We start from the raw sequence: 72089 nt of genomic DNA, 5'->3' as shown, positions 1-72089 counted from the left end.
ACACAAAGCAGTCGGCTGGAACCGTGTTGGAGAGACAACTGAACAAACAGCTGGTTAAAGGATTAAAGCCAAAACAAAGGACTGTTTGAAGGTCTCTCTAAGTTTTAGATAGCAATGGGAATCTTTTGAAATGGGGGCACAGTGGAGCTGCTGTAGAAAGGGAAAGGTTTGGGACCTTGACCCATTTTAAAGATACTGAAACTCTACAACACTGTCTGGTGAGTCTTCAGCAATGACAGAAGGCAGTAAGGATAATAAGTAGATGAGCATTACACCTTGATAATTCCGATTCACCCTTTTAAACAAAAATCTTTGGTCTTTGGAAGGACCCAGTGTGTTCCTCTTTATTAACTGATTGTCATTGTTATGTTACAGTTTATATTACCCTCCCCTCTTTAGCCCACTGTACCATTAGCTTTAATGCATTACTACTTTTCAGCACAATTAAGTGTTTGAAGCAACCAGGAGGTACAGTTTAAGCACAGTAAAAATGTCCAATTGAAAAGGCTAAAGATCAATATCAAAGGTCTAGAAGGTTAGACCAATCCTATCAGCTTCAGGGAAAAGCTGGTGCTAAGCTACCATCGAAGAAAGAAATAGCTAATGGCCCACAGATGATCTTTGTTCAACCAGGTTTCTCCTGTTTAAAAAGAAATCCTCTCTTTATTGAACACTGTAATTTTCCCATTGCTGAAAATGCAGAAGCTTTAAATTCCAATTTTAGTTGTGCTGAAAGATGGGAAATAGTTTCTTTTAAATACTTTTCTTTATGAAAGAAGACAATAAAGGCTGCCTATTGGCCCTCATTATCCCCACCTCGATTTGACTTGCCTACCTGCTCCACTGCACTGGTTCAAGACAATTAATCCTAATATTCAACCCTCCTGGTGTAATTTCTCATCTTGGCAGGTCTCTTTCTATAATGACTAAAGGGGAGTGGCCAAATTCTCAAAATCTCTGGGGTGAGCCGGATACATTTCCACAAACACAGACAACAATTTGATCCTGATATATTAATGAAATGCTGTATTATCAAACCAAAGCGAGCATTTAAAGCCACTGCCCAAGTAGCCTGGGTAATAAAACACACAACACTGGTCATTACATTATGGACACATTAAAGTACAAACAGTGAATTCTGTTTATATGGAAAAAGGGCATTGCAGGAAACTACTGTGTTATGTTTCAGAGATTTCTTCATCTTATGTTGAAGAAATATTCGTATTATTTTCCTAACTGCAGAAAAAAGGCCCACCTGCAGCTCACCAAAAATTCTGCACGAGACTCTCAGCTCCTGTACTTTGGCCCCAATAGAACAGTGTCTTTTATTAGAGAACTAGTCACATCTATCTGTGAGGTGGCTGTTATATGTGGATTATGGTCAATAATCAGTTTCTGGATATAAAGATGTTATCTGGATTGACTCATCCCACCAGTAGTAACAGAGTTACTACAGTTTTAGAGATTTGCGAAACAGTCCTGTCCTCAGTTCTTTTATCTTACTCTCCATCTTACTTCCTCCCCTGATCCACCAGAAACGCTGCCTGACCAGGAGAACAGGCCATTGATCGCTTTTTTCCAAAGCCAGTGCCATTTAATGAATTGAGTCTTCATCTCCCAAGACAAATAGGTAGCCTCACAGAGGTAACTTTGGAGTAGAATACTCTATTGCTACAGTTCCACAATTCTAGTCACTCTGAGTGTAAACTAATAATTAGGTGTAATTTCTTTGCTTCTGGAGAAGACTGATTCTTATTTGCATTAGGCAAGTTTTAGAGCTGTGGTCATACAATATCTAAGTAAAACAGAAGTTGCATTGGGTTTCATAAAAGTTTGGAATCTCTGCATTTACAGACTTATGACTAACAATATTCCATTTGTTTTTTCTGCCTGCAAAATATCTCACTAACGTAATGCACATCTAAGGCTGAGGTAACCAAGATTCACCATGACCAGTGGTAGCTTCTCTGCAGGTAATGCTGTAGCTCTCAAGACTATTAGGAATGGTTCTGCATGGCCAGGTATAAGGTATTTCTCCTATTAGGAAGGGAAACTCCTACGATCTTAATCAGAGGCAGCACTCGCACCTAACCATGGAAGATCCACAGCACATCTCAGTTTTTGAGTCAAAACCTCAGTGGCATAATATACGAGTAGTTGTGGGTTTGCATTAATTTACACCAGCTGAAGAGCTAGCTAGTAAAACTGCTTCAACTTAGTTTAAAAAATTATTATCTTTTTATAGCCATTTTTTCTCTGGCTGTGGTTTCACAGTAACAGCTTATACAGATGTAGCCCACTGCCTCCTCTTTGTGCCATGGATCTTTATAACTGGAAGGTGAATGGGATTGGGGAACTGATCCATCAAAAAAAAGAAAAAACCCTTCTTTTATGGCTTTTTCAGGCAAATCAGTTCCTCAAGCCAGGTTACAGCATGGTGACACAGACAGGCACACTAGCTCAAAGCACGGTAACGCATGGAACGGAGAACAAATAATTGGGAAACAGAGGAAAGTAATTTTGGCACAGTGACTGAATAACTGTGAGCTACATTTCCATGCCTTCGGGCACATACAGAAAGATAAAAAAGGGGATAAATAGAAATACACTTCCATGTACTGTTTATAAATAGAGTCTAAAATATTTTTTTTTAAGTCTTATTAGCATAATGACAATTATTGACATAATGACAATGTAGTAAATACCATCCATGTCTACATTGTCCTCAAACGTACAATATATATTTGGAAATTATAACAGCTTCCACTGAAACCAACATTTAGGCCAGTAGTAAGCTCATTTCTTTAAGGAGTTTTATTTTATTTTATTTTATTTTATTTTATTTTATTTTATTTTATTTTATTTTATTTTATTTTTTCCTGTTAATTCAACACAGAAGAGTTAACATGTCAGTCTTGCCAAGATGCTTTTGCCTTTCCTGAGTGTGTGCTTCAAAAGGATATTGGTGTTTTATTAGCTGATATTGATCATGAAGGAAATGGCAATAAATTGGCTTAGCCAAGTAAACATAGCTATAGCCAGTAAGATGACACCTATTTTTATTTTAACTAGAATTAGGCTCTGTATAACTCCCAGGACATAGTCAAAGGTCACAGGGAGCAACGAAAGTGTTTATCAAAAGTTAGGACATGCTATAATAGAAGTTTGGGGCAAATTAAGTAAAACAAATTCTACCAAATTTTTGGTATTATCAAAGGGAATAAAATCTCCCTTTCCTTCACACATTATAAATTTAGGGCAACTCAGGAAATTGCTCATTAGAAAATTAATTTAAGTCATATGTGACCAAAGGCAGAGAGAGCTACTCCTGTTCTGATTGACCAGCTCGGTTCCACCATGTAACCGTGCAGCAGAACGTTTGCTGCCATTGGCCAACAGACTTGCAGATCAAGAAATATTTGATGCAAAAATTCACAAATGAATTCAAGTAATCATTAGACTGGAAAAAGTTGCGATCTATTCTTGGAGAATTGGGGAACAGGAAAAAATAAGAAAAAATAATTGAAGAAATTATTGCCTGTTATTTGGTAAATTCTTCAGTCACTGAAGCCATGCGAGGAGCTTTGAAACCTTGTAGTAAAGAATAAGTCCTTAAATAAATTAGCCTAATAGCCTGATTTCCAAATTAACTGGTATGAACCTACCTGTGAATAGTAATTCTCTGGTGAGTATTCTATAGTGAGAACACTATACTACTGTCTCCATCTGATAGCTATTTTGTACCCTGGGGCATGTGGCTTGATTTAGCTTAGACACTAACTACAAATGTCATTTTCATTCACATGGCCCTAACTCAGTAAAAAAATTAAGCATATGCTCGAGACCCTGAGAAGTCAACTTCTCACATGTTGAACATTAAGCACGGTCTTACGTCCTTCCTTAGATTCTGAGCAGAAGGATCAGGATTATTCAAGTGCTTAGAGCTGAGCATGTTTTTATTTGCTTTGCTCGATTAGAACTATAATGATCTCATTCTGTTTTGCAAATTCCTAAGCTCGCTGCTTCAATAAACATTGTGGTTTTTTAATCAAAAATGAAAACTAGAAAATTTTGAGCTCTTCATCGTTTTAGCTGCAGTAGTTTCCTGTCCACCCATTCCTCTATTTGAGGCTGCAGTTTCTATACATAGGTGAATGGGCAGCGGTTATTCTGGATTTCAGAAAGATGCTGAACAACCCAAGCTCTGATAACCGAAAGCTCTGATTCATAACCATATTGGATTAATCATGGTGGTGCAAAAGGTTACTGCCCCAGCTGTCTGCCCCCCCTTATCTTCAAGGTTACTCTGTTGGAAGTTATCTCGTCAGTCACTGCAGCTAAACCCAGCACGGAATGGGAATTAAACACATCTGGTTGTTCCAGAAGATGGGAAAGTGTAAACATGATGGATCCCTCTCAAGTCCTGGAAAAAACTGTACTTCCAAAATCCTGTACTCTGTGTCCCAGTCCAGCTCTTACTAAAGGATGCAGAAAGAGGCTGACCAGTTTCAAAGGGAAATGGAAGATCATGGAAGAGCAGGCAAAACGAGTTCCACAGCTGAAAACCTTGCGATTTTAAAGACTGTTTTCTCAATTTTAAGCACAACAATATTGTTCTATATGTTTATGTCCCACTGTTATCTTCAGAATAAAAAAATTCTAACAAGTTAGAGATGTTTGTATTATAGAATTATACACCGAGAATAGTATAGAATAATTCTTTCAGTTCTCAAACAATTCAGCTAGCCAGAAAAGACCGCACATAAAACCTGCAGCTACATTTCTGCACAAAACCGTTCGTCGATACCACTACAATCTATTTTGTTTCTGTGCTTTGAGGTGTGCATCCTTTGTACCATTACAATAATGCAAATAAATGTTTCTACCGCGACTCTAGAGCTTTATCCTCTGCACAGCTATTCCCAGCACCTCACAGCTAATTGTGCATCTCCTCGCTTTCCTTCTGTCTGAAAACACGAGGTGACCTCCCTTTAAGCTCCATGCTGGTGTTAGCAGCAACTGCTCAGCGGCAGAGCATCACAGGTTATGTTGTCTCTAGCTCTGGAGTGACTAGCGACGGGGGAGTACGCTCCGCTGCCTTTTCCACACAAACACCCAGAGCAGAGAGATCTCCTGTTTTTCTCCCTTAAATGGCTGGAAATCAGTAATAACTAGACTGAAATCAATGGAGCTTTACTGCTGTGCGCTGTGTTAACACAAGATGTGAATCTGCCTTTGGGTCCGGTTTCCGCGGAGCTGAATGGTAAGCAGGAATGTTCAGATTGCTTTGACTTCACTCACCATTTGCTGATATTAACTCTATATATTTTAAGCAGACACTTGCAGTTTCTCAGATGTCTTCTCTTTCTCATTTATTAGTCGAGTTATATTTTAACGGTGCTGAGAGATTTACTGTCAATGTATTAGATGTACTCATTTTGTTTAAGGCAAAAGCCTTGCGCTAGGATCCAAATGTTGGACACATCTGTTAGCAGGCCAAGGAATGACCCTGTATTATTATTATTTTTTAAACCTGACAGCTCACACATTTGAAAATTGCATAAAAATATGTAGCTTAGCAGCTCTGCCTTCTCTTTGTACTATTTGCTCACATCCGGATCCATTTTTTCCTCCGCCTGAAGCGGGGGAAAGACAACCCCGTATCAATCGCTCCCCGTGCCAGTTCACATTAGGGAAACCCCCAACTTTTCATTTCAAATCAGCAGCATCTTTCCTTTGATCCAGAAGACCACAGCTGGGAAGCTGACATGACTCTGCCTCGTGCTTCCCCTGCTCCGAGCCCCGCACCCGTGCTTTGCTCTGTGCCTCTAACGAACCTCGCAGAGTCACCTCTGCTCACTTTTAGCAGAACCTTTTCCTCCCTGTCACTGACAGAGCAGCCAAATTAATCACACTCAGCCCAACTAACGTTAACAATCCGTCAAAGTGGCCTACAAAATGCTTCGTCTACTGCAACTAGAAAATTCACCTGAAGACCCCCTGATTTGTCCTGCACTTCTGCCTGTAGGACAAAACAGACAGAAACCACTTTTCCCCCTCATTCTCTTCTCAATATTTTCCGCCTCCTCTTTTGCTGCTGTTTTTCTTTTTTTTTTTCCTTTTTTGTTTTATTCCCTTTCAATAGTTCAGAATTCATTGAGCGTGAACAGCATTTTTGCTTAAAGAAATGCTTACCCAGTGTTATCTCTTTCATGGTACATGGAGTGTTACTGTTGATGACATCGGGCCAGGGGTCGTTGGAAGTTCCTTTTGCAATAATGTCAGCAAGTCAATACAGTGATTTTGTGATGCTTCTGCCCTGCTATATTTTGACAAACTCTTTTCTATTTTTTACTTCAGCTATTTACCTATCAAAGAAGTAAACTACTTTTAACTGGGTGCTGGGGGTAAACTCTCCCCCATGAATGGATCTGCCCTACACAAGCAACTGGAAGTCCCTGTCATCGGTCTAGGACAACGCTGGAAATTGTGGGCTTCACCTTGTAAGAGTGGCTCCGGCAAAAAAAACCATCTAGGTTGCTCCAGAAAGTGATTTTTTAATTTGTCTTCCTAAAACTATTTAATTTAGACATTTTTTGTATATCCTACAAATGAACTCAAATCACCCTTGGACTGAACATTTTGCCATCTATTCCTGAGTAAAAAGGGGATAAAATCCAGTAAAAATCAGAGGGGCAGCTTTTCCAGCCTTCTTTACAAAGGCATAAATGACATTCAACTATGCTGGAAGGCATCAACACTAAGAAGAAGGGTGGGAGGACAACTATTCCTGCCTGTGCAGTTGAATCAGATTCCTTATAGTCAATAAAGAAGCCCATGAAGAGCCAAAAAAGCCTTCACATTAGGACAGAAGTACGATCCGGAAGGCCAGAATGGGCAAGGATCTATTGAGTAGCCACTGAGTTTTAATTTTCATTCTGTTCATTCTGTTTGGTTCAGTTGTTTTCACTCCCACATTGATTATTTTTTCCTCTTTCTTGCAATAATAGAGATACACGAAATAGATCTCCAGGTGCTAATTTGGCTTCTAGGCTCCTCACTCCAGGCAATGGACTTGCAGGAAATGGGGGCCCTGGAATCTATCCCCGAATCAGCAGCTTCAAAAAGCAGATTCTCATGCAGGTTCAGATTTTCAAAGGTGATCTGGTTCTTTAAAAAAAATTTCCCTGAATTTACCTTCCTACAGACAAACTCTACAAAATGATTAGTCTAGCTGTAGTTTGCAAAAGCATTCTTTTTCAAGTTTCCCATCTCTCAGAAAATCTAATGTATACCCTTTGTCATCCTAAATGCTCTTAGACTCACAAATTTCAGTACACCGGGAGATTAGTGGGAAGCTTTCAAGATGTACGTGGTGTTACCTGGCTCGCAAAGTTGCATCATTCATAAAAGAGCATCATTCAGTTGTGGCAGGAAGAACGCAGAACAACCATTTCATTGTAATTTTTAACAGAGCCAAAGTGCACCATATTATTGGCTAGCAACATCAAGTGGCAAACTGTTAATGCATTTAAGGCCCTTATTCAACAACACCCATAAACATATTTCCGACATCTGTATCTAAATATCTATTTGACTTCAATAGGTTTTCAGCATGTGCTCAGAATTAACCTCTCTGCTTTTCCTGACATGGGGCTCTATGCAGGTAAAATATCTATTGTATCAGGACAACCAGGTTCAAAATCTAGGTCTTCCCAACCTCCAGGTACTATTCAATCCGTAAGACTAGAGGTAAGGAGATAGGTATCCATCAGCAGGCCCAAGATTTTGAGGTTGGTGGTGGGAACTGGCTTGTTTTTACTGACTTCCAGATGTTTAGAACGAAAAGCCCTTGGCAATTTCTGCACATCTCAAATTCATGGCAAAATCCACCCTAAATAAAGCACTTGTGTCTGTTGCCACTTCTCAAACAGCAGCATCTGAACAACCTGGAGTTCATGAAGACTTGCCTGCAAGTCTGAGGTGTGACACTGAGCAGTGCGGGGACTGAAACACCAAGAGGGGAAACACTTGTGAGGAGCCCCTTGGGTCTGGAGAGAGAGATACGAAGAAAAAGAAAATTAAGCTTAAACTGGCACTAATATTTCTAGTCATTCATCAGAGGACTCCGTATAATCTGAGCAATAAGAAACATATTCAGCCTTTGCTTACTCCTGTAAGTGTAGTTTGAACCATGAGAAACTAGACCCTCTTGTTTGTGTTTTTTTTTCTGCTATGCTATTAAAAGTAAGCAACTCATTACTACAACACAGAGATGCAAATTAAAATACCCATTTCCTATTGGAAATTGTCCGCCTTAAAATGAAAACCAAACCATTCCTCTCCTCCCCAGTAAAATATTGCCACTGCAACTGGAACTAATTTGCTGGTAGCCTCAGAAAAGCAGCCAAAGGTTCAGTTAGGAGGAGGGAAGACTGTCCCCAGCCAGGTCAAAGCCGTGGAAATGCAGCAAGGCAACGCGGGAGAGGCTTGCACAGTTCTTGGCTGCACATGGTGGGGAACAGTAGGCCTTTAGCTCTCCAGGCTGTCAATCTGGCACTATCACACACACTAAATTCACTTTGGTATTTAAAGAAGTGGCATTATTGATTCTTTTTATATTATTTTTTTTCCATTCCAAGGCCACTACAGGCCACTGAAAAAGAAAAAGAGACACACACATACTTAGACACAGACAGCGAAACTCAGGGAGCACTTTAGCAGTAAGTAACAAGTACTAAAAATACTGACCTCGCTGCAATTTTTTAAATCAGGGGATAGTAATATATGGCCCAAATAACACTATATTTTCTTTATTACCCTGGACTGTACTTAATTGACATACCTCTGTGGGAGGATTAGCTTTTATACAAATACCCACATTTTATTGTATTGCCATTCCCTAAGGAGTGTACTGCTCATATATTTCTCTTAATGTGGCTTTGTAAATAGGTCATTGCACAGTCATACGCTCAGCAACAGTACTTAGATGTTTAGAATTCATGAATTATTTTTTAAAAATCCTGAAATCACTGCAATGATGGATGGTTGCTTAGATATTTAATTCTTAACCACTGACTGCTAACATCTTCTGACTTAATCATAATTATCGGCCATATTTTGTTACTTTATATGGGTTCAATTGTGATGTGGGGATGGAAAAGCACATATGATGAATTGAGACAGAGTGACACGATCCTTAATTTAGAGGGTAGGCTTCTTTCTGAAGTAAGTGGAGGAATAACTTAATGGAAACTCCAAGCCTTTTGTTTTCTTTGGGTGAGATGTCCCCTTGGGGATTTACAGACTACCTGAGTAGGTTCAAGGCCAAATTTCATCCTGAAAGGAAAGCAAGAGTTGTACCTGCTCTGCTCCATGAGTTTGCAGTGAGATTGGCAATGATGTGAACAAGATAGTAAGGATAGTCTGTGAATATAAAATCTCTAAGCAGGTAGGAAACACGATGATTTCAAAAGTACCGTATTGTCTTAATGCTGCAGTGGAGTGGAAATGAGAGTCCCTGGGCCAGGACAGAAAGGTCCCTAGGAAAGCCAGAGGCAAGATTTGCCAGAATAACTCGCAAAAGTATTGACCCAGTGCTGCATATACCCAGGGTCAATTTAGCTATGATATTCACATGTTCAATATGAAATGCACCAAACCATGACCCATGCGGTTCAAAGCGAGAGGAAGGACTGCGTCTTCACGAGACAAACAACATGAGGAAAATGTGCTTCTCTCCATTCATACTGCCTTGCGCTCCACAGCTTCAAGGGAACACTGTGTGCTAGCCAAGGGGGTGACTACATCTCTTACTCCACTCCAAGCATAAAAAGTGCCATCTGTAACATTTGCTTGAGGAAAGTGATAGCTGCTGCCACCACAAAATGTACATGAAATGTAGCCCACAAATATAAAACCTTAGTTAGCCACTAGACATAGGTAAGTCTGCCTGGTGTCCTGCTCTGCCTCCTAAACATAAGGATACAATTATTCCTATATAAGGGGAAGATACAGTACTAGACAATGGCATAAGAATAACCCGCAGTCGTCTGCATATTGAGAGACAGATTACACACATGGAAAGAGGGGGCCGTCTCCTGACAACAAAACATCATTGATTTAACTGGCAGTACCAGGGAATCACATTGATTTCGGATGCTGAATCACATGCCTACACGGAGCTCAGAATTGCAGGCTTACAAATGTTATCACTCTATTAGTGATTTTCTTGGAAGTACTGAAGTCTTCCTCAAATCCTCAAGTCAGAGAATCATAGGATTTTCAGGTTGATTTTGAAAGACGAACACTTACTTTTCTAGTCCTCACAGCTACAAAGGTAACTGAAAACATCACATCTGAAAACATCAATCAAGTTTAAATGTAAGATTTGGAATCCACAGGGCAAAACCACGATGACTATGACATCTGTTAATTTTTATAGCCTACTTTCTGATGAGAAAATGTATGTGATCAGAAGGTGTTTATGCTGGGGAAAGAGAAGGACGTACTTGATAAAAATAATGATGTTCAAATAAGCCTTGTGAAAACAGGTGGCTGCGTAGAAGTGACTGTCTATGTTCTCTCTATCAGTGGCCTGAGGGAAAAGTACAAACATGGGGACACACAGTATTAGGCACAAGAGCATCCACCAAAGAAACTGCAGCTACAGGAAAATCTGTTGAAACTGGCAGTCAATTATGAAAAACAAATCATAAGGAACTAAGTGTTTCTTTTTTGCCAGAACTTATGAAACTAATTGCTTTAAAAAAAGACTCATGATTTCTAAGCCAATCTCATAATTTTTCAAAGTTTACGACTGGCAATGAGACTTAAAGCAATTTGCAAACACCAAGCTGAACAGTCTTGCTGCAATGGAAGTAAAAGTTGTGGAACCAGAGCACTAAACCTTTAGAATACCACTGAAAAATTATTCCTGCGGTAACCTATAGCATCTCTGCACATGCACATACAATACAACAGGCTAGGGTGAGAAATAAAGAAGGGAGTCAAAGCATCAAAAGAAGCCCAGGAAGCCACTACTATAGATAATGAGAAAGATTTTGCTGCTAGAGAGACTTAAACACATTTAATTGATACTGGGGCTTAAATGCAGATAGTGCATGTAAATAAAGACATGTCTGTTTTCCATCAGTCAGACTCATCCACCAGAATTCACGCACACGAGAGTCTCATTTGCCTGCAAGGAATGCACACACATAAAATCTTGCCTGCCTGCAGATTACATTCTTAACAGACACATGGTCAGGATCTCATTTCTGGTTTTCATAATCCAGTGTGTGCATATTTATTTACTGGTGCCTAGACGTACCACAGATTGGATACTTTGTTCTAGAAGCTTCACATGGATCTGTTGGTGAAAGGCTGCCTTCCATGTAGTTTACCTTGCCTCATACAGGTCTTTCTGAGGCTAAAGAACCACCAGTTGGTGCTGGGGACACCCTAATGTCTCTGTGTTAGTACAGCCTGGCTGAGGAACCCTGATAGTCAGAGCTACCCTCCAGCATGCTTTGCCTGCCATGCTCTCCCCAACAAGCTGCAGGCAATTAAAACATGTTAGAAAAGATTGGAGATGCCTCTAACACATACTGTTGGGTGATCTCAAAGCCTAGCAGGAGGTTAACATGGGTGGCTTCTACGAAGCTGCAGGCAATTAAAACATGTTAGAAAAGATTGGAGATGCCTCTAACACATACTGTTGGGTGATCTCAAAGCCTAGCATGGTTAACATGGGTGGCTTCTACACAACACCCTTGGTTTTGTTGATGGAAATCTCTTAATCACAAAAGAGTTACAAGACAGTTTACACCACCTGCAGAATCAGTCTGCAGCCAGACTGGTTGCTCCTTGGACATCACTAAGGACATGACTGAATACTCTGTGTTCCTGAATTTTAAATGGTTTTCTTTTCACAAAAATTTTGCAGGTCAGAAAGTGATTGGAGAGTTCAATCCTCAATCCATTTCTTTTACCAAAAAGAATCAACAAAAATGCCAACAACAGCAAAAAAAACCCCAATTAAATTAAGACAATACCAAGCATCTGTGTGGTTTTCTTGTCTCCCTTCAGTGAATCTGGAGAAGAGTCATTCCCTGTTAGATATACTACAAGTCTTTTGTTGATATCATAGTGCTGACAAGTGTAATAGTGACAGCAACATCATATGAAATTATAACAGGAATCTTCCTTTCAGCAGTAGGTCTTGATAAATTGGACATACTGATTCCTGCTATTTGTTGCAAGGTAGTGTGGCATCTCTCTTTTTTTCTTTAACAGGCGCTAATTATTGAGCATCAAATAGCGTAAAATATAACAGCTGTGCATACTGTCAGTGCTATATGGGCTGCTGAAGGTGTCTGTGCGTGCATATGCCAATGTGTGAGCAACTGACAGTGGGTGGTTTTGCTGTTTGCTTTATAAATGCATTTGAATAAACTGGATTATTTTGCAGGACAGTAGAAATTCAAGTGGGTTACAGATGAGTTAACAAGGGGAAGCCAGTTTCTGGAATGCCTGCGATGGCTTTGGCACAGCACTGGGGGAAGAAGCGTATTTCAGGCTGCTGGGCATGGCTGGGGAAGCAGCAAAGGGACATGGACGTTCCTGTAGACTAATGACGTTTTGTCCTTTTCTGTATGCCAGTCTCACAAAGCCCCACTAAATTATGAACATGTTTTTGAGGAATCATGAATAGGAAGTTCCAGCATTTGAAAAACAGAGGAAAAGAAGAGCGGGGAAAAAAAAAAACAAAACTATCAAGAGAAACCAAAATCCTGAGGTACTATTTTAAGCTTTTCTAGGGAAGCTGTGTCAAATAGTGGGAACAGTTCACATGGCAGGTGAAAGTTTGCTGCCGAAAGCTTTCAGTCCAAAGAAACTTTTTCCTTTGTGAGATGATTTAAACTGTAAACCATAAATACCCTGGTACCTCCCTGACCAAGATAACAACCTGGAGAAAAAAAAAAAAAAAAAAAAAAAGAAACCCCTAAAAATATTACTGTGACCTGTTTTGTGGTAAGGTCAGGCTCTTAATCAGTTTCGGGGTATAGCTCTTGAAACGAGAATGAAAGACTTTTTCCCTGAATAGTTTGCTCTCCTCAGGTTATAGTGAAACAAAATATGTAAAGTTTTTTGCTTCTGAGTGTTAGAGCTGCTCTTTTAACTTTCCTTTTAAGTTGGCAAAATGCAGTGAATAGAATCATTCTTTTCAACTCAAAACTTCTTCATGAAGGGTTGAGTCTTTTTTTTTTTATGGTTGCACTGGTACTAACACACCAGCTTCAGATGACCTTTACAAGTATCACATGGAGGCTTTATCCTGATTAAAATGGTTTTCTACACAGAAGGGGAAGGCCTGTGACACCACTCCGAACAAAACCTCTGCAGGACAAGGTGTAAAAGGATAAAATATATTGCTTCCTCTAAGAGGAATGGAAAAAAGGACCGAGAGATTCTGAATAAGAGAGAGACATGAAAACCTGTGTTTCATTTTGATTAATTCTGCACAGTTCTTCTTTAAGCAAATGACTAATGTGGCCTTTGACCCACCAGGAGAATTCTTTTAGCTCCATCCTTCAGGAAACCCAAAGAAACAGTGCTAGGGTTACACCTAATGCTGACCTACCTCATCCATCTGCTTTCAGTGAGCAAATGTCAAGTTCATATTCTTTTCCCATCGATGAAGGGGTGGGGAAGGGAAGAGAGAGGATAAAATTGCTGTAACTTAATACTGGCATCAAGATTTATTTACTGTTGATCACAGCTGGTGAACTTTTTGTATCTTGCATATGCACAAGGTTGTTTGGGTCAAGGTGCATATGCCAACAAGAGAAAAGCAGGGGGAAAGTGCAGGAGAAAGGAAGGCCCGAGGATGTAGCAAACCAGGGAGGAATGAGAGGCTCAAGGGTAAATTTATAGTTATGTGATCTGAGCCCAGAGGGAGGCCTAAGCAAGAATGCTCCCTGACCGTAAAAACGCACTGGCTGGTAATGGCTGTTAATGGTGCAGGGTGATTTTACTGAGTTAGACATCGTGGGGGTGGCAGTGCTGGGGGGAAGGGGGACCAGACATTTGGGAAGTGAGATGATAGTGGGGTAAATGCAACAAAAGAATGGAGGTGGGGAAGTCCTGCTCACAACAATTGCCCGTGCCCTGCTTCTATAGCTGCCTTCCAACACGCAGAGGTAGAAAAATTTAGAAAAGACAAAAATAAAAAATAACAGAGAAAGGAAAAGAAAGATGCAGGAAATATGAGGATATGAGGAAAGATGAGGAGCCCAAGTGGCATTTTGTGCTGCTAACGTGCACGACATTTCAAGAACTGCACTTTGCATTTTTCTTTTTAATTGTTCTGCCCTTTTGCTCTCCGCTCTCAGTGTGTGCCACAGCATTCTGCCTGTCTGAGGACAGCAAGGAGCAGGCAATGGATGTGCTCATAAGCACTTCGGGTTCACAAGTCTCCCATTTTCAATTAGCAGATGAATAGAGGATGTAGGGCAGGGGTTTATTTTTGATTGCATGTTTTCAACTAAAATCTTCTCTTTCTTTCTTTCTCTTTTTTCCCCCCTTTCTAATAAGTCTCCCCTCCTCTGAACCCGCGCTCAGACCATTATACAGTCATTCCAGCTCCAGTGCTCGCACTAATACCTGCTGGACTTGGTGGAACAATTGCATTACAGGCTTCTACGGCTCTGATTATCATCAGCAACTGGGGATGCTGGCTCAAGGATGCAAGGTCACTTGAATACCATTCCCCATTACCCTGCGGCAACTGCTTCTCAAGGAGAGCCAGTTACTCACCATAATGAGATCACAAAACACACAAGCTTTCTTTGATTGTGATTTCCAGCCCAATCAGCAAAGAAAGGAAACTGCTGTCCTTGAGCAGTCTGGAACCTGTGCCTTTCTCTTTTGAGTTGAAGCAATGGTCTAACTCAGGATCCACTGACTCAAGAGACCACTGAGTCAGGCCCATGCTAAGTTAGTTAAAATGCAGGTAAAAGTGGCTTTTAAGTAGATAGGTTTATTTTTACCAATTCTAATATGTGTTTTCTTTTTTCTCTTGTTCAATAAAGGGTCATTCAAATGGTTAAATCTCATTCCTTTTCAATGAATATCTGATGATGCGTTTTACCTGACTCTCAGCTGAACCTGCAGTATGGGAAAAAACCAAATATTCTATAAGCTGCAGCTAAACAGGCAATTTTGCCTAGACCATACTGAAACACAGATTCTCTGTAAATGAACAAATAGAGTAAAAGACTATTGAAACAGTTATTCTCTTTGCACAGAACCACTCCATTCCATAACTACTAATCCAATTAGTAGCCCACTGTTACTGGAATTGTAGCTCTTGTATTCATTGTACTTTAGGGGCCAAATACCATCGTAGATTTTGGCACAGATATGCAAGTCAATTAATGAAGAATATCGTCCAAGTTTGAAAGATCTGAGATTTCCCAGCTTTCTAGGTACAAGACTACATATAAGTTTTTTTATCCTGTGCTATGTTATTGTTTGCTGTAAATAAAAATTCCTGACAAATGCTAGATGTCTAGACGTAATTTCTATATATATACAAAGAAGACACTGTACAAAGTCAGTGACAACTTTCAGGGTTTGTGTAAGAAAGAGTCTGTAAAACACTAATGAAAGATTGAATTAACTGTATCATATTTTCTGTAGCATTTTTAAGGGATGAGTGTATGACCATTTTTTAAATATAATTCACTGGTTAAAAAGAAATACAATTAAAAATGTTTAAGCCATACCAATCTATACTATGCCAAGTACATTTTACTTCTTTGGGCACTGCTGGGACCGTCCTTTGAGCTTTTTTGACACATGGAGAATTTTTAAATTTTAACATTATAATTAATAAAATTAATAAATTAATTTTAACATCAGACATGTGAGCATAATCAACAAAGCCAATTTTGAACTAGATCTTTTCAGCTGGGGTAATATATAGCTTAGTATCAAACTAAGATAGTTAGTTTTGCCTTCTTTCTGTAGAACTACATAGTTCCAGTTACTTGCATGGGACGATCATACTGAGATTTATTAAAACAGGACAGAATATTTTGTCTGTACCCCAATGCATGGGCTACTTTATAAGCTCATTTGGGAGCTTTGAGGTTTCTGCTCCAGGTTGGAAAAGAATATCCCCTTTAAAGATAAAGAACGTCTAAGTCTCTAAGGGAGTCACCCAGAATAAATGTTGCTCGTATTTTATTGCCCTCTTTTTCCTTTTTTTTTCTTCTTTTTTCCTAAGCAGCACACTGGTCAAACATACCAACTGCCTCTTGTTAGAAGTTATCACTTTAGAAACGAATTTGCAAGCTGCAGCATTGCAGCCCTTGGATCAGATCATGAGTTCCTAACCTCCCCAGGTCTGGCCTTTGAGCAGAACTTGAGAGAAGGGGGGAGGGAATGAGAGAGAGAAAGAGAGAGAGCGAGCACAAGGATGAAGAAGAAAAGCAAAATAAATCAAAAGCAGCTTTCTTGGTAACACCAACATCTCAAAGGCCAAGTGTAAAAGGACCAGGGCTCTAATGATATCAATTAGGCTCAATCCTCTGTGTCATTTTAGATATATTGTACCCGCTGAGTATACTTAAGTCCATATGTATAAGGTCATTTACTGGGTCCAGAACATAACAAATTATCAGCAAAGGGTTTTTTTTTTTCCTTTTCTCCCTAACACTTTCCACTTTCTGAAATAAATTACAGCTCATAATGGTTTCATGTTGAGAAGCTAATTTTACTTAATTTTTTTCCTGCTATACCAGGGAAATGATTATTATATCATTGCGTATGTTCATTGCACAATGAACAAAAAAAAATACTTGTTAGATTTTCCTGGATAACTTGCCCCAGCTAAGACAGGTGACTTCCTTTTGAGATGTCATGGTATAATTGGTATCAAAGATGCCAAAGAGATAGTCTTTACAAGACATTATCTGCCTCGGCTAATCTTTTTCAGTGTCCCTCATTACACTGTGGGTTTCTTCACAGCAGCATAATTGCATATTCATTCTGAAGGGAAATAGTAAACTGCTAAGAAAAGCAGAACAGGAGTCTTCGGTACTGTCTGTTTGAATCTTTTGGCAGGCCTTCAGAAATATGTCATCCGGCTCTATCAGCAGCATCTCAGGATGTGGTGACCACCTAAAGGCACACTTGAAGGCTGACAATAAACTTGTGCTACTCCCTACACTTCCTATAACAACAGGCTTCATGCTGGATTTGCCGTCATTTTTCAGTCCCTTGGAGAGGAACTATGCCAATTTGGGCAAACACAGCAGAATCTTGTTACATAAATTGAGTCAGTTCAGACTGTAGCTCAACTGTGCTTTTCATGATTAGGCAGAAATGTTGTCTTTACTGAAGATATACAATTATTGCCTATCACATTGAACGACAATGCCATTTCCACTGGAACAGTTAGAGAGCTTGTTTGATCATATGCAAGATTAGGTATCTGAAGCTATACCAGACACGTACATCTCTTGTGTTTGCTACTGCAACTGGATAATACACAGCATTATTTTCATAGGGGTTACATATGTCTCCTGTTCTTACTGGGCATCCTGTGGGCACCCCCTATGCCAATTACCGCCAATGAGATCACTGAAATATTGACCAGTTGGGATAGGAAAATCAATAGTGTGGTGGTCAGGGCACTCACCTCAGCTGTGGGAAACCCAGGCTCAAGACCCTGCTCTAATGAATGCTCAATTATTTATGCAAAGTAGAAAGGTCCAACAGAACAGATTGAGGAAGCCTACCCTAGAATAACTACCCACTTGGGGTCAGAACAGCCGCTGGGGATGGAGAAGGCTGTTAAACTTGAGCCTCTGGGTCAACCAGAAAGTCTACTCTGGAACAGAAATATTTTTTTTTTTGTAAAGTGGGAAGATTTCAACACAAGTTTCAGTTAAGTGAAAGGGCACTTCAACTAGCTCTGTACACAAGCCTGTCCTACTAATCCCCGCTGCACAGAATGCCATTACACTCTTTGGGGAGAAGCGTGAGACAACCCACTCTGTGGATGCAGCTTGCAAAGGGTGCAAATTCCTCCCCATTCTGCCATGGCTCCAACAGAGCTCCTGCGTCCTGCTGAAACAGCAAGGAAAGGTTGGGGCAGGGTCCTGGGTGCATTGATGTGCAGCCAGTAACAACCAGACTGTTGGCCAAGGGGCTCTTGATTACAAGCCTTACCATAAAACTCAACTGCTATGAACTTTTTTATCACCATTTCTTGTCATTAAATCTTGCTTTCAACTCCCAGTTTGGCTTTTCCATCAGCTTGATGTAACCTGGTTATGTAACCTAGAATTTACTTTTATTCGCACTCTCCTTCCTTTGGTTCTCTTCCTTATCGAGGGCCTGCACATCTGTTTCATATTTATTAAAGGGGAAAAGAAATACTCTGTTTACCCTCCTTTATATTTATTACAGTTTATATGTTAGAAGTAAAAGGAACATACAGGAAAAAGAAAGAAAACAGCATTCAGTTTGGTTCTTTAAAACCTGAAGTTTTAACAATTCCTCCTTTTTTCATCCAGAGGATTTCCTTTTATATCCCTGTTTATTAGTGATGGCACCTTTCGTGCCTCGTGTTCACTTAACCTGTAAACTGCTTGGGTTAGGGACCAGTCCATCCCCTGCACCTACCTACTCCTGGGACAGCATGGGGAGTACCAGTCCCAGGCGCCTTTAAGTGCTTCTGCAGCACTGAAGTAGAAGAGAAAATGGATGTGTTATATTAGTTCCCAAAAACCCTAGCCAGAACAGAGCCCTCATTACACTATGATCAAACCTAAAATTACAGGACAGTGCCTGTTTTCAAGGACTTACAGTATAATGTCTATCAGGCGGCAGTAAAAGTGTATAAAAGCATTTAGAAGAGACGAGGGAAAGGGGGAGTGGAGGAGCAAGACTACATAACTTGCTAAGATTTCAACCCGCCTAATAGGTGCAGAGATGATGGTTGCTCTTCTAAGAGATATAGACAGACAAATTAGACAGGGGTTCACAAGTCACCACTGATCATTTACCTGGCCATTATCACTTGTCAATGCCTGCAGCCAGCACGCTGGAAGTGTAGGATGGGAAGCAGGACAAGGTAGTGGCTTCCCCGACCAAAATAACCCTGCACATCCGTGGAGACAGATGAAGCCATGATAATTATGGGCTTTCAAGGTGATGCCAGCTCTTCCCTGTTATCTGATGAGCTGAACGTCCAGTAACAGTTATACACTGTGAATCTGCTTCTACCTGCCTGCTAAATCTACCTCTCATCTGTAATCCCCGAGCACAGAGGGATACTTGCACGTCATGCCTAGATCAGTCCAGATTTATAGCTTGGCATAGTTTCATTCCTCCTATTGTAGGGAATTAAATAAGGTCCCTCACTGGGAAGTTTCATCACCTTAAACTCCCTAAACACAATGGCTATTCAGCTCATGCAAAATCCAGGCTACGCTCTGCAAAACCACCTACCTCCATTAATCTGGAGAGCGTTAGGCTGCCCAGGTAGCTCCCTAGGTCCTTCAGGGAAGTGTTTAGGGTTTGATGAAAAAAGAGGTGAAGTTTAGGCAAGATGAGAGGGTTTTGATTCCTTGTAAGCAGAGGTATCAGTGGAGAGCAGGAAACTGGACCTTAGTTGTCAACTCTAAAATATAAATCTTTACCAACTTGAGTCAACAAACTAACTGAAAAATAACAGCAATGGAGGCACACCTAGCTACATTCTTTTCCAAGATACTCCTTCAATACTTCTGTCTTCCCTCTTCCTAGTAAAAGTATACTCCCTTCACTTAGGTACATGGAAGAAAATGAAACATTAGGTGTCTATCATCCAAAGATCAGTTTCTGTGCCTTTTTTTCCTACACCATATCTCCAGCCTGTAAGAATATTTGCTCCTGTACTGCTATTTCCACTAACTGAATATGAATACTAAAAAGTAACAGGAAAGCCAAGCAGTGAAGGGCCTCTACACGTACCTTTTAATTTTTTTTTATTATTTTTAAAAAAGCTTTAAACTGAAAAAACAATCTGATAAATTAATTCTCAGGTGTGAGCATAAAATAAGACATCCTTTAGGAGTTGGGAATTAGCCCAAGAGCATCAGGGATAGAGTGGCAAAGGGCATACTTTAAGAATACCAAAAAAGATTTTGTAACAAATTAAGCTGGGGATGAAGCTGTGCCTGATGTTACAGGCCATTATTATGCACAGTTATGAAACACTGGTATGCATTAATAATAAAGATCAGTGTCGCCTTCTAGGGAAAAATTGAGCATTCTTTTAATTAACTTAAATTTTTCATCAAATTGATTGAAAAGCTCTCATCCTTTTTTACTTTCATGTAGCCCTACATTTTATGCCGTAGGCTGAGAGCAGTTTTATCTCAAATACTTGGTGTTTTTGAAAGAGTCCATGTGTTACGAGTTTAAAAAAAAAAATCACAGCAACAACCTAGAAGCAAGCTGGGGCATGAAATGAGAAAAAATAGGTAGCAGCTTTCAAGTAAATCACTTTTAAAAATTTTATGTTTATCTTAGAGGGGAAGAAAGAAAATGTCTTTTCCTTCATACTGTGGCAGGGCTTTGGAGCTGTGCTCAGGCACAGGGGTTGACTAGTGTCACCGTGGTGAGACCTGAGCACACGGCATCCAGTTGGAACTGGGGAGAGCTGCTGATCTCTCCATGGCTAATGGCTTTTGCTCACTTTGGTTTCCTTTTTCAGTAAAAATGCTGAAAGCCTCTAGCTCTGCTCCTGTAGGATGAGAGTATGAAGCCTTCCCCAGAGTATCTGGATGGGGTATTTGTAGCATTTGAACATCATGCCTTTAAAGTCACAGTGGTTTCTCTGGTGCAATCTCGCTCCGCTGCAGTGTAGCGATGGGAGAGCTTAATGCAAAAAAGTTTGGCTTTGTCTAACTGTAGCCTCCTCACAGAAATTTTCGGTCTTTTTTTTTTTTTTTTTTTTTTTGTGCATGGAAATCCCATCCCCAGGACACACATCATTTAAGAAAAATGTACTTCACAAACACCTGCTCCCCTCATAGATACTTCTGCACAGCAAGATCTGGAGGTGGCACTGAGCCACTATGCCCAATTGATTTTGGACAAGCAAATCCCCCAAAATTGGGGGCATCCACAGCTACTTATTCAGGAAGGCTCAAGCCTCCATTGCACCATCCCAGCTGTGCTGAGGACCCTCAGGTCATTTCTACAGTGACAGGCACAGACACCCCCAGACTCTCTCTGTCTGCACTCTGGGCTGGACGGGCAGCTCAGGTTCAGAAGATTTGGCTCAGAAATCATGTAGGTTTAGGGTAACACCATGGCAAAGTCCAGCTGTGAGGCAGTGAGACCACATCCCTGTAGATAGGTTTTTGGTGAAGTAGGAGCCCTAGGCATATACTTTTGCACCTTTTTTGTCTTTTTTTTGCACTTTAGTACGCATGCCCAAAGGGAAGTGAACAGCTCACAGATTGGTGTTTGCATAACACAGCTCAGTATCTAAAGCAAATCAATAGAAGATTTTCATTAAGATTAGCATTAAACCCTTCTGATACCGAAAAAAGAACTGAGGGGAAAGAAGAAGGGAGGGAAGGAGAATGTAGAGATGAATGGATAGAATAAAATATTTTCCTTATTCATCACAGAAATATATTAAGCTTCACAGCTTATATTTCTTGTGCGTCTGCGCAATCACAGTCCTTTCCTCCCTGTTGCCTATTAACATTCTACAGTAACCGAAAAGAAACATTTGATATTTTAAAACATGGCCTACAGTCATAAAACCTTACCACGTGAGATCTGACAGGATCAGCGCAGCATAGGAGCTATCAGCCTGGGTACTTGTATGGGAAATTACTTTTTTACTGGAAACCTCCATGGAACAGCTGTGTGCGTCAGGCTGATTCCGCAGCTGACATTTCTATCCGAGCTGGAATGAACCAATATCCCACACTGGTGGGAAAGGCCACAGGAGATGCTGGATCCAATTCTCCTCTCACTTTTACGGGTGTAAAACAGGTGCTTAACAAGATTTCATAGCTATAATGGTGGACTGAGGATCAAGCCAATTCTTCTGGAGGAGATGAAAAAAAATCAAGATCCTGCAAACAGTTCTGACTACAGTATTTCATTAAACTTTTCATAAAGGTAGAGATACGAGAGGAGTTCCAACCTCATTTGTAATCAACAGCAATGGTCTCATTGACTCCAACAGGGCCAGGAATTGCACCTATTAAATATATTATTCTCACAAAATTCTAATTGAAGCAATTACATCCTACCATCCTAAATCCCACCTGGATTTTCAGCTGGATATTGTATTCTTCAATTTCTGGCCCTGTACCCTTGTCTAGGGTTTCTGCGCACCATTAAACAACTGCTGCATTTCGTATCTGAAGCAGGTGCAATTACATACCAGTTTTTTATGTGTGAAAAGTACTTTAGGATATTCTAGGGTGAGAGGTACAATATGACTCTGAGATACTGAGACTTTCTCACAGTTAAATTCACTTTATGGATCTGCACATTTCTAAAGCAGAATAACTTAGTATTCAGCATATACTCTTTATTATAAAAGAAACTCTAGGGAATAATTTTGATTAAAACAGTCTTAAAAAGACTTTCATCGTACAACTGTTTTAAGCAAAATTTTAATGCTACTTTTAAAAGAAATTTTGTTGCCATGTTTGCAGTTGCTAATAAATAGTTCCTAATCTATATTTTTATCCAGGCCCATCCCCTCCTTACCTTGCCATTCTTTTAATGTGTACAGCACCTTATACAGCAGTATCCAAGATTAAAGTTCCCCTCATTGACATAGAATGGAGGCAAATTATACCGTTTGCAAGAGAAGAGATAATAAAGGGGGAGTCTATAGAAATACTTTGATGAATTATATAGTGGCAATTTTCTGACATTAGTAATGTAGGGCAGAAGACAGTGTTTCTGATATATAGATGTAAATTCATCATCCAGACTGCATTAAAGAAAACTACATAAGATTCCTTGATTTTTGGATTGCTTACAAGAGCAATCAGTAAAATGTTATAGTCTTCTCCAAGGAAGCTCCCTTAGTGCAAAAGGTGAAGAATTACATAGATGAAATAGCCACCCTTTTGTGCTAACCATCATAAAAACAGAGCCAAAAGACTTACAGGAGCCTGCACCTACATATAAAGGGAAGGGCTTTGTACCGTAAGGTGAATGAAAAACCACGGCTGGAAAAATCAGATGGCAGTTCCTTATTTTATATATATGTGCATATATATGTATACACACTTATATATAAAGACATAGATATATAGATATTTTATATATGTATATACATATGGATTGTTTTACTTGTTTGCAAAATAAGAGAGTATCCAATTCTCTGTTTTTAAAATAACATATGAAAGACCAGCTTGTGGAGAAGGGCAGGAGGACGCGATCCAGATTGCACACAGTAAGTCCTATGAAAGGGATCACAGCAGTAGGTCAGACAAGTTTTATTTACTGGTTCCTTTCTACTGAAGTATTCAAAGTGCTTAATTACTTCAGAAAATATATTTTTAAAGGATGAGCTACGCACGTGATAAAATTAAGCATTTTCAACCTAAAATTTAGGAAGACAAAGTACATTGCAGCTTCCCTACTTTGGGCTAGGAACCTGGTGGCCTTTTTATTTTTGTTATTTATAATCACAGAAAAGAAGATTTTGAAAAGTAGCACTTCGGGGGAACTTTATTAGATGTGGAGTGTTCAGTTTTTTGTTACTCGTGCCCTCCTGTCACCTTGGGGCAAGGATGGAAGGTATAGAGAAAGAGCAAAGAATTAGGAATGAAAGGACATATTATAAAAGTTAATAAATGAGTTTTATCAATAGCAGGAAATGAGTGGCCACAAAAGCGTTGAAGGTTCAGAGCAGCTTGAAACTCCCATCAGACACCAGAGCTTCACCAAAGCTTCTGGCAAAGCCTGTCTTAATCCCTGGCTCTGCCACCTCTGTGCCCCTTTAAGCACTTCAGTGGCTGTAGGGTGACAAGCAGACAGGGATGTCGTTGGTTTATTTTTCCTGACCTTGTCTCTACTTGTACACACCTCTCATGAACATATCCATGATTTGGTCTCACCAGTGTAGCTTCTTTCAACTTTTAAGACAATGACAGGAAAGAACTGTTTATAGACCAGAGATTTCAACGCAGTCTGACCTTCAGACCCCCTTGGTGTCCCCATTCTCAGCACACCATGTCCTGGGCATAATGTAAACACAGATCTTAGGGTCACATCCCAATCTACACGTCCAACTGGGTGCACAAGCACCTTCTACAGTGCAGAGGATAATCCCAAAGTACACAAGATTTTATACTTATTTCATTTCATTTCTTTTTTCCCCCCTCCTACATCGGTTTTGGCCGCTACAGAAAATAATGGGTTCGTGGGTGGATTCAAGATGTCAGACAGAGAGAACAAGCACCGCTGTTCACTTTGTAGTAAGGCAGGGAACGGTATTAAAGAAGCAGAAATCAAGGAGTAGGGCTGCAGCAGCAGTAGCTCATCCAAAGCAATAACAACGCACGAAGGCAAGCCATGGCAACTGAAGGAAGGCTGGAATCTAGCATACCCATGGTCTTGTTCTTATTATTACAACACAGCGTGACTAAAAATATCAAACCAAACAAAAGAAATTCCTGCAGGCAAGGGGTAAGAGAGGAGGCCGACCACTGCTGGAAATGGAACTTATTGTTCACCTAAGTAGTGCAGCGGGGAACAGAAATCACAGAAGCAAAGGCCAAGATCAACAGCAGGAGCAGCGCTGAAAGTAACAACAATGTTCCTGAACAAGGAGCCACAGACTCCAGAAGAGGCGAGTTAGAAAGGGGCTTCCCACCCTCTCGATCCCTCCAACAAATCGCCCAGACTGAACGCAGGCTGGATGGATCGCTCTGCTTTCTGGCGGTGGGATGCGGTGCCAGGGATGGGCCTAGGAATGGCTCAGGGGTTATGGGTCCTTCAGGTGTCAGCTCTCAGGTGATCCCAAACAGCAGGTTGCTCTCAAAGGAGGATTCAAAGCCCCCAAGTGATCCTGCTTAGCAGGGTACCCTGGCACTGGGGAAGGCCAGTGCTGCCAGGCTCCCAGCTGAATCAGCCTTCAGGGCAGGCTGAAAAGCAGCTGGATGCTCCTGCATCTGGAGGACCCACAGGACCAGGCTGATGGCAGAGAGCTCAGGGACCCCAGGGGGGTTTGTGCATCGGAGCTGGGGAGACCAAGGGTTTCAGTCCCCCATTTCAAAGCCCCCAAGTGATCCTGCTTAGCAGGGTACCCTGGCACTGGGGAAGGCCAGTGCTGCCAGGCTCCCAGCTGAATCAGCCTTCAGGGCAGGCTGAAAAGCAGCTGGATGCTCCTGCATCTGGAGGACCCACAGGACCAGGCTGATGGCAGAGAGCTCAGGGACCCCAGGGGGGTTTGTGCATCGGAGCTGGGGAGACCAAGGGTTTCAGTCCCCCAGACACACAGCTGGCTTTGAGAGCCTGGTACAAGGACTAGTGGGGCACCAGGATTTTGACTCTTTGCTGGGTGGCTGGTCCCAGCAAAGACCTGCTTAGTTTCTGTGGTCAGACCATCTCCATAAAACACTACCTTTTAGGCCAGTTGGGCATTTTCTGACAGAAATCTTTCCAGGGGGTGCTACCTGGCCAGCCCTAGCTCAGAGCCGCTGTGCACAGTGAGGCAGGGCTGGACTCTGGATGTGTAAAGAAATACACAGAAACTCTGTACAACTAACTTGCAATGAAGCTATTATTAATGGCCATATTGTTGCTTTGCACATCTTCTAGAAACATCCTCAAACCTTTTCACAAGTTAATGAACCAAACAAACTTCCCTGCTGTACTGCAAGGCAAGAATTTTTACTACCTCTTTTTCTCTCCTAATTCCACCAGCCTTGATGAGTTTTCTCTGGCCGCTGGACTCTGGATGTGTAAAGAAATACACAGGAACTATCCATACAGCTAACTTGCAATGAAGCTATTATTAATGGCCATATTGTTGCTTTGCACATCTTCTAGAAACATCCTCAAACCTTTTCACAAGTTAATGAACCAAACAAACTTCCCTGCTGTACTGCAAGGCAAGAATTTTTACTACCTCTTTTTCTCTCCTAATTCCACCAGCCTTGATGAGTTTTCTCTGGCCGGTCTATTCACTAGCATCACACTTCCATATCTTACAGGAGAGCCGTTCCTTCCCATTTCATACTCCCCTCCATAACTCTGCACAGAGACGTGAAGGAAATCTGGCTTGCAGCTGGCTCATGTGATGTGAATCGAGTGGCCAGTCTAAGACCTAAAAGAGGAAACCGTGACCTGCTGCGCTCAGAGTGAGAGTTTTATAAGGTAGAGAGCTTTGGAGGATTGCAGAGACTGAAGGAGAGGCAGCTGTCTGAGGGAGCTGAGAATTGGGAATAGGTGTAAGGGGACATGATGGCCTGCTGAGTCAGTCTCAGCTGGTATAAACCAGCACAGCTCCGTTCCCTAAAACCACACTGCAAAGTTCATTTCGAGAAATAAAACAATGGCTGGATAATACAGTGCTCAAAAATGCATCTTCCTTTCATTTAAAAAGGGATGAACTGTGCTGCGAGATGGTGACAGGCCTAGAATTTGATCTTTCCAGGGTAGAACTGCCGTCTGCTTTCTACATCTGCATAATTTTCTCTTTTAGATTCTCACTTAGTAATGAATAAATATTTGTTTCCCATGCCACAGCTCCTTTTCCATTCCTTCAATTTCTTGTACATCAGGCTGTTTATAAAAGATGCTCCTGGGATGGAGAACCGGGCCCTGAGATCTCAGAGATGATCCTGTCTTTAAGCTTCTACTGCTGCTCCACCTGCTTCATTCCTTCCTTTTTAGCACTGCATGATGCATTGAATACATAATTTTCTCTCCCTCAGTCTGTCAAACACATACACACTCTTTTTCCCTATGCCTCTATATCCCAATCTATAGAAATTCCCCCAACTTGTGCATACATCAGCCACGTAGTAAAACAAAGGCTTTTATGTATTCAAACAGATGATAGATGGATTAGAAAGACATAGTTAATGTGACTCGTACTTTCAATGGAGCTTTAACTGACTGAAAACACATAGTTCATGTTAAGTCTTTGTTGAAATTCCTATCAGTAATAAGCATATTGAATCATGAGAATAAACATAAAATGTCACAAGCTTTTTTTTTTTCCTCTCATGGTGGTTGCACTTTCAATATATTTGCTATAATCAGGGAAAGCAGCATGTCACACTGGAATAGCTGAGCCTCTGATTCATTTCTGAGGACTGGTGATAGTGCAAGCTACAGTCTGGAAGAACGTTCCTTGCCACCAGGCTGGTATTAATTTCCTGTTCAAAAGGGGCTATATTGTCAATGTGACACTTTAATCAGCTACCAAAGTGACTCTGGGAACGCAGACTTCACAATCAATGTCAATGTATTTCATGTAGTTTCAATACCGCTTAGTCACTCTGCTTCAGAAGTGTGCAAGGAGGGTCAATACATTTCATTAGTTTGTTTCATCTAGAGGACAGTACAACATCAGAACTTTGATTATATTATAAGAATTGCCTTAATGTGACACCAGATTCCCTGATTGTGCAATATCAGACACTGGAGTGCTAGAGGGCACTCAAATTATCCTTCACCCAGACATACCCAAGCAGCACCACTGAAGTACGCTACAGATGGAAAAAAAGAGAAGATAAGAAGATGCTGATAATTTGCATAACACAGTAGGTTATAGCTCCTCTAAATATATGATGAAACTTGGAAAAATATACTTAATTTTCAAAGATACAAGTTGCCATAAATCAACTATTTGTTATAAAAATGCTTAGGAAATTGAAGCACCACATCATTTTCGCACAGTTATTTATCATTCATAGAATCATACACTCAGCACAAATGTCCATCTATATATAAAGGAATCCTTTAAAAACAAAACCTACAAAAATAAGAATGTGAACTTTCATGGAAACATCAAAGTGAACTTATTCCAAGGTAAACACATGGAAGTATGCGGATTCTTAATATTTGTACAACTGTTTTACTAGAAGCCTGATTAATGGGACAGGAGACAGGTGCATCTTATCACTTAAATAACTTAAAGAGAAATGTAAGAAATGACAGAAAAACACAAGTAGGAGTTTGGCTGAGTGAAATTATAAGAAAATTACTGGAGAAAAAGAAAAGCTCAATATTCAGCATTGTATGTACCACAGAGAAGGACGTGAAAGTGAGCTTTACTTTGAAACAAAAAAAGCTAAGCCATACTGAAGGCACATTATTGATCTAATTTCTTGGTAGAAGTGAGCAGTTCAGGTTTATAAGGTTTGTCTACTACGGTAGATGAGAATGAAGCAGTTTGTATGTTTAGGTGGTGGGGTTTTTTTCCAGATTCCATATGACAAATATAATTTCGCAACATGCTCAGCACTGACAATTTCAAATATTTGCAATTAAAAGGGCTATACTACTTCATCCCACCTCAAGATTCAGCCCCAAAATTTCACCCTCCTCAATGTTTCTAACAGCAAGAATTGCTTCCAAATAAATGAACAGCAACAAGGTACCTCACTGAGTGCAGCCATTAATATCTCATCTGTTTTTTCTGAACGTGCTGAAGTGTCTAACTTTCTGCACACTACTTATGATGGCTGGAAGTCCTTCTGGACTTTGTATATATAACAAGAAAATCATATTCAAAACAAGAAAATGATGTCGGAGGCAATGCTTCCAAATCCATTTTACATACATCAGTCAGAGTTTTTCAGTTCACTTGCTAAAACCAGGTAGAAGGAAGCTTTTTCTTTAGCCACAAGGTCTCTCTTAAGAAAAGATAAATTTTTTTCATTATTTTCTCACAGTATCAGGTGCCATCATGGGGAAAAACAGGTATGTGGAAATTAAAAAAAAAACACCCACCCACCCAACCAACACAAAAGCTCAAGGAAGCACCTCTCATGTGCCATCTCTCCCTATCATAACCAAACTGGAAATCGAAGAACAAAAACTGATATCATTTACAGAGACAATAAACATTGCTATACAAATCTGATCACAACTTCACAGAATCTGCTGCTTATTGATGATGAAACTTGGAAAAATATACTTAATTTTCAAAGATACAAGTTGCCATAAATAAACTATTTGTTATAAAAATGCTTAGGAAATTGAAGCACCACATCATTTTCGCGCAGTTATTTATCATTCATAGAATCATACACTCAGCACAAATGTCCATCTATATATAAAGGAATCCTTTAAAAACAAAACCTACAAAAATAAGAATGTGAACTTTCATGGAAACATCAAAGCGAACTTATTCCAAGGTAAACACATGGAAGTATGCGGATTCTTAATATTTGTACAACTGTTTTACTAGAAGCCTGATTAATGGGACAGGAGACAGGTGCATCTTATCACTTAAATAACTTAAAGAGAAATGTAAGAAATGACAGAAAAACACAAGTAGGAGTTTGGCTGAGTGAAATTATAGGAAAATTACTGGAGAAAAAGAAAAGCTCAATATTCAGCATTGTATGTACCACAGAGAAGGACGTGAAAGTGAGCTTTACTTTGAAACAAAAAAAGCTAAGCCATACTGAAGGCACATTATTGATCTAATTTCTTGGTAGAAGTGAGCAGTTCAGGTTTATAAGGTTTGTCTACTACGGTAGATGAGAATGAAGCAGTTTGTATGTTTAGGTGGTGGGGTTTTTTTCCAGATTCCATATGACAAATGTCATTTCGCAACATGCTCAGCACTGACAATTTCAAATATTTGCAATTAAAAGGGCTATACTACTTCATCCCACCTCAAGATTCAGCCCCAAAATTTCACCCTCCTCAATGTTTCTAACAGCAAGAATTGCTTCCAAATAAATGAACAGCAACAAGGTACCTCACTGAGTGCAGCCATTAATATCTCATCTGTTTTTTCTGAACGTGCTGAAGTGTCTAACTTTCTGCACACTACTTACGATGGCTGGAAGTCCTTCTGGACTTTGTATATATAACAAGAAAATCATATTCAAAACAAGAAAATGATGTCGGAGGCAATGCTTCCAAATCCATTTTACATACATCAGTCAGAGTTTTTCAGTTCACTTGCTAAAACCAGGTAGAAGGAAGCTTTTTCTTTAGCCACAAGGTCTCTCTTAAGAAAAGATAAATTTTTTTCATTATTTTCTCACAGTATCAGGTGCCATCATGGGGAAAAACAGGTATGTGGAAATGAAAAAAATACCACCCACCCAACCAACCAACACAAAAGCTCAAGGAAGCACCTCTCATGTGCCATCTCTCCCTATCATAACCAAACTGGAAATCGAAGAACAAAAACTGATATCATTTACAGAGACAATAAACATTGCTATACAAATCTGATCACAACTTCACAGAATCTGCTGCTTATTCTAGTTGTTAAAAGAAAGAAAGGAAGATTAAATTACTTTGGCATTTTTTTCTCTCCTATTTGAAGTAACTTCAGCTGAGAACAGGCAGAAGTGGAACTGCAAAATGTGGTGATGACTCCAAAACAGGATGGGTTAACCTCAAAAGATTCAGATGTCTCAGTTCAGAGAAAGAAATCGGAGGATTTTTCAAAATAACTCAGTGTTGATCTAAACTTACTTCAACTGAAGTCAACAATCAAACTCCCTGTGGAAGAAGAGTCAGTGACTTTGAAAATGATACTCAAAAAGTTGCAGAGAAAAATACTTCTAATGTCTTTGATCATGTAATTGAGATAGGAGTTTAACAAGATCAAGATTCTCAAGGCTGCTTTTTGGACTTAAATACTGACTCTTACATTTAATTACTGACTAAATAACCCCTACACTGCCTAATTTATTAACTGTAAAATTCACATTGCCAAGAGGTGTTGCACATCGACTTTCTATGTTTCATCTCAACACTAGTACTAATCACAGCAACTCTGTATGGACTTCTTCAAATAACCAGATGGGGAAGCCCAGTTGGTAACTCTTGAATATTTAAATATTGTAAATTGAGAGTTGAAAATGTTACAGCTTACGACATAGTCAAGTTTTCATATTCACAAAAGAAATGAACTGGTGAATTTTGGAAAACTCCTGCTCCTCAGCTTGCATCACTTTTGATCCCAGAGTTCCCACATCTGACATAATTTGGCACAGGTAAAATGACCAGTCCTCAGGAAGAACCATAAATTGCTTTGGAAATGTTGCTGGTGAGGAACAGAAGGTAACGTCACTGTGAACGAGCCTAAGAAACATGTGTCCGAACTTGCCTTACAGCTTGATATCATCAGCTCGCTTCAAACCTAAGAGTTCATTAAAAGCCATCCTCAAGGAAATTTTTCTTAACCCTACAGCTAAAACCCACTTGTAATTCAGGTACTGTTTGAAAGGATGCTCCTTCCCACTCAAGACAAGTTTTCTGTTCAGTTCTGTTACAATACTTTTCATGCGTCCATGCTTGTACCGTGTATCTGCCAATGTGAGTTGAGAAATGTCTTAGTGTCTCACTGTGTGGTCCCGCTATCGGCAATCCCATTCCACTGACAAGCTCTGGGCAGACTTTTAGATTATCTTCTCATAAAATAGTTTTACAGAGACAAGAGTCAGACCTCGTTTTTTAAGAAGTGGTGTTGCACGGAAAGGGCGGTTTTGACATAGAGAAGTACAGACAGTTTTATTTTATGTTTTATTATAGTACTAAAAAGGATTTCTGCAGTGTGCAATATCTGTGCAACACTTTCCATTACTTTAATAAACCCTAGGGCCATAGATGTTAATTTTAGCTGGATAAGAATTTGGCCATGTAGAAATTTATATTTACAATGTAGGTTTTTATATGGTTTTTTTTTTGGTAGGAAATTTAGCAAAATCCTGTAGAAAAATAATAATAAGGTCTTGCATTTATGAAGGATCTTTTCTTCCATTCAGTTTTACTTTTGGGATATCCTTGGACTACTATCTTAGTAATCTGAGTGAATAATAAGACAGGAAGATTCAGAGGTCCACACTAAAACAAGCATCTTCTGCTATCAGGAAAATTACAGAATTTGAGAGGAATTTGCACCTTAAAGGATTTGACTTAATAGAAACAACAAAGACTTCATATTTAACGCATATTCCCTTTGACGCACAAAAATTATAGCAAAATTCCACTGGAAATAAGAACAAAATAAGGAATTTTGAACATAAACACACACTCAGAATGTCAAAATAGGAACTGAGATACTTACATGCAAAATTAACAGTGTCCTACACTACTACTACTCCTTGAAAGCAGGTGTAAAAGATTAAGGAAGTGAACCCAATATTTAAAAAAAAACCCAAACTCAAAACCCCACCCACTGAAGAGGGGCATAGGAATGGAAGGGAATACTCCTAACATAATTCATCAAATCTTTTTAATTACAAAAAAGAATAACCACATAAACCAAGCTATATTAGCTAAATTGTGGGCTAATTTAGCTTTAGAAATGCAACTGTTTTTAACAGTGTGATTTATAAGGAACATCAAAAATTACAGTAAGAAAAGAAGAGAGGTGCTTTTACAAGTTGGCGCTTCGCACGGGTCTGATTTTCTGAACAGTGAAATACAGCCCACCCACCCCAACCCACCCCAACCCAACCATCTGCTCAGGACAAACAGCTGAGACAAGACCTTTTCCTAAGCTGCCTTTGCCACAGGGCTCAGGTGTTACCCTGAACCTCCAGGATGCTTTTAAAGGTGAGAGAAGATCTCTCTTTTTGAAGGACCCATGAGTCACAGCCTCAGCGCTCTAACAGCTGTATCTAGCTATTAGTAATTGCAATCAAGCAAAGGGCTTCAATTGGCTTTGAATGGGAAAGACCCTCTTGAAAACAGGATTGCCTGGGAACAGATGCCTGAATTTAATCACCAAAAAGGCCTCAACACTGGTGGGATAAAACAGAGTTAGGACACATGGGAAGGATGTGTCGCCTTCAGGAAAACAGAAAACCATGCTTCTATAGGGATGTGAGGTGAAAACTATGCCCAGGATCAAAAGCTGAGTCCTGCAGTATTAAAACTGAAACTTTCCTTGAAGGAAACGTATGTCTCCATGCTTACAGGGCCCAAATGTATTTTAATGAACTCGATCTTGAAGAGCAAAAGCCATTTAAAAAAAGAAGACTTTTAAACAGTATTTTAAAAAGTTCCAAAATTTCAAGGAGCTGTTGATCACAAAATAAAAATCACTAAATTCAGCTATTCCAAAAAATACCATTAGTGCAGAGTAGAGAGATTCCCCCCACCTGAAAATCTTTCTCTCTATATATATTGCAGTCTATAAGAAATCATAGCAAAGTTGCATGTTTAAAGTATTTCGAAATTATGTATTGCATTGTTATCCTCCCAAAAAACTAATTACCTAATATCAACCAAGCACATATTTTAAAGTGGGATGTTTTCAACTGAGTTCAGTAACTTATAAATAGTTGAAGTACATTTGCTTAGTTAAAAAAAAAAAAAAAGAACAAGTCAAGACCTTTCTTGCCAAGATCTAACCTAGAGAATATTTTGACAGCTAAATTATAAACTATGAGAACCAGGGGAGTTGTTATGGACCATCAACTACAGCGAAGCCACTGAGTGTTATTCAATTAATCATTTCACTCATTAGAGGTAAGTAAAAGCCAAAATAAAGTTAATCAAAGTCTTTTATACCCTGTGTTTAGAGCAGCTCCCTGTGTCTTGATGGATTCTTCTTGTAACAGGAACAATGTTTCAAAGACAGATCAATAAAGAGAAATTCCTGAAGTTCTGAAAATTAACACCTTTCTCTACTTATGAGTCAATCAGGAAATAACACCCAAAAGAAATGAAGAAGTCAACACAAGTTCAGTGAGACTTAACATGTGTGTTCCAAATTGCTAGATTTAAGTCGTTATATTTTTTCAAGCAGCTAATTTTCCCTTTTTGAAGTACTCACGGAAGGTCAGGACCAGTTTAAACATCAAAGCTCTATGAATTAAACAGTTTCATGGAAAACAGAGGAAGAAAACTTGCCTGAAGTAAGACTCTACAGTGATGCAACACGGCTCACCTTCTGTCCAGGACACACTGCGCATTTGGAAATCAGTCCTAGGCTGCATCAGTAAGATGGAATAGATCGGAAAGCATGGCTTACCTAGGACACACACGTGCATACACATACACACACTCCTCACCCCATGGGTATTTCATCCCTGAAAAAACCCCTCTTTGCTACTTCATAACCTGACTAACTCTATACTTTTAACTATTGACTGAATTTTTATGAATTTCTGTTGACATGTTCTATAACGTTTCAAAACACGATAGGAAAGACAATACATGAAATATGAACGTTAATTGCTAGAAAATAATCCACAACTCAGTGTCTCTGGCAATTCATCAATAAAAAAAGCTCAATGGAAATAGCTCTCCTTTAGAAGAAAGTAGGACTTCTCTTTTTAATCCATTTCTAAGACATTGCAGTTTTGACAACTATCGTTAAATTGTCTCTTCAATAATTGTTATTGTAATTTCATTTCAACTGGGCAGTCCTGAACATAGTATTTACTTTTAGAACAAAATCAGTAAGAAATGAATTCTGAACATAAGGGCATTTATGATTAATAACCTGTTATTGTGATGACTAATGGAAGACTCCCATGAGAACTGCAGTTTTGATTCCTTTGGGAATTTTAAGAGAGGGCACTTATCAGAACACAGCCAAGTCCTCTTGGCTTAAAAACTGAGCCAGGAATCTAGCAAAATCAGATTAAATTCTTTAGCCAAATCCAGCAATCCTGTGACAATGAAATAAAAATCTTTGTGTCTTCCTTCACTACCTGCAAAATCTTCAGAAAGTACAGTAATGGGCAACAGAACCTCACTAGAACAAAAAGGTTAAAGATGGTATCTGTAAACATGTGGCTTACCTGCTCCCCTAGACACTTCTTAAATCTCTTTACCAGAATGACTGTGTTCCATTTGCTGTTTCATCAAACAATATATAAAGCATTATTCAGCAAATCAAAGGTGTGTCTAATCACGGAAGATAAACTCCCATCCACAACCCAGTTGAAGCCCTTGTCGTGCTGAGCTGATATTGAGAAACATTTCCCAGCAGCACTCAGCCAGATTCTCAAAGCAAAATGCCTTGGCGTGGCTCAGCGCTGCCTGACTTGTGCTAGTGGGACTCCACTAATTTCACTGGAATTGCATCAGCAGGACAATAAAAGAAAACAGTGATTTTTTCCTTACCTTTGCCATTTCTACTGCTGTACTTTAGTAGCAGAAATGGGAAAAAAAAGGCACAAATTTAATACTATCAAACATATGTGGAAGATATGTTTCATTTTCCACAAACAACATTTGTTTCCAAACTGGGCTCCAGGAGTTACATTCTTTATACAAAGAGAAAAGGAACAGAAAAGGAATTGTGTGACTTATTTGACCGTTTCTAACATCACAATAGTGCCTTCTCAGTTTTACACCATAGCTTAGGAAGTAAAAAAGATTTGAGAAAATAATAAATTCATAAATATGTCTACCCAAAAAATGCTTGGCAGATTCTCCACTGGAAAGAAGGTGTGCTCTACTGATCAGACAGATTCACTGGTTCAAGCCGTGTGCTCAGCTCCATCCCTGACACCATCTTTTAAGTAAGTCTATTGCTATTCCAAACTAAGCTGCACACTAAGAAGCAGCAGGCAGAAAGCACAGAGATAAAAGCCACTGAAGTCCTCAATGTATTAATTCACCAATACATTTTTAAAACATCTAAATTTCTTAGAATGCAAATTGCTACTCCCCTGACACTTCGGCTACATGTTAAAATATCCTGCAGAATATTCTTTTTTAAAAACTGTGCTTAAAGCCTAAGTAAAACTATGTTCAAAGTGTATGTCTCAGGCCAGTTGTCATTTGTTGGGAGTAATGGGTTTCATGAATTTCATGGCTATCTGACATTCACTCCCCTCTTTCTTTGAATTCTGAATAGCAATGGCTAAAATATTATTTTAAACCGCAAGTGTTGACCTTTCAGAGGTGGGTCCCCATATGGAAGGTGAAGGGCAGGTGTCCTGCTGAGATAATGTCACTCCTCGGCTTGCTGAAAACCATTGTGAAGTGCACTCAGAGTATGACGTTATCTCAGCATGATCCACACACCCTGGAGTGCCCTACTGCTTAAATGACAATGCTGAAAGGTGGTAGGAGGACGGCAACAAAAGAAAAGTTTTACATAGGGATGGTGGCTAGATGTAGTACAGCTGGTTAAAATAATTAATAAATGCAGAACTGACAGAATGACCAAAATTCCAATCCCAACCCAAGCACACCGTCCAGAAAATGCCACGGGGACAATATTTCATCCGATATCTGGTCTAATATTCCACCCTTGAATCAGCTGCTACAATCCTATGCCAGTCAGAGTCGTTCACATGAGAGGGAAATCTGCAAAACTTAATAAAAGTCAAGTGGATGTCAATGGGACTATCGTGAGCTATTATGAGAAATATATTCAAGCTATGATACAATGCTGATGGACAATTCATGACTAAATTATTTGCTGTGATTTATTTGCCACCATATCTCAGTTTGTGGCAGGCACAGAGAGCTGAAAGCTGGGAGATTTTCCAGGTTCGAAACTAGTTCTGGAACCAACACCTCCTGCCTCTGAGCTTGCATTAGACCTGGAGGGAATACCAAGCCAATTTCTTAATCAAACTAACCCCAAACTTCTCACCTGGTTTCCTTAAGGTCTCCCTCCAAAATATTTCCTAGTGATATTAAAACACAAAAAAAAAACCCCACCACCAAAACCCTGTACCAGATGACAACTGTGTAAGAGGGATAGCTGGAAGGAGGGGAAGGGTACACCACAAAGCTCGGGATGGAGCTCTGCTAACAAAAAAGCGTGGCTGTTGGTTCATAGGAAATACAGATGCTTGTAGTGACCCAACAGTCAGTCACTGGGAGCTGAATTTGCACAGTTGCAGGAGCAGAACGGAAGAAACAGCAACATTTTTACTGAGAAACCTGGTTTTCTGTTTTCGACCTGCCCTTCCTCTCTCAAATATGTGTCCCTGCTCGTCAAGGGGGCCTTTTGGCTGGCACTGAGATCACACAGCCCAAACTGAAACCTTTGGCAGCCAGGATACGTGCAGGCAGCAAATGCAACCCGCCCTCCTCAGAGCCAGGCAAAACCCGTATGGCTGAAGGTGCTAGCACTTTTCTAAACCATTTTAGTCCATCTCTAATGGAAATCTAATGGAAATCATAAATTACTGAAAAAGGTCCACAGGTGCTGAAATTTACTACTGTGTTGACTGCTGGCAAGGTCTGAAAGTGAGGAACAATGCAAGATGTGCTATGAAAATGAAATATTTATGACATTCATATTCTCCCTCAAGCTTAAAAAAAAAACCCAGCAAACCGTTTGCTTAGTGACCAAATAATAAAGCCAAAAAATGAAAAACAAAACAAATGGGGGAAGAAAGAAAAAACCTTGACCCGAGTGGGTGTTTTTAGAACTATCTTTGCAAAGGGGATAGTTCTCAAAATAGGTCAGAGGTTTTATTTATTTATTTAGACTATTGTAACGTTATCTGAGCGTAAGAATAAATTGGTCTCAACGAAGAGAGAAATGGAATGGCTCATCATGTTAAACTCTGAATAATCAATGACATTTCTCAATATGCTATTCAGTACAGTACATTTCTAGATATTATATGCACAGAGAGGAAGTTGAGATAATTTTTCCTACAAGTAAATGCTTGCTGTAGTTATTGTAGTTTGCATGAGACGGGAATGACTTGGAGCAAGGACAATAAAAAAGCAGGGGGGAAATTACACTACAGATTTGATCTGGCTTCCACAATTGGTTTGGCAATTGGTTTCATTGGGAACAGCTTCAAGCCTTGCAAGAATTAATGAAAAATAAAGGTTGGCTTTGAGCAGAATCGGCACAAAAGATAATGTGAATGGCATGGAAGGTTTCGATTTTATGCATTAGACATGGGCAGGGGGTGAAGAACAATCACTTTTAGATTTTCCAAATACAAACTTGGATATTAACTTGGTGGCAGTCCTGTTTTAAACAATTCACACCTAGTTGCACCTTGAAAGCTTAGCAATCACACTGATGTCTACCATATGTGCAGAACGACAATTTAAAAAATGGGGTGACACAAAAGCTAGGATCTTTCTCATAAGGTGCAGATATATTTCTATAACATACTTTGTTTTTTAACACTAATTCTTTAAAGGTAAGTCTATGATTGAGAGTCAAGGACAGGTTGGTTTTTATGAAGCACAGAGATAGAAAGTGGAGCGAGTAGAGACAGAGACACAAGTGAATGACCCCACCATCAAACCCACATGCGGAGAGTCTGTGGGAGACAGAGTGTCCTTCAGCACCAGCTGAACATCCCTCCAACCCTGGGAACAGTTTGGAATATGGCTCTTGCCTTTCTCTCCCCGGAACGTACTGTACATAATGGATCAAGCCTGATTTCTAAATGACTCCACAAGAGGTCACCAGAAGACGAACAAATTGTTGTCATGGATTTTGTAATGTCATTGCTTAAATTTCACAGACATCGATATGTATCTGCTGAATCGGACGGGAAGGAGTTCAGGTGAAAAAGCAGCATATGTCATCCTTGTGGTATCCTGCACTCCAACAAGGTCAGAGAGGCAATGGTGTTACAGCCTAATTGTACAACAAATTATGGTAGGGAGTGATGTTGCCTGCGTGTGATGGGATCAGCCTTGCGTTGCTTCTGGGATCTGGGCTTTGAGGAGGTACCTGCACCATGCAATGGCCTGTGCCAGACGCAAAGTTATTATGGTTTGAGCTACCTTTGAAACTGTAAATACTATAGCCACATATTCAGGCAAAACACCTACACTGATTTTCTGTTAAGAGGCAGAACGAACGGACATGTTCTTGTTGCAGCCATGCTGAGCTGGTGTCTAAGACCGTGCTGTGAGGACATGCAGCTCTCGTGGGGCTATGTGGGCTGTGCGGTGCTGAGCACTATGCTTGTACCCCTGGCAGGGATGTATCTGAGCCTCAGAGATGTACCATGGCAGTTGGGCATGCCCACAGCTGCCTCCTCCAGCCCACTGATGTAACCCATCAAATTAAAGTAAAGGGCAGGCGCTTGGTAAGAATTCATATTTTAGACAGCTTAATGAGAAACTGTTGGAGGTCAGAGTGACATTAATCCCCGACAACACAGGATGAACTTAGAAGTGGCTGGAAACTTCCTCCAGCCCCCAATCAGCAAAAACATTTAGGCATGTGCTCACCTAGAAGCATTACAGCTGGGCTTATTCATATACTTAATACAGAGCATGGGAGAATCACGTGCCTTTAAAAAAAAAAAAAAAAAGGCACTGTCTGGGATCTAAAGAGACAGATAAACCAATACGTTCATTTTTGATTTCCCTGTGACATTCTAAAGGTTCAGGAGCTGTGAAATTCTGAGTCTGGAAACAGTTTCCAAGTGCTGTTTTGTGTGCTGATTTGATTTGTACAAGGATCAGACTGAGACAGGTCACGGAGAGCAAATCACTTTAGTAAGCTAAACAGTAGTAATAATTTTAAGTGCTATTTTCCCCTTGAGATTAATTTTATTTTCTAATATAACCAGAGGCTGGTCAGAGAAAGAGGAGAAGAGAATGACATTTGCCTGGACCCTAAAAGAAAGCTTAATGACGGAGAGGGGCTTCAAAGATAATGGTAAATAGGGAGAGGCAACTGTAATAACACAGAAAGACTTCACATTTATGGAAGATGAAATTCACCCTTATGTATAGGGCTAGTACAAGGATCATAAAGTTTAAATGTTTACCCAGCGCAGAGGTGAATTTCACCCATGGTTACTTGCCTTTCCTCCAAGTATGCACACACAGAACTACGCAAAGCAAACAGACCCAAACCCCACAATAAGTCTCTGCGAGTAGCAGGCTATCACAGCGGTATTTCTATTTTATGCACAAAGAAACAGTGTCAAGGAGGTAGTAGATAACCAAGATTGCTTTAAGGATTTCAATAGAAAGGTGTGTGTAAAGAGAGAAGAGAAAAGGTGGCTTTGAATCAAATAAACCAAGAAAATTGGCAGGAATGTCCTTGCTTCTGCGCGACGCAATTAGTTGGATGAACTATGAAGCTCCACACAGTCTTTCCCCTGTCACTGAAAAGCAGCCTGTTCCCAACAGCCACAATAAAACCGGACTTCTCCAGACAAAAAAGCACCGTGATTGATCCCCAGGTGTAAGAGCTCCGTTCTACCCCTGTGCTTCACCAATCCTGCAGGATGCATTTTCCTGTCTTACTTCTTCATAATGTCTTACCCATGCCCATCTCCTAATTCTTGTATAAACACAGACACTTCCTCAAAACGTTCATTAAATCCACTGTTTGCCAGCACCGTCATAAACTCTGCTCAAGGGCTGAGTAATAATTGGGGGAAAAAATCTTATAGCAATTGTGTGGTCCTACAGCCCCAGTTATAACCGAATGGAGAATTTCATATGAAGAATTCCTGTATTTCCTGTAGTTGGGAGTCCTATCCCTTGTATGAGATTTAAATCAGCTTCCAGTAGTTAGTGAAAAACTCTTAGCAGCTTCTGTGGGGTGCGGGTTGTGTCCTACAGCCCTTTTACAAAAAGCAGCAAGGTTAAATTAACCAAAACCAACTAAATTGATGTTGATTTTTGGTAAAATGTTGAATGTTGGAGAAAAGATTATGACTTTTTTTAAGGGCACTATTATATTTCTACATTTCATTCACTTTCACTTAGATATTGAAGCTGAAAAAGGGAGAATAGAAAATAATAAATTTTGTGAATTAAATTCAAGACTGTTCTACTTGTAGGAAAAGTAAGCCAAAACAGCAACATTTATCCCAAACTAAGACTTCCAGTCAGAATGAAGTAGCTTTGACTTTTATTGCTAAACTTAAAAAACAAAACAAAACAAACCCAAACCATATTTATATCACCTTGAAACCGAAAATACAAAATCAGCCTAACTAATGAAGCAAAAGCTCATTTGCATGCTCAGCTCCTAAGGTACGTCATCTGAAACTCCCTCTGGATTGTCCGTAGGGCTGCACAAGCATGGAGGATTAAAACCTTAATCAAACACTAACTACAGTTTTAATCTTACAGGCACTTACACACATAAAAAACTTCCTATATGCAAGTAGCCCTTTTGAGTTCAAAGCATTTTCTTACCTATATAAAGTTATTTACATGCACAAGTGTTTGTAGGTTCAAGGCCTATAACATGAAAAGCAACAATGATGTTTTCAATAGTCCCTCTTGAGCTACTTCTTGGAAGCAGTTTGCTCTAGGAAGGAAAAGAGTTTCTGAGTATCTATCATTTTAACTAGTGTTCTTCATCCAGCCTCTCTCCGATTCTTCACAACTCACAAGATTTAAAAATACAGTATTTTCTACCACAACTGTTTTACTGGAGATGCAAAGCATATGGTAAATTTTGAGTAAACTGTGCACCCTTCCCTAGAGAAAATACATTTAAAAATAAACCTGCTATAGAATCTAAAAAAAGACATCACATTTACAACACACAGCTAAGCCACTGCTGTACAATATGAAAAATTAAGAGAGCTAGAATGAGTACAACTTTCCTAAGCAAACGAGAGGAACAACAGGGAATTGATGCAAAAGAAATCTGAAAATTAAACTGACATTGTTAGCAATAAAATTTTCCTCCATTATAGTCTCTTACTGTCATCTTTCAGGAGATTTTGCCTTCTGCATTAGATCTCTCTTCATGTTTATCCTCCAAACTGTCTTTCCTGCACTCGAAATGGATGGTCCGTCTCACTTAAGAGTTGATTCAGCAAATGGATCTACAAGGATGCACATCTGCATTGTTGCAAAGCCCAGTTCATTTCCAATATAAAATGTTCTATCCAGTTCATTTCCAATATAAAATGCTCTATAGATAGCTATTTTTTCCACTGTTACTAAATATAATGAGTCCTGGAGTGGAACTTGGCAGCTTTTTAGCCTTGTGCAGCAATTACCAGGAAGAAGTGAAGAACACCGTCATTTCCAAATGAAAGAACAGGGAATTAGATGAGCATAATGCAATTCTCCATTGGAATAAGGATGGGACACTGGAATTCTATAGGATCTTTTTTACATATACAAATGGGCTCTTCTGAATTTCGGAGATGCTCGATGCAGCATAAATAGTCTTTTGTCAACTAAAAATCAGCCAGTCCCTGAGCTGAAGTCAAAGGAGTTTACACTATTTGAAAAAAAGACTCTCTATTTCTTATCATAAATACCTCATTTGGATCTGGAGAGCAAGTTTTCAAGAGGGAAATAGAAAAGAGGTGTTCCTACCAAATACATAAAGCAAAATATACAGCACCAACCATAACTCCTTTCTCCTTTTCTCCTGAGCTTGAGCCTACATGAGAAAAGAGTGACCCCTCATTAATACCCTCCTTACAGGCTGCTTATTGTTTTTACTTGTTTTATTTCCTTGCACTTGGAAATAGAAGCAATAAATTTCCAGGGAAATGAAACTCACTTATCAGATTTTCCAAGCATCAAGTTTCGTATTAGGAAAGTGAAAAAAAAAAAAAAAAAAAAAAAGAGAATTAATGGAATGCATGTACTGAGCTTTGTTTTACTGCTTTACATGAAAAAAAAAAAAAAAAAAAAAAGAGAGAGAAAAAAAAATCATTCTAACTGGACTCAATATAGCTGTAAACCAATATATGGAAGCTCTATCAGAGATTAAACCTTCCTGGTAGGCTTGCTGTTATAAGCCTCGAGTTTCAGTCACAAATTTTCTTGTAAGGGACAACAAATTTACAGAGCAAGTATTAAATGATTCACAATCTAGGCCCCTCAAATCAAATGAATGCAGCTGACATTTAACAAGATCAAATATTGTCTGTGTTTGAAGCAAAATGTGGATGGGCAGTGATCATCCTTACACTTTACAAACCTTTACCAGTTTAACTGCCTAAATATTCAGATTTTATTTTCCTTCCAATAAGCAATTATATTCTTTTTCAATCTAACACTTTGCTGGAAAAACAGCAATAAGAAATTTCTCAATTAAAAAAGTTTTCTTTCCTCTTCCAAAATGCTTTTTTTTTTTTTTTTTTCTCCTGCTTATTAGTACATAGATATTTTCCCTAATGCTATTCTGCTAATCACAGCCCGATTCTCCTTCTCGGTATCCTCAGCATCCTTTCAAGTGACCTCACTGAGATTTGAGCTGACACCGAGACCAGGACAGGATCAGGCTGAGAAAAAATCTTGAACCAGGTTCTACCATCAGTTATGGCATTACAAATCAAGATTAACGCCACAAAAAACTTAGTGCAACGACTTTAGAATTAAATCTTTTTGGCAGGAATCTGGTTCACACAGTGACATCCTCCCACGGGGGTAAATACAGATATTGGGGTGGGGGGTGCAGGGTAAGGTTATTTCAAACCGCTGGCCAAAGCAAAAGGAATTTAGAAGCTTTTTAGCAACCTTTTAAAAGGCCACGTCTAGTATGAAAATTTCCTATTACATGTGTTTATGTACAATTCTAGGTAGCCATAAACAACCACACAAGGAAGAAGGCAGTTAAACACCAGCGGGCAGGGCAGCAGGAGCAGTGGGCACAGGGGACAGGCAGGGGTCACCTCCCCGCTGCCAGCAGGTTACCTCCAGGACTTTATTCCCTGACACCCGGATCCGACCTTCTCCTGCTTCCGAGCAGCCATTCCAGGCTGTCAGACGAGCCTTAAATACAACATCAAAGTTACTCTTGGATTTCAATGAGGAGACACTTCAACGTGTCCCAATCATGCCTTAATCTTTAAGTGTTGGGGTTTTTCTCTCTCTTAAGGATGGTGCTTTTTTTTTTTTAACTCCTCTCCCCAAGAGCTCTAAATGAGCCAAAGGAAGCATCGCTAAACCAGTAAAAACAAGCCGGAGCAAAATAAGCCCTTTTTTTTTTTCTTCTCACTGCTACCACGAGGAGGCACTGCAGCCTGCTTTATGGAAGGAATTTTTTTTTTAATTATTTTGGGGGAAAAAAAAAAAAAAAAAAAAAAAAAAAAGAAGCAACCACCCCGGTGAAGTGTCTATTCGACACCAGCACGGCTCTGGTGTCATTCCCTATTTAATGGCTGTCAGTGAGGGGGAAAGACAACGTGGTGGGTAATTAAAACCAAATTGCAGGCAGGAGATGACTGCAGAAGAATGATATTGTCATTAATACTGATTTAACATGCACCTGGGTAAGGTGAGAGAGTGCAGCTAGGGAAATCGCAAAGGCACCAGGGTTGCCTAATTTAAAGATGTAGGGTTTCTAGCCGAAGCATGTTTAAAACCCGAATAAAACCATCATATTATGACAGCGGATATAAAACTGAAACAAATGCGCTACACATGTCTGTTAAAAAGAAAAAAACCCCTCCAACCCTGTGTTCACTGCAAAGCAAGCGCTGCGTCCTCTCTGAAGTTCAAAAGTGGGGTTTCTTTTAAAGAAGGTTTTTTTGTTGGGTTCTCTCATGTCTCGGTTTCTAATGTGTTCGTTGCATCCTCCGCTTTTACAGAGCTGACTGACGAGAAGGGACCTTTGTTCGATGGAGCGGGGAAAAAACACTGAAAAATCCAGTTTGTCTCACAGAAAAAAATTCTTCTCTATTAATATTTCAGTGAGTAAAGAACCCCCAGCTAGTATTTAGTGCAGGGCTGGGGTGCACTTCATTTATGAAGAAAGGAAAGTGTGTATTAGCTACTCAGGCAGGAGCTAAAACAGGGAAAGTTTGTTAATAATAACATGTTGCAGATGACACAGTTTTGTAATGTTCAAGCACTGACCGGATTCACTCCTAAGGCTCAATCCCAGATACAGCAGAGCTGGGAAAAGCTTGTTGCCTGATCAGCATACAGGTAAAAGCAATCTAAATCAGCAGCTTTTAATTATAAATCAAACTACTGGACTTTTGCTTAATGAAAAAATGTAACTTCAATGCTATGAAAATGTTTTTACGATACCTAAAGATAAAACAGTACATTTTACTCCTTTATCTTTCTTTCTTTTTTTTCTTTTGGCAATTTGCACTCTGGATATGACATCGAGTTCAAATAGCTGGGGGGGTGGAGGGGGTACAGCCTTCTCAGGAAACATACTGCTACACAGGAAAATGTTCAACCTACAGCTGAAATCTGGGTAGCAACCGATAAATCTTGCTTTGGTTTAATCGTAAATGAAACGCATGCATTACGGAAATGACCGTATTTCTGCCTTATTCTTAAAAAATGAGGCATTAAAGAAGTTATAAAGATATAAACGCATTCCACAGAGAAACATATTCAAAGGTGAGACTTCAAAAGAGAAAATAAAGGCAAAATAAAAATAAAAGCAAAGATAAAAGAGATCAGGTAGAGAAAATAAAGGTGATGGGTCCTGACCCAAAGCCTGTTGAAATCCACAGTGAAGTTCCTAGGAAATTCAGTAGAGCTGATCAAACTCATCACACACATTATTATGACAGGATTTCAGTTTCTCTCTGGTTTATTTTCCCTTTTTGTATCATTTGCAAGCACCTGAAATGTACTATTAGACTTTTAATTAAACTGCAAAAATGTTTTTCTGATCATCTTTTTCTGATGATTTGCACAATTCCTCCTAGGCACGTTACCTGTAAAGAAAACACTCCTCTTCCTCTCCCTGCTCAATCCAGCAAATACAGGCTGCCAAGCTGTCCCTAGCCCTTGTGGCCTTCTGGTTTTGGGGACAGAAACAAGCTCGTAGGGTTCGCTGGAAGGAGAGAGTTCAGAAAACGCTCATTTTCAGACGGTGCTGCAAAAGGAGCTCAACTCTGGGTCAGAACATACTCAGGCACCTTGAAAGGCAGGTGTCAAGTACGTTGAATTCACAAAACCAGATAAAAGCGGGGTGAGGAATGACAGATGTAAAGCTAAAGGAACAAGCTGCCTGCCCGTGGCCCGGGCTCCCTTTCTGGCTGTGCCACGCAGTCCCACCCACGACACCGAACAAGCCGCGGTGTCACCGGGACCCCGATCCTCTTCTACAAAACGCTGATGGGCAATTCACTGCCGTACTGGGGGGGCACTAAAGATAAAGCCACTGCTGTGTGGAAGGCACCCAGATTTTGTGACAAGAGCGGCCGCAGAAGCACCTCGGCGGGCAGGTGCTGTTTCTCTCCCCGGCTGGACGCAGTACAGACAAGCTGCTGCGCTGCCCTAGAAAAGCCTGGCAGAAAAATCCCAGATCCAGTGAAGTCAGCGCATGTTTCAGTGACTTGTGCTGAATGGACTTGGAAACCAGTTTCAGTATCAACAGTTTCTAAATTAAAACCTGTTTAGGTGATCATCAGCCCGTGGACTTGCCTGTTTCACTCAAATATCTTTTTTTTTCAATATTCTAAAAACTGGAACTCCCATGACATTCACAAACAACATATGTTGGTCGGATGAACATAACATCAGCTTTTTTTTTTTTTCTTGTGTGTGTGTATGAATATTTTATGGCTCAGTATTTTCCAGATCCAAGATCAGAATTCAGCTATCAATTTTCTGGACTCTGACACTCCATTTTCTTAATTGATAGTAATTTAAAAATCAAGTGACTTATTTGCAGTCTACTTTCTTGTTTAAGAAAAAAGGGAAGCAGACATCTTTATAATAGCCGCCTAGAGAAATGTCATGACAAATTGCAGCATAGATCAGAAATACTACTTAGTGAAGAGCTTAATACAAGCAGCTTAATACATAAATATGAAAAACTAGGAGCAGGATAAAAAAAATAGAATCCTAATCTCTTTTGCTCAACTTTGAAATCTCTAAGGCCCACATCCTAAAATACCTCAGTGCTTTATTTTACGACCACAAGCAGCCCTCCTTAAGTTAGTAACACTAATACAATATGTGTGGCAATACACACTTTGATAAAACCTAAAGTACATTTTGTAGTAGGGAATATTGGTTACATTTCTCCCTTCCTATTCCTTCTCTTCTATCAGTTATAAAATACATATTATATTATTATTGCGTCTGTCTAAAGAGAGAGATTCAGATAAGCCACTTCCACTACTGCATGTTCTAAATGTTTGGATATGAACCAATTAAAATCTCCTTTTCACTTTGAAGACCATGCAAGAGGAATAGCTTCCTTTATATATTAGGTTTTTTGAGTGTTAGAAGGATTTTCTCCATATACAGGTTTCTCTGAAAAACCTGTGCAGGACAGTTAATTTGGAAATGTGTTTTTATATACATAATGGATCATTTTGTAATTCAATGATTTTATTACAATTTTGTAAAGAAACTGCTACATACTTTCTTTCCTGACATATGTTTTTCTTGTTGTCCATTCTGAATTCAGAGAAAAAAATCCAAACATAACTGTTAAAGTAACAGTTTCCAAATCTCTATCATCACTACGCTTACAAACAAAGGAGTTTATATTCAATAAACTCTGCTAATAAGGCTTCAGATACCATCAGAAAGTTGTGTCTTTCTCAAGTACACCCCAGAAAGGAAGTGATCAGTCTTCAAAGCAATTGATAATTCATTGACAGAAAACAACAATGCTCAACCCAATAAAAGCATCTTTTCTCCAGTGAGTTGGAAATCTGACCCCATTCCCAACAGCTGACTGCAATAAAGCACTGAAAATCATAAAGCAATTACCTGACACTTAATACTGGGTTATTATTAGAAAACTATTTTTTTTTTGGTGAAAAAAAAAATCATTTTCTTGTACAAGAAAAAGGCAAATAACATTCCTTCCAGCTTTTAAAAATATTAATGCCTCTATATTGAGTTTATTTGCTGTTGAAGTAAGAAATACACGGGACAAACCCTCCCTAGGTGCAAAGCGATATTGCTCTGTGGGCTTCAGCGTAGCTATTTTCATTTATTCTAGGTCTGGACCTGGCAGAGGAATTTTTTTATTTTTTTTCCCCCCCCAGAAAGGTAACAGCTGCCAGCAGCAAACCCAGAAACATCCAGTTTCTGTTATATTTTGCTTTCACATGAAATGGAATGTCTTCGGGGAGCACACAGGCATGCTAATGAGACAGGTTCAATGGAGATAGACATACTGGGCCAGCACCTCAGCCCCTGGTCTGGTTGCCCTGCGCTGCTCCGGCTCCGCAAAGCGGCTGGAGAGTTGCCCTAAGGGGGGCATGGGAGGATTTCCATTGCATAGGGATTCTTGCTTATGAACTTTCATTAACACAGGGTTAATTTCTAAGGACACTGCAGAGTCAAAATGTCTTGCAACCGTTCCAGAACGGCTACAACGAGCCATTTTTATTTAAAAAAAAAATCTTGTTTGGATTCATGCAAATGTATTTTGTTTGCAAAGGAGAATATTGAATGTTGGACTTGTTTTAACTCAGCAAATACTGTAATATTAATGTATTCACTGAGTGGATTATGAAATTTATCTTGTAATTTGTTGCTGCTACTAGTTGTCATTTTTGATTCCTGGAAAAATGAAATAAGATTTAACTTCAAAAAGTTCTTCTTTATTATCTAATTAAATAAAGGTGGCAGATTAATTGACTAATTGGTGCTCATGTATAGATGGAGACATATGGAAAGGATTTAAGATTAGACATATGGAAAGGATTTCTAAGATCTGTAAGACTGTGAGCAGCATTTTATCAGATGTTTTGTATACAACACGTGACCTGCACAAAATGCTGCATTCAGCATATAAGCCAGATTCATAAATGGGTACATCTGAAATTCAGCCTCATGGACATATTCACAATCAGCAAAGATGCAGACTAGTAATTCCATTTTGGACACAAACTCAGCAACAAAGAGGAATCTTAAATACATATTAAAATAACGTATTAAATAGCGGATTTTTTTAGGGATAGACTCCACAGCTCACACTCGTATTGAGTTACATACAAATACTTGAAAAATAAGGTACTTGAGAAATATCAGCACAAAGGTGCCGGACTTTGAGGAAGATCTTAGTTGCCTGATTTTAATGCATACGCTGAGGGACAGGGAGAGAGGACATAAGGCACTCCATTTCAATATTAATTCCCAGGGAGATGGTCTAGACAACAGAACTCAATGCCACAATGTACATACAGACTGTACACACAGATACAACCACGCTCGCAGCACAAAAAAAAGAAAAAGAAAAAGACTGAGTCAGACAAGCCTTGCAAGAGAAAAACAGTTACGTTCTGTTAGGTTAATGGGTTGCAATATCCCTGCCACATCTGCAATGGTTTTAGAGGATTTATACCTGTAGTGAAGCAAAAGATGACCGCATTGCATTATCTTCTTTCAAATAAATACAATATATTCTTGAAATACTGCTTTGGTGAAGTGCCTGGGATTCTTGTTCAACTCTCTAGCAAAGAATTTGGCTGCAACTCAGTATTGTAATGCCTACTTGGAAATTTTAATAGAGCAACTTGCTATGAGAAAAAAATGTGGATTCTTTTTACAAAAAAAAATATAAAATCATCACCACCCTGAAAATGACACTTGAACTTGGGACTTGTCTAAATGCAATGATGAAATCTTGAAAGTGCAAGCAAATATCAGTTAGAGAACTATTCACACAGGGCCAAATCAGCAACGACAGCACTCTGTGTAAAGCTACCAGATAGAAAAAGAAGTATTTTTTCCCAAAGGCGGGTAGAAAGCCAGCAGTCACCCTAGAGCTAATGGAGGTACTGGGTGCAAGTGTGGGAAGAGGTGGGCTATCCAACTGCACCGAGGAACTTTATTCATTTTTTCAGAACTCCTGCCATGAAATAGGAATTGCCTCCATTGATGATCTTGGACCAGTCATTGCTCAATTCCGGCAATTAGCATTGTCTCCTATTGCCTCATCCTGAAACCTATGAAGTTTTGCATGCCAAGATATTTAAAACAACTAATATCTCAACTTCCAGCACTCGTAATGCCTGGAAATGAGGAATGATACATTTCAGGATACCGATTCCGTTTATCCTCTGACTGTGCCTTCCCCTGTTTTCTTCACCCAACTGTAACAGCAACTCTTAGTCCAAACATGCACAAGTACCCATAGTGCCCACAAATAATAAATAATTAATTTGAAGATAGTGATACTTGCCCTCAATTTACTTTTCTGGAAATAGCAAAATATCACAGTTCATCCAAGTTAAAAGCCCTAACTCTTCCTAATCCTAACCATAACCTTAACCCAGACCCAGACCCTGACTCAAAGAGGCCTGGGAACCCAGCGCTGCCTGCAAATCAAAAAGAATAATTCCTTCAAAGCTAGTGATACTTTGCTCTTGTTTTATCTCCAGGAACTTACAAAGTCCCACACTCATCTCAGCTGCTGTCTTCTTGTTTTTTCTAACCCACAGCCTAACTCCAGCTTAAAGCAGACAAACGCATAAGGCTTCCCCCCTCCCCAGAAACTGGAACATACCCCAGATTGACACACTTAACACTTTTCCTGACCCTAACCCTAACTCTAACCTAACTAAGCATGGGAACTGAATAAAGACTAACAGATTATTCACGCTTTTTGTTCACCTGTCTGAAAGTTGCAAAAGACCACAGCCGCTCCTGGGCTACAGACCCCCACTTTTCCAAACCTGAACCTTATTCCTAACCTTAGGTAGGGCTGAGAAACCTCGGGCAGCCCCCAGCACTGAATGGGAGAGCAGACAAAACAGCGGGTTTCAAGCCAGCACGCCCAAAGCCATGCTGATTATGGCAAGCATTTAATAAAAGCATTTCAAATGGTATATTAAATAATGTAGGACTCCTCACTTTAGGGAATCTAAGAAAACAGGTATGAACTAGTCTCACAAAAAACTCATTTTATGTAGAGAACAGTGTATGCCAATTTCCTCATTGTATAAACCCTCTCATAATATGCCGTGAGGGACTGCAACAGTCAAAATACATACAAAAATACACTAATAATACTGTTAATAATTTCTGAATATTACTTAGATAAGAACTAAAGAAGAAAAGGGGAAATACATGTTGGCAAATGTTACTTTTTGTGAAAGGTTATAACCCAAGCTTCCCTTGTATGATAACCTCAAATTTCCTTATCAATCTTACGCATAAAACAAGAGAGACATAAAAGATTGAATCAAGACTTTGCGACTTCAGAGAAATACTGTATATGTTAAAATAAGCAATAATGATGCCCCAGAGGATCTTAAAACCTGTTGACAGACCCACGTTTCCCCCTATCCTGCCAGGCTCCTCTCAGCTATGTCTGTGTGTGTTGTTTCCAAAACTGAGCTTTAACTAAGTGTGTCAGGTACTAACTCACATTTTTCGTATTTTCTGTAACATGCATCAGCTGGCCCCTTTCTTTAACACAGGAAACACAAATTGTTGCAGAGGTGACTCAGTAGAAATAAGTCCCAAACATGAGTTCAATTAAAATTAAAAGAAAAAAAAAAAACCTCAACAAGACATTTGAAAAGCAAAACTATCCCTCTTCTAATTGTGGTTTCTGATTTTGCAGATCTCTCTCTTTTCCTGCAATCCCACCCAGGTTGCCCATTCCCAATTTACAGGGCCCGCACGCCTCTCCGTGCACCAGCTGCGGCAACTGAAAGTAATTATCACTCCAGACACAATAAGGTGTTAAAGGTAGTGGCGAGCATTTTGTGCAAAAAGAAAAAATTAGGAAGAAGGGAACCTGATGAAAGGAGATTAGTGTCTGTTAGTCTTTTGGAGAGGAACGGGGGAAAGCAAAGAGGGGGAGCGAAATAATAAATAACCCCGTTCCTTAGGGAATACTTGCATATGTAGCAGACAATGAAATAAAAGTTTTCTTTGAAGAGTGAGTTCCTTTTTGTATGAAGTAAGTGGTACCAAATGAAATCACAGAGTTATGTTACAGTTGATGTATAACTGATCAAAAGAGTGACAGGATGGAGTTATGAGAACAGAGACTGAGAAAAACAGAATTAAAACAAAACATACTTCTTCAGAAAATAACCTACAGCACCCATGGAATGGGAAAAGCCACTGCCAGAGAGCTCGCGGAGGCTGTATTTTAGGAGAAGCCCATCAGACCCTTCAATACCTGTCCTGAAAACCTTTTATGGGGCAGGAGGGAAAGAGGCGAGACAGCACGCGCGGGAGGGAAGAGCTTACTGGAGAAGTTGTCAGAGGCAAAGGCAGGGAGGGCACAGAAGAATACGAGTTCGCTCCCAGAAACGGCAGAGAGGTCAGATCCGTCCTGACTCTCAGTCTCTATCCAAGGGATCTAATTTGCAGCGAAGCCCCTGGGACTCCTGTCACTGGCACTAGTAGGAATGAGATCACAGCCCGAGTATTCATTCTACATTTTCCAAGAAAGTAGATTTTAGTACAGCAGAGGAGTCACGTAAGGATCTCTGTCAATAACTAAGGTATGCATATGCTGAGAAATCCTACTGTACAGGAGCTGTAGAGGGAACAGATTTTTTGAGCTGTTAACATTTCTGCAAGGGGTACAGGTTTATTTATATAGGTAAATATAGCTGCTCATAAATATATAGCCACTCATTCTGATCCGACTTTCTCCTGCTTTTCCTCTGAATTAATTCCTCTGACGATTTACTGCCCACTGAATTGCTAGGGTGGGTATTCCCTAGCCTTTTCAGGAGTGGTCAGCTCTGCTACGGGGCAATGTCCAGCAGCTGTAGATGAAACTCAAGTAAACCAAAAATAGAATCAGACACAGAGCAATGTGAAGCATTTCCAAAGAAATGGCACCCAGCTCACCTGCTTTGTTAGAAGCTTCCAATTCAACAGAGCTCAAAACTAAAAAAAAAAAAATAAATAAAAATTGCAGATTTATGGAGCATTCAAAGCAAGGACTGTGTTGTACAGCTGTAAACTAATGTGCATGTTTTCACATGGATTTTCTGTTTTTGAATAGCTCGGACTTCAAGCTCCACAAACCTTTCCACTTGTCTTTTGTATTGGAGATTTTTGAGTGCTGTAAAACCCACAGCTTTGGAAATGTGTGCAGATACACATTTAAGCGAATAGTTGTGATTTGGTTTGGTTTTTGTTCACAAATCTATGCAAACCAAATGACACCATTACTGGCAGAGCAAAAGAACCCTTCCAGTGCCCCTCGCTAAACATATTCCAACCTCATGGAGCCAGAAATTAGCTCAAATGTTCCAGAGTAAAAGAAACACCCGAGGCCAACTGGAAAGCATCATCACGTCCACCACAGCAGGCCTGCGGCATTGACTCTTGATATACTTTCCTTGACACATCTTCTCCCTAGGTGGTAGAAGAAAGGTGGTGTCGACAGGTGACTAAGGGAAGGAGAGGTAATATACATACATAAGAAAGTCTAGTACTTCCTGAAGCAAGTTTTTTCCTGCTGCCTGCCTTTTTTCCAGTTAGTTCCTCGATCAAAAGTAAGATGGTATATTGCCTTAGAAGGCAGTCAGCTGAACTGAAGCAATAGTGGATGATCCTCTCTGGAGTTTTTTAGAGAATATAGGAATCTACCTATTACAGTTTATTTAGAAATCTGGATTCTCAGTAAAAATCTTCTTTCATTTTCTCCCCTCACTTTGTAATCTCTGTACCAAGGCTGAGAAATTAACCATTATGTATTGGGGCGACAAATTCTTCCTCGATGCATACACGGACAAGCTGATCAGTGTTTGTGTCACTACAAAGAACTATCAGTTCAGTTCATTTCCATGATATAAACTGGTGCTAGAAGTTTATGTGACGAATAGACACACTACATTCAATGGCTGTGTGGCTTCAGTTTCTGAAACTACAAAACAATTTAAGCAGAATCTTTAAAAAGAAAAATTTCTCAGGACCTGAGGCAACCTGCAGGATGAAATTTAAGTAAAAAGGAAATCATTTATAGTTCTTACTCATTGTGAGAAAGAGTTCCTTTATATGGGTTAAAGTAGATGGAGAAAAAAGTGGAGAGGATGGAGAAAAAAGTTGAGCAATTCCATTTCTAGAGGATACTGATTTCGGTTGAGACCTATTGCTTCAAATGCTTATACTTGTAGGTAACTCATATTCAAGTGATCAAAGTTACCTTTAGATGCACACATTGATACAACTGGCCTCAAAGTCACCTTAGGTGAGCGTGCAAACATTAAGTGACACAACAGTGGCTACGGAAAAAAGTAGCTGCTGTTGGACTCAAAAAGCGTGTAGCATTTGAAAGCTATAAAACTGTAACACAACATAAACATTAAGCGATACTGCGTGGTTAACACAGGCCATTACACTGATGCCCTGTAATGCTTCCTTTGCCACTTCTCTCATATTATGAGAATGTTTTTCTAGACCTTCATCATTCCCTGAAGTAGAAACTGCCTGCTGGAAAGAACAACCAAAAACGTTATACGGCATTATGTGTTCATCCACAGAGCACACGCGTGAAAGGCAACACCACCCTTCAGCTCCTCCTGACTCGAGATGGGGCAATTACCAGCAGAGTATACTCGGAAAAATTGCAAAGCAACTCTTTCCTCAGCCCTTCGTTAAATATTCAAATCAGGGAAAAGATTTTCAGAATTATACAGGGAGGAGTCCAAAATTCAGTTGATCAACAGCCAGCGATTCAGATATTAAATTGTTTGTGATCCATCGCTTCATCTTTTCCTGAGATTGCCTCATGGGGAAACACTACAAAATAGAACTTCAATACTACCATAAGCTCCAAATAAAGCTTTTCTCTTTGATTGCCTCTATCTCATCTGTCTGCTTAGATTTGTGTGTCTAGTTAAGTGAATACAGAAGACCATACACTTGAAATGAAAACTACACAGAGTACACTCTTGACTTGTTACCATAATTTACCTTCTAAGTGGAACCTCTTATGAGCCTACTCAATTATATTTAAAATGACTGCACCTTTATTTCAACACACTGTACATGCTGAACCTGTGGTCTAGAATCCTGAGCTGATGTAAAATTGCACAGCCTCATCAAAATTCATAGGGGATTCCTGATTTACACCAGCACACACAGGGACCCCAGAACGTATCAAACTGTCTCACTTCTCCCACGGGGAACAATATCAGTGTTAAGCAATAAAACGAAGTTGGTTTTTTTGTCTAATGTTGATTTCTTTACTAATATGATACATTAGTTTATGCTTTTTCATGCAACAATACCTTGAACGCGTGGCAGGTTTACACTGAAAAACACAGTTTAAAAATACTTGTTAAACGCCGAAGGCTTGACAGTTCCTTTAAATAATACTGAAAAAAATGCACAAGAACATTTTGGTAGCGGAATGAAAAATGCTGCAGTTTACAGCTCTGTATGTCACCAAGAAATTAGTATAGATTTTTTTTCTAGGGACACTGTCAGGGCTGGCAGGCCTAAAATTAGACATACCAGGTATGCACTTCGCAGTGTCCCTCAGGTCTGGCTGTCAGCTCCCTGGGAACGAGATTCCTGTATATTTCAATCCCCTTCCTGCTCGGCAGATCCCGGAGAACAAAGCCGACGGGCAGAGCCCAGCACTTGGTGACACGCAGATCCGCAATCAGGAAGCAACCCATCACCTCGGGCTTTGCTCCTGGCGGGTCACCTCTTTAAACAGCAGCCTTACGTTACTGGGAAATAAAGAAACATTTCTATGTAATCTGGAATAGAGGGAACCGAAACACGGGCTGCTCAGCTATTTTAAAATATTCAGTGCTATTTTGAAGTGATAATCAGATATGAGCTGAAAAATAAATCAATGAGTTCTCTAGTGATAAACTATCAATATTAACTAAAGGTCGGGAACAGTCAGATTTTGTTTGTCTTAGGCTTTGCTTTTCACAGTTGACATTAATTCATTTTAAACCTGTACCATTTGCCACTTCTTTTTTTTTTTTTTAGCAAAGAACGACAGTAGGGTCTCATTTACTACATCATTTACCTTTTTCCAATTACACAAATGACTGAAGTTGACAGTGGCGTGGTTTTGAGTATAAATATGATAATTTACTACTGGGAAAGAGATAACATGATCCTCTTTATTCTACCATATTCTGCTTGCAACACAGCAGAATCTTAATTGAAATATTTTTAAATAGTGTCTAAAACAATGTTTAGGGTTATTATTATTTTTAATTTTTTTTTTTTAAATAACAGCTCTCGAAGCGTTTTCTTTTCTTCTGCTATGTGTCCTTTTGCTCCTGCTTTTCATCCATTCTGGTATAACCGACTCTGTCTGGATCATGAGTTATCATTGGCTGCCAGTGGAATGCTACAATGCAATTTGTCTTATTGAAACATGGGCTAGCCCCACATGGCTGCAAAGAATCATTCACTTTCTAATAAATCAAACATTTGCTAAAATTCCTTCTTCTCTGACATGAAACGATGGGATAGACAATGCCGCTTGCAAACTGATGGCGATAAAAATGCCTTTTTTGCTCAGCACTACTGAATTATTTTGTGATTAGTGAAATGTAACTACCAAATCCAAGCTCATATCCTTGCAAAGTTGGCTGGTATTTTTTTTTTCCTTTCAAATTCAATCACTGTACTGTTTGCCTACTGTAAATAGAATGTTTCTACACTTCTACACTAATTATCAACATTGTTTTTCCATTTAACAGAAACAAAATTGTAGCCCCTTTGAAATCACTGCAGATTTTGCCATGAAAACATGCAACTTCTAAAGCTATGTTATTATGTGTCTGACAATCTTTCAAAAATATTTATCTGACAGAGGCCTCAAAAATTACAGAATATGAAAGGCTCAAAGAACAAACAATTATTTTTTTTTAAAATATCACAAAAGTTTGAAAGTTACCATAAGTGCCACTTCTCTGCAGCTGCAGCTTTTCTGCCAAATCTTTGGAAGTCCAGTTATTTGGAGAAGACATCTGGGATTTCCAACAGTGCATTACGATATATTTTGAGCTGCGGAAGTGACATTAATGGCTATCATCTCTTCAGGAAGAAGCATATGCTGGGATGAATCCTGAGAGTCTATCAAAGAGCAATCCCCTCTGACTGCATCTGAACAGTTTACAGTTGAGTGTTACACTCTTGCATTAAGATCCTAACATTAGATCTTTTAAGATCTTTATTACTTACTTATCACATTTTTAAAGATACGCTGTTGTAAGGGTCTCTTAAGGCTGCTAATTCCATCTGCTAAGATGTCAAACACCCCACATTGGGAATGTCTTTCCTATAACTTTCATACTTGTCCACCAAGCCAAAGCTGCCTTTTATCTTGTGATTTAGGAAGGGGAGGGAATTGTGGCTCCCTTCTATCAGTTTATGACCCCAAGATTTAGAATCTGTATGGAATCTGTACCATATGTTTGACCACAATCTGTGCAAACTTTGCAAGGAACACACTCCTGTAATTCAGCCCAAACAATCAGGCAATGCTGAAAGGTAGCGGGAGGTTGACTCTCCATCAAAGGCTGGGTATCGCTGTAAAACAGCAGTGACAACCTGCAGGAAGCACTGGGGCCCTTCAGTAGTAATGCAACAACAACCACGGAGTCACAGCTCAGCCTCAGAATTGTCTAGGTTGGAAAGGACCTTTCAGATCATTGACTCCAACCATCAACCTATCACTGACAAAAACCACCACTAAACCATATCGCTAAGCACCACGACATCACCCAGCACACGAAGGAAGGCAGGACCCTGAAGGAATCCTGCATCTCACTGCTTCTCCAGTAACAGAGCAGTGGGAGCTGGTCACCTCTGGATCCAACAAACGAAGGAGGACAGCATTCCTTCACCACATCACAGACTTTACCTGAGATCCCTCTTTCTCATTTGAAGACAGCCCTGGTCAAGGCTACTGTTTGAGCAAGAGAGGTATGGTTAACACCACTGGACACAGCTTAGCAGAAGACCAGCTAGGACAGCTCCTGCATTGACTACGAACATATTAACAAATGGAGCACCTATTTCCTTTGGCCCAATTCAAGGTTAGAATCTATTGTTTCCACACTAAAGAGTTCAAGAAAATGGGACACAGTGCAAAAATTAACTTTGTAGCTTGCCTACCTCGTAGCCACCTGGGAAGTAACTTCTCCTGAGAATGGATTTTTACAGAAGACTTACAAAAGCATGTAATGCTGACTTGCACGCTGAGATCAGGCAACAGGGAATTCTGCTGAAAACTCTCTTCCAAATCTGGTTTGTCACCGTGAGATCATAAAACTTCTGACTGGCTTCTGTAGGCCAGAATCAGACCCAAAATGCAAGAACGTTGCCTATCATAAAAAAACCCCTCCAGATTGCAAATGTGTGATCAAATATTTATCACAACACAGCCTAGCACTGGGGATTCACACACTAAAAATCAAAAACCAAGGCAGTAAGGGATTTAGAAGTATGAACTGCTTTTGCATGGCATTAACTATGGTCAAGGTCAATTTAGGCTGAGTCTATACAGTACATCGCCTTTACGTTCCCCCTCTCCCCCCTCCCCAAATGCAATAGCAATAATTATGACCACATTAGGAACAAGATCTAATCTGAATGAGTTTGCTTTGATTTATCCTGTTTACGTTTAAATCATGCATCAGTCTGGTTCTAATTCAAGCTATTTACTGGCACCTATGTAGGAAAACTCCATTTCTTTCCAGTCATTCTTTTGATGTAAACAAAATCTTTGTCCTGCAGCTATATCTTAACTACGTTAGGAGGCACAATAGCTATGTAACGGTATCATATGCACTTCTGTCACTGCATATATTATTTTTGCCAACTTGGAAGTAAATTAGCACCAATAGCAGCCTACCTAGAGTGGCTTAATCACAGGGCTAGACAAATTCCTGAGTTCCTATCCCAGTAGTGTTACTTACAGTCAGCGTGATCCCAAGGCACTACGGAACCTCAGTGACCCCCCTGCCTCATCTGTAAAGTAGGGATAACAATATGGGGTGGTGGAAGGATGTATTGGTAATATTTGTAAAGTGCTTTGAAGATGCTGAGAGTGCCAAGTGTTATCACGGATTCTAAGCTCTGAAATGTTTGATATGATTATGTGCACATATAATTTTTAATGGTAATTCAGAGTGCAAATTAGAGCTGGTATTTACATTTCTTCCAGGCAAGCTTAATTTCCAGTTATCAAGGAAAATATCTATTGCACAAATAGGGTATCAGCTATTCAAAAGTTCCCTTAGGGCCTACCAGTTCTATGGCAAGCCATTTTTTTTAAGCTGTCCATGAGATGACAGACTGTAGCAGTTCCCTTGGAGGTATTATGGATTACTGATGAAACAATAACCAGAAGTAATATTTTCCCTTCAAAACTGGAGCCTAGGGTTTTTGTCGTTGTTATTTTTCTCCAAACAACACATGCTTTCAAAAACACCTTCCCTTCATTTGTCCATAATTTACAAACCTACGTACACAACCCCTGAAAATATAATTAAATTCATAATGGACTTTTTTTAAGCAAAAGCCTGTATTTCTCTTCCATTGAAAGCACAGAACTGTCAATCTTTGCAGTTGGAAAATCTAGCATTTCTGTTTGCTAAAGAAAACCATTTGAGGCTGAACGTGTTTATTACTCAACTTCTATTACAGCTTCTAAACTGCAGCAGTCTTGGACTCTTGAAGAGGCAGTGATGCAGACAATGTCTTCAAACATCTGGCCTGAGACCAGTGGCCAGCAGAACAACCTGGAGATAGTCTTTGCTGCAAATATACTTTCATATGCTCATTTACCTTTCACCTGCAAAACCGTGTAGTGTAGCAAAACCACAGACTGCCAAAATCACCAAGCCTGGGGAAGGCACCTCCAGTCCAGTCCAAGTCAAGCAGTCCAGGTTGCTCAAGGTTGTGTGCAGCTGGAGTTTGAGTCTCTCCCAGGATGGAGAGTCCAGAGCCTCTTTGGGCAACATGTTCCAGCATTTTCCCAGCCTCATAGGAAAGAAGATTTTCCTATGTTTAAATAGAATTTCCTTTAACAACAGTTTAGTCTATCAGCCAAAGGCCAAACACCACCTTAATAAAAAGTTCACTGCACCAAATGAAAAGCAAACCAATAATTTCAAACAATGTGTTTCAATCTGCATGTTTCTTAAACTGCAAATCCTCAACTCCTTAAACCACCTGGCACAAGTGACCCAGTATGTCCTCAACATCACTGGGACCATATTTGAGTCCTCATATTCATCAGCTTGCATCTCGTCTTTAATTGTAGTCTTTTAGGGGCAGATAATAATATCTGTCTCACAGGAAATATTCATGCTCCTTGGGCAGAGTTTGCAGGCTGAGCCAGAGATACCAATTATTGAGGATACTCTGCCAGAGGTTCGCCAAACAGGCTGGTTTAAGGTTCTCTTGTGTACACCAACCCAGGGCACAGTCACAGCATAGAACAGTGTGTGGTCACATCCTTAGGGTCTAGTTCCCATTCAGTCACTGCCAGACTGGAGCCAATATTGGGGACAACACACTTTCGTCAGAACACTTTCCAAAATAGCGGGGGGATTTCTGAAAATCACTATACTAATTTTAATGCATTACTATTGTTATTTCATATCTCAGTTAAAATCTTGACAGCTGGTTTAATTCTCGGCTAGATTCTCTAAAACTTTCTCAGATTTTCCCTACATACAGCTTACCTCAAATGCCTGGACTTCCTTAGAAAAAGTTGCAAAATATACACATTTCAAAACGGGAAAGCAGAGATCCAACACAGTGAGACTGTCAGACCTACCCAGGAATCTCAACTAAAACATGCTCAAAATAAATAACTTGTCAGGATGTGTACACTACATCCGCATCAGTGAGATTTATTGAAGATTACTTTAACACTTTTCTGTCTGAAGGAATGAGGTTGGCTGAAGATCCCAGTCTGCTGTGTGTCCCCAGCTCCGCATGTGCACGGGCACGCACCGTCCTCTGGGATGCACCAGGTAATTACACAGCACTGTTAAATGCTGGGCAGGATTTCAGGAATTTTGTTTAGCATCCCTGTTCTCCACAGCCAGAAAAAGCTTTTGGTTTTCACTGCTCTTATTTTTGTTTGCTTGTTTTGTTGGGAGAACTGGAGATCTTACTCTCTCCATTTCCCTGTAACCTTTGCCTCTTCCTGTCTCCATTCTGACAGTAAAAAGGCGGCACATTGAACAGACCTGCCTGGTGTCACTATGAAGGGGGGAGAAAGAAAAGGGGGGGAGAAAAAGGTTCTCTTAAACTATTACACCTTTAATGTTTAGTTTCTTTACAGGGGAACCCTCAGCTACCTGAAATAAAGGCCTCTCTATTCAAACAATGCATGCATCAAACAACGGATCCCAATTTGGGACTCTGGGAGTTCCCAGCCAATTGCTAAGAGTTTGCACTCCCCTCACTCAAGGGAGGTCTGAAATGTCAAAATCTTCTGTCATCCCACTTGTCATATCACATCCCACAAAGGAACATGGAAGCCATCATCCGCTCTGCTGTTTATTGTCATGAAACCCCATAAATACTCACTCTCCATAAACAGTAACAGCCCAATTAAAGCACTCTTTACCAAGCGTGATCATTTTCAGACAGAAAGTATTGATTTATCCACCTATGGGCACTGCATAGAAACATCTCTTAATGAGAATGATAGTGACCTCCGAACTCTGCTCTTTCACCCCGTAATATACTCTCTCAATTTTCTGTTAAGTGGTCTAGTGGCACATCGGCAGAGATGGAAAGACACTCTGATTCTTTAATGTCGACACTGGAAGGCTCGCAAGGAATGCTCAAATCTTCATTGTAATGGGAGGTGAACAGAAAGGTCACTTATATGCGGGGCTTTCAGCTTGTTTGACAAGGCTTCTTTAATAAGTGAAACATTGTTGGGGTACACTTGTCCGTCAACTGCCTTTGGCACTTAGCACCGCCACGGCCAAACACAAACAGTCGCTCTCTCATCGCCTGCTTCTGGAGTCCTTTCACCTGCCCAGATATCCTTTCCAAAATTTACAGTTTGGTTGGTTGAGTTTTTGTTGTTGGTTGTTTTTTTTTAGCACTCAACGATAGGAAGCAAGAGAGCCCCTTGATTTTATTCTGTTCAGCAGCTTAAATTTGTGAGCTTGCCGCGTGTGTAATTGACAGCGGACATGGTGTGCTAAACCAGTGCATCCGTTACTTTGATTAATCCTCCTTTGGAGTGTGATATTGTTTGATATACAGTACAGGGCTGACACAGGTTACTGTAATGCCACTTTACCAAACAGATTACAAAATTGTGCAGGGAGTATACAGCATCCGTGCAGATAAATGCACACAAGAGGAAATTCTAACAGCTTTTAATTTCCATGCTTTTCAGTTTTATTGTTGTAAATGCAACTGTTTATAGGACTAATGACACAGGCTGGCTCGACTGAGTCAATTACACCAGTAGGCACTTGGATCAGATATTTTGCCTGCTTTCCATTTGCACTGTCTATGCTTCTGATATTTGACTAAATTACATTGCACCGTGGTGCATTGGCACTTGCCATATGTTATATCTCAAAGCATTTTAAAGGACAATAACAAAAAATAATAATATACAAGTTGTAGTTCAAAGTCGGGACGCGGGCAAGAGTGTCAATCATTATGAGTTACATCCAGCAAATAGCCCAGAGTGTTGCATTACTGTGTCCTCTAATCTGTGGTGGTGTTAAATGAGTAGGAAAGTTGGTACGGATGCCAGGGACACTGACTGCTCTAAACTGTGTGGGACTACTTGTGCGCGTCTGTGAGTGCGCATGTTTGTTTGTTTTGGGGCAGGAGGGATATTTGGTGAATTTTAGTACTCATGAAAGTTAGAAACTAATAGCACCATCTGGCCCAGCACACAGAGCTCCGCAAACTTCCTCCACACAGATCTGCCAATGCACTTCAGCTCTGACCTCCAACACCCCTTCAATTCCAGTAATGAGTCTACAGCATCTCTTGAGAAGAAACTGTCAATTGTTCCGATTTCTGCTAAATTGTGTTATGCTTAGCAATGTGGGCAACTGCCCACTAGTGACTAGCCTGAGGCCACTAAACTCCAATCTGAACCTTGCCTTCTGGAGGTGAAGAGCTTGCTCAATATACCCAGGCACCATTTTACAAGCCCCATCTCCTTTTTAATTCATTCACTCATCAAAAGTACGCGGAACAAATCTGCATTTAAAGTCCAATTCAAAGCACAGAATGATGAGGTTTTGTGGCTCTTACTTTCAGACCTTTCTGCGACCCGGAGAATTTCTGGTTTTAAACACTGGTACAGACTACCCCAGGTAGAACCTTTCTGTGCGAGCTGGTTTGCCGTGCATGTATCTCTCAGGATTGAATTCCAGGATGGGGGGGCAAGACTCATCATGTTTGTTCCAGGCAAACTATAAAATACTGACAAAACTAGATTTGTGTATCACCAAGTCTTCCTTTAATTTGAACCAAAATCCACTCTCAGCACTATAACTGTTGCAATCATTTGATTTGTTACCCATGCAGCTACATAGCAGTACTTACGATAATCAGAAAGATTAAATAAAGCCATTCTTACATGTATTAATGTTCTGCCTAGATCTTCTTTTCCTATGTTTCACGCAGCTACATAGCAGTACTTACGATAATCAGTAAAGATTAAATAAAGCCATTCTTACATGTTCTGCCTAGATCTTATTTTCCTATGTTTCATGTACAATTTATTTAGATCTGGGTCTTTTTTTGTCAATGTTTTTAACTGGTAACTTTCTCACTCTGATACTTGGATTGTGCGTAGCGCTGATGAAAGTTTTCACATTTGATCATAATGAGGTTGTGCTATAGTAATGAACTAAGAATTTGTCAGACTTAGCCTGGTCCATAGTTGCTAGAGATAATGTATGATCTCTTTAAATCGTCGGTTTGAGATGTTTCAAAAGACCATGCAAGAAATTCCAATGGTTTGGGCTAACCTTGCCACCTCAAAGATTTTATTTTACTTTTACTACGTTGGCCGAAATGTGAGGCTTTACATTCCCTTCAAAGCAGGTTAGTGTCAAACATTTTCATTATGAATATTCTTGTTATCCGTAAGGATGTTAAAACTCTCCCTAAATCTTGGTCTCGGATCTGGGAACTGAGATCTACAGCTGAGGGTGAACATTTGGCTACAGCAGTTTTGACCAAATTAAATGAATGAATGATATTAACAAGTAATCTAATTAAGTGCATATTACTATGTTTGTGTATATTCTACAGTCCATGCCACCTACCATAAAAGTATTAGAGCTCATCAGTGCAAAGAATATTGCCTTCAACTCCAGTAAAAGGAATAATTTCCCTGCAGGGCAGTAACACTCTTCAACGTGGCGAATAGCCACAGGCTGCAGGGTTGTGACTTTATGGTAAATAGCTACCTCTTTCATCAACAGAGCAATGAATTGGAAGAGCCCCTGGTGAAATGTATGAGGGTAATTTGATTTCTTCAGGTATAAACATGCAACCCACTCGTTTTCAGGCACTGCTAATTAGGCTGGGTTATCCAGATGCCTTGGGGTAATTATTTTGGCTGTACTTACTGATAGCTGGGAGGGTTGCGAATGTCAGCCGTGTTCTTTCCCACCTTTGGCCACAGTCCCAGTGATTCATACCGCAGTGATCCTAAGCAAGCATCCTTTCTAAGGGGCATAATTCTACTCCTTCAATAAACATGTCGAATCCTCGGTTTCCATTAGGGTTACTTAGAGTTTTCTGACTGATGGTCAAACACACAGGCAAAGCAATGTCACCATTTCTCTATGACTTTAAGTGAAAAGCTAAGATATAAGTCTTGTTTCTCTTTGTTTTACAGGCTTTTAAGTATAACTATTTTTCAGCAATTCAGTCCAGTGAAAAAATTACAGTAAATTACACTCCTACACTGCCTAATTAAAAAAAAAAAAAAAAGAGGGAGACACTTGGGCAATACAAGCAGGTATATGCAAAAGAAATCACTATTCCCACTGATAAAACACAGCTCTCCATGGAGCAAAACACAACAGATTCGCACACAACACAATCATGAAGTACAAAAAATAAAGCAGGAAGGCGAAGCGCAGCACCACGGCACGTGTAGACTGTGAGATCAAATACTGCAGGAAATACACACCACAGCGCACACAGGAGCTGGTCGGGGTTGGAATATGACCAACGGGCACTTGATCTTAAAAGATATTCCTGCTATTCCCAGCAAGACCATAACAGAGTCCACAAGGGATCACCCCTACATCACACGATCTCTCATTTCTCTAAGCCTCCAGCGTTTTCTTCTTTCCATTCTTTCTGCTCAGCTCCCACCCCTTCCTCTTTTTTACTATATTTTTTTTATTTTGCAGAACTTCTTGTATAAAGGAGAGGTTGGAGACTAACATGGAATTCTGACAGGAAGAGGGAAATAACGGGAACTATTCCGAACTGTTGTGAGAGTGCAAAGTTGTTTCATTCCACCATATAATGCAGGATTTTCTAGGGATAACGGACAAGTTGAAAAGTCATGTTATATCAGCCAGGGTGCAAGCCTGAAGATGCTCCTAACTAGCCCTTCTCTGAGCAGCCAGCTCTTTGAAGTTGTATCCATCATTCTGCACTAATAACGTCAATTGAGCAAAACTCTGGTATGAATAATTGATTTTCAGGGATCTATCTAAATTATATAAATAATATTACATATTAAAACAAGAGCAAGACTAGCAATTGTCTAGGGTTGACCTCAAACAAAAAAATTCTACCAAACTTAGCTAAAATAAATTTAAAACATAAGTATACACATATCTAGAAGTGTATATTTATGTCTACTTAATATAGGAGTAGAGAAATAATTATATATGTATACATACCTCTATTTAAACAAAATTTGAACAAGGAAATAAATGTTTTTACTTTTCATTATATATCTATATATGCACAGATACACGCATAAGATATATACATAAACCCACTTAATTTTTATTTCTTTTTCTATTTGAAATTATTTGGCAAACTTTAGTCATCTGAAGCACCTTCCTCTCATTTCTTTAGAAAAAAATTGTAATTTTGAGGATGTAGGGATGCTCAGCCAAGATCTGAATAATTCAGCAAGAAGACAAGGGAAAACAGTGATCTCCCAAGACAGACGTTCACAAAGGCAGACAATAAAAATGGATGTGGAGGGTTCAATAGCTCCAGGTAGTTTCTGTAGCTCACAGCTTTATTCACTGAAACAGGGAGAGCCCAGGAAGAGTCTCAGAAAGCCCCAAAGCCGCCTCCTTTGGCTAAAACCAGAGCAGCAGTGTCGGTACAACTCCACAGCCACAACCATCCTCAACTCACCCAGCAGTACAGATCTGAGCTGATTAGGACTGGGAACCCTTCACCTGAGCACTTCTAAGCCAGCAAGAGCACACAGTAACAATTTTTTGGGCAGCACTATGCCTTTTGGACAGTCTCCTGCTTTTCTGTTTGCGCGCTGTAGTTCTATCCCACGGTAGGGAGATTTTGGTTTGGGCAATTCCCCCATCCCACTGCACACACAGGGATTTTTCTCTCTCTTCTCAGAAGCACACTAAAGAGAAGAACACTGACCTGGACCTCCAAGCCCACATACACACGAGCAGCTCTCCTTCTCACGAGTTATGCTATTGACATTGGTCATATATAGTCATTTTCTCCAATTGAACCATTTATGTGACAAAGGACTCCTCGTGTTTGGAAAGGGTACTCATGTGAGCAACAGTTTGCCAGTCTCTAGTGCTGATTTCTCTGCTAATAACACAAGGGGGAGAAAATGTTGTTAATATTCAAGCCTCTGAGATTTATTAGCTTTTTGTGCAATGCACATTTGTAAGTGTAAATGATGCAGAAAATTCATGTACATGATAATCAATTAAGAACAGTATTTTACACGAAAACTAAGACTCCACACACTGCGTAAATGACATACTTTACTCTAAATTGACCTAATACATTTCCAGGAATGTGTCAATTAAAATTTTAGCCTTTTGGAAGAGGAGGAGAAAAACTATGAAATCAAGGCTATTAAATACTGGGAATAAAATCAGAATATTTGTTTCCAGCTGGCACAGTAAGAGAGGTTAAAATTTTAAAGAAATAAAGAAGCCAACAAAAAAAAAAAAAAAAAGAAACAAAACAAACCCTCCCAAACCCACAGAATTAGGCACTACTCGCTGCTGTCCCACTCTCAGACATTTCACTGTCCATTTTGTGATATTTTGATTTTTTGGGTGGTCTAATCCTTGTATTTTTTAACCAAGGGAGATTATAGGAGGCAAAGTAGCACTGCCATCCCTTCAGGATATCTGTAACCTCTGATTTAGGGCCATGCTCCCACCGCTCAGTAGTTAAATAAGGGGAAAAAATGCTTTTGAAAACAGAGTAATTGCTATATACAACATATTTTGTGATAATACTGAAAAGGTCTTTCCACAGTTATGGTTCAAAATATTCCTATATAAAATTAAATGCTTTACTCTTGCACACTTTGTTTTCCTCCTGTGCTTTACCCAGCTCATAGCAGGTTACTTCAGCCAGTTTCTCTTTCAAGGTTTTTCTGCCTACTTTGTTTAAACAGTATTTGCACTAAAAGTAAAAATCCAAGAGATTCTTAATATTTGATAGAAATTGCTAAAAACTACAAGGAAGTCCCAGCCAGGAGAATCTGTCCCTCCCAAAGCAACCCTACAACAAGAGAATTTGTATGTGGGGATGGGGGAACATTTGAACAGAGTCCCTTAATGATTACAGAAATAATCAGCGCTGTTTAAGAACCAGGCCCAAGGACTTGGTAAGAGTTTTACCATTAACCTCAGTGAACCCAGAAGTTTTTCATGTCAAGCATTTGTTCACATGGACAGAAGGATCAGAGGCACCAGCTTCCCTGTACTAGGAACAAAATATTATGATTAAATATGTCTGCCTCTTTTTAACTGTATTCCCAGCTGATCCAATGGGGAGACTCTCGAAATTAATTAAGCTTCCCTTTCCAATTTTGGAGATTTGGATTTTTTTTCTCCAACTGTTTCACTGCTGGATGTTAGCTCCTGCCCACCTCTTGCATCTTAAACCTCTGAACTCCTGCAAACATTTAATAAATGGTCCATTCACAAGTTGTACACTATATTTTTTTGTAGGCTCCTTCATTTGTAATTAAAATGTAAAAGGCAGGGACGGGGTTGACATTCCAGGCTAGCCCCTACGAGCGCTACATTTCAGCTGGAGCCAAAGTACAATAAATGCAGCCGACAAGCCAAAGAGGTGCAGCAGCAGTTTTGCTTCATGCTTTTTGAAAAGCGTTTGAACCCCTATCCAGTGAGAAGGGAAAATCCATTCAGTCCTTTTCATCAGTAATTGTCTTCCCCAAAATAGCCGCCATTATCAACATTTTTGGGGTGGGGGAGGGACTTACATATAGCATATGCACAGGCACTGCTGCAAAAGAAAACCAAAGGGAACAAAGCCTGCAATCACATTGCCAATTTTCATTAAAGCCATAGGGATAGTTAATAGTGGTTTCTCCAAAATGTCAATCATAAATTCCGAACTAGAGCTAAATTCCACCATGCACATCTATAGCTCTACATTCCTGCATCTATAAATGTTGCAACAGATTTATGAAGCCCTAGAAATTCATATATGTGTGGGTTTGTGTGTACGGTTTTTTGGGGGTGGATGAGTGTGGGGGTGTGTTCGGTTGGGGGGGGGGGTTTGCCCTTTTTTTTTTTTTTTTGCATGTATTTGCTATGTCTTTTTGTCTGGTGGCAGCTGTTTCTTCTGACCTCTCCCATCTAAAACTGCTGGGGTATGCAGTTCCAGCGTACCTCAGGGGGCTTCGGCAGAAACTGTTGTTTACCATCTCACAGAAGCCCTCATTTTTGTCGATACATCACACATAATAGTCATAATGATCATGTTCTGAGCTCATATGTACTGATCTTCATGATTTGGGCTCAAGAAGCACCTGAAGAAGCATTTTTTTTTTAAATAATTGTGGAATAATAATATAACTTCTATTCGTGCCTCAGCTACCTACATGGAGGTGTGCTCCCCATGCCTTTATTAACGTGGCCTCTCTAGTGGCGAGCAAGTTTTCTTTTCATACTCAAGTCCATTTATATTTATTATTACAGCTGAAGGGAGTAGCTGCCCTTTCCCTCTTAGAAAAGAAGTCCATAAAAATCTTTGAGAGGAAAAGCAAGTGACACTTATGCATCCCATCCAGATGCTATGGCTGGCAAAGGCCACTGCACTGCCAAGGGCTGCAGACCTGACCAAAACCCTTTCCAAGCCGACAGAGACCCCCAGCACCTTCCAGGGCTGAGGATCCAGCCCTGAGCTACACATTAGTACCAGGTAAAGATGGGCTGGTTTATATTTCATCTTTCTCAGCAGCAAGATAAAGCAGCAAACCTGAGTCCTCTACAAGTAAATTTTCCTTAACGGTCGCCTTCTCAACCACTTTGACAGCTGTGCCTGAGAACGACCTGCTGAGGGCCATAAATGCTCTGTGCTTTTTAAAATTTATTTTTATTGTGCGAGACTCACTTTAATGTATTTCTTAGGCGGAAAAACAGTAATAGGACCTAATCTTGTAAGAAGCTGAACATTTCCAGCTAAACGCTGACCATCTTCCACTCCCACTAAATGATGAAGAAAAACAGGGGTTTTCACTCCTTCCAGCATCGCTGCAAGGAGGAATATTTCACAAACATCTCTCATTCCTCATCCTCAGACCCACGCGTTGAGCTCGAGTCTGTGCTGCTGGAAATCACCAGTGCTCCAGTGCAGAAGCGACTCCAGCGTCCTGCTGCAGGCTCTGACCAAGGACTGCACCCAACGCTCCACCCAATGTTACACCAAGTGATAGAAACTCACAACGAAGGAACAAATGTCTTCCAAAGCAGCACACTTTAACAGCCACACTGAATACGTATTTTCCCCCGATTTAAAACGACTTCCCAAGTAATGATTTTATTTCCTGCATTTTTTTTTTATATTACCCTTTTACGCCCAAAACTTTAAACACTCAGTTGTTTGTTTTATGATGCCTTTTATAGATTTGGCATTGAAATCACAGCTAGTTCAGTGTCATGTTCAGAATTTTAAGAATTCTCATTCACTTGACAATGCAATTTTAAACTCTTCCCAGATGAACCAAATTAACAATATTAATTACTTTGCTAAGCAATGTTGGGTTTTTAAGTTGTTTATACATAGTAAATGGTTTTGAATTATAGGGATTTACAGACAAAATTCTCCTTTAAATTCAGTGCTTAAAAATATATAGCAATCTAGTAATAAAAAAGCAATGTGAAACTTCTTTTTTTTTTTCCCTTCTAGAATGTATGTTCAATCTTTTTTCTTTTTTTTTTTTTTTGCCTATTTGGGAGATTTGTTCGTTCACCAAAAGAATGTTCCAGTGCAATCTAATTCCAACTAGCAGAAGTGCTACAAAGGAGAATAAGATATATTGTGTGGTTTATTTTGCAGGAGAAATATATTTAGTTTTAGTGGGACTCATAAGCTAATAAACTACCTACAGGAAAAAAAAAAAATATCCAGCCATAAATCTTTGCTTCCTAGTTTTTAATTGTAAAACTCTATTACTGTTGCTCAAAGGGTTAATGATTCTCTTGGCTGGAGGACAATTCATTCTACAGCTAAACGCAATGACAAATAACCATTATTCTTTCCAACTGCACTGATAATCGGGACAGCTTAAACATTTTCGCCAGTATAAGTGAAACCATTAATCCTCTTGGATTTCACGATAAGTGGTGACTGCGAAATAATGACTGTGTCATTGCAGGCAAGAAAAAATGTTAACAATTAAAACAAGTTAGCCATTATCTTACACAGTACTGAATCGCTTTCACATTTCATTAGCAATATTGTAAGTGATATGTACCTTATTAAAAAGCTCTTATTATCCAAAAAACCTAATTAGTCAAAATCTCTCAGTCACTGGTTTAATTTTCTAATAATATAAATGCTGTGTTGGGTAATGCAATGTGAGGAGAGGCGGCTGTTTGTCCAAAAAGAAGTTTCAACAAGAATTTCAAAAATATCATTTAAGATGAAAGGTAGAGCGTAAGGAAATGTAGTTTTCTTATTATTATATCAAGGTGAATTAGGGCTTTTTGGAATCCACTGTCTGGACATAAAAGTATAGAAAAATCATTTTCTTCTCTCTGGGTTTAAGCAAAGTGCTCCGTGCTGTACTGAGTGAAATCCCCAAGAAAAAGGCAGTGTAACTTTTCGTCAAGCTGCAAGAGGCATTTTCATTCTCCTCACACTCAACCCTGAAGCTTCCTATAAATGAAGCTGATGAACTAACACCTGAGACACATCTACACCTGGAAACACAGGAGAAAGAGGCCTCTGCATTTCTTGAAGGCAATGTCAGAGATCACAGTTTCAAATCCTAGAGGCTTTAGCCTCTAAACCCCTAAAAAAAAAAAGACCAAAACTAATACCACCATTGCTCCTGCTGCTTTTTAAAAAACATGCACTAAGTACTAAGAATATCTCTTCTTGTTTTTCCAGCCAGTACTATTACTTTTTCTTGGTCAGCAGAGCGAGACTGGGGGGGGAAGGTGTTTTTTCACTCCGTGCTATACCAAGTGCTCCTGCAAGCACTCCCACAGCTTGCGTGCACAACCCATAGGGTTTCCAGGGGCGTCTGTCCACAGGACTTGGTCCATGCTTATTGCTTTCAGATATATGAAATATTAGACTGCAAACAACACAACTTCGTTGCAAGCCAAAGGTCCTCTCTCAAAAAAACTGACTACAAGAAGCTGATGAAGTTGGATAGAATCATTTTTTTATGCCAAAGAAAGCACGTTTGGATTGACCAAAAGACTCACAAAATCCCACTGAATTAGTCAGATGCTTTCAGTCTAAAAGCAAGATAGTGAACACAGGCCTGTCACATAAATTTTTAATTTCACAGTGAGATTTCATTTACATTTTACCTGAATTATTTCTTCTTTTTCCTTTTTTCTTTTTTTTTTAAAGATATAAAGAAGCCTTGCAAATTAAAGGAAATGTTT

The sequence above is a fragment of the Calidris pugnax genome, unplaced genomic scaffold, assembly GCF_001431845.1.
Source record: "Calidris pugnax isolate Ruff unplaced genomic scaffold, ASM143184v1 scaffold70, whole genome shotgun sequence".
NCBI lineage: Eukaryota > Metazoa > Chordata > Aves > Charadriiformes > Scolopacidae > Calidris > Calidris pugnax.
This window is presented reverse-complemented; position numbering follows the sequence as displayed.